Here is a 52,983-nt window from a genome sequence, read left to right as displayed (position 1 = left end):
CGGAGCAGCAGCGCCATCGCCACCCAAGGAACCCTATATATTGGCTGGACCACGGTAATTCTGTACCAGTTTTCTGGTGACCCTCCTACTGATGCCACTAACATTAGGAGTAACCTAACCCCAGGCCTCTAGTCTGCTACGGGACTACGCCTATCCTATCTCCTGGCTGGGAATCCTAACCACACTCGCTTAGCCCGCTACGGGGCTCTGTTAGCCACTTAACCCTACTCTGCTTGCTACGAAGCATTGGATCCTTAATTCCCTTCTGCTTAGCCTACTACGGGGCTCTGTAGAGATCCTGTCTGCGACCTTACGGTCAAAGACTACCCATAACTAACATTGTATATTAGAGAAATTATTTGTACATTATTTTATGAAATATTTTTATAGTGGAAAAGTTTTATAATAAAAGTCGGTAGTGGGAGTCGATTCCGGACACTCTTTATATTAACGTTGTACCTAAACCTATATGGGACAAATTTTTACAATATTCTAAATAAATATAATAATTATTATTTATATGTTACTCTGTAGTTAATGAATTAATTAAATTAGAATAAAATTTTGAATGTTTTGTACTTCAAAAATTTGGGGGAACGTGTCCTCCTTGCCCCCTCTGCCGGAGACGCCCGTGGACATACGTGTCTATTTCTTGCGTTGAAGTATCTCCGGAAGGTAGCTTCGTTACTAAATAATAGAAAGTGTTTGAACTGTGGATCTTTAGCTAACCTATAAAGAAACCATAAACTGTTGATGATCCTATTTTCTCCTTCATTTGTCACCCTGGAATTTGGGAACACTTTTTGCTTCAACAGCTATGGAATGATAAGAACTTGTGAAAGTAGATTATTTAAAACGCAAAAGTTGTTTAACTACGTTGTATCGCAAGATCAGTTCGTTTTATCAAGTATATTGAAACCAAAATGAAAATTTTGTTTTTAATCGTCGCAAAACCATACAGAATTAGGTTCCATCAGTGTTCTAGGCATAAATTCTTTGCTATGTGGAAACGAATTAGTTATTTCGTTATCGCCCCACTGCGTTTTAGCTGCTCACTATCACATCCTATATCTTTTTGAGCGGTGAATAGTTTGAATAACACGCAGTGGTGCCAGTTAAAACATTTTGAGTTCGCAGAACCGTTTGTTATACCCACACATAAACCTAACCAAGAAAGAAGACAAACAAATTTGTGGAAACTCCTCTGTTCTTTTCCTACCCTTTTGCATTATGAAAACAAGCACACTGATTTTTTCAATTCAATTGGAAGACAAACTTAAATGGGTGGACGCCAAGAAATTTATTCTTGCGACCGACAAAGTTTCACAGTGAAGATAATAAGAGATTTCCAGATCTTAAGTGTTAATTTCGGTTAATGTTCCGTTAAGGGGGGCCAGTGTCTTTGACACTACTTCTTTCTATTGATTTTCGTTTGATTGCATGATACAACGTTATATTAGGTTCTATTAGATTAAGTTACGTTAAGTTAGCTTAAGAGGTCCAGTGTAGTTTTGGATCCCTTAGCGGAACATGGACCTTAATTTCTTTTGAGTGCTCCATATTTGTATTGGTGACAATAAACATTCAGTTTTGGTGACAATAAATATTAATGCAACAAAAACCTGGTTTGGTAAAGCTTAGAAGCTACATGCACTATTTCACTAACAAAAATGCATTATTGTATATTCTGTCATATGTTTTCTCGTCCTTGAAGTCAGTTTTGTATGAACGTGCGCTACAAAATATAATGCAGTTCTTAGTTAGAACCCAAAGTATTAAAAATGGCGTTGCACTCTACAACGTAATAATTTTTATATGCCTAGTATAGTTTGTTTATGAAGAGAATTATATCAATCTATACCTATCTATTTAACTATTCATCAACTATCATATATATATATATACACAATCGGTTGTTAAAAATTAGAATAGCATCACTGATAATACGTGATGCTAAGAACACAGTAGTGAGGTTAACAATGATTTATGTCGGAAAGGAGACCCTCGACTATTCCTCAGAGATGTTCCAACAAATTAGAATAAATCATTATAAGTATGAATAGGTATATTTTTCTTTATTTCTTCTAACGTATGGGAAAGTTGTAGCTGACATTTTTTTAACGTAAATCCCTGACTTAACATTAACTTAACTAATATGTATGTAACATAGGCGGTGCCACAAGGTGCATTGCGTGCAGCTGCATCCACATTAACTTCGATTTTCAACATTTCCTACAATAATCCTTTCAATTTTGTATATTCTTGTTTCTTATGTTTGGATATATTTGAGTGAATTCTTAAGGCTCTCATAAGTTACTTGCTATCATACTATGTTCTTTTTTTTAGTATAACTTAGGGATTATTTTTGAGATCTTAAGGCTCAATTGCGCAGAGCATTCTGGCAACAATGTTGAAATGTGTTGTCCCATCCTAGCCTGCACTCACATCACCCAAATCCTGGCGCCGCCTATAGTATGTAAATATGGAAGCTAGCACCATATGTTTGTCAAAATCTTAATACAAGGCTAAAAATAATTCTGCATAGAACTCTAGAAGTACATTTAAGGAAACTGCATTTGTATAAGTAAATCCCAATATCTTCTTTCTATTTAAATCTAGAACACTTATTACTAAGGCTCGGATTTTTATGTTTTTACATATTTTTTTTCCTTTGTATGTATGCTGGTGAAAATATTAAGTGTTCGCAAATTACGAAGCAAGAAACCTTGTAAACCAAAATCACGTTACATATTTTACATAGTTTGAAGTCTGTTACATATTTTCCATCTACTGTACATTTTTTTTTGCATAAATTCAGTTTCCTTGCTCCTTTTCGCTAATTTTCTTTAAATAATACGCAAATAAAACTAGGCCTATATATGGAATAATAACTCTAAAAGGACTTCATTTAATTATTTGTATTTTTTTCTCTCACTTTGTTCAACCGATTTGCATTGCGGGAAAGCTGGGTTAAAACAAATCGTACACTCTACAATATGCAAATCAATGTCGCCAGTTATCGCTTCCAATCCTGAAAAAAGATCTGTTGTTTTATACATAAAGAAGGAAAACAATATAAGGATTTTTGTGCTTATCACTTAGAAAGCAGACGCCACTCGGATGCGTGCCTACAAAACAAACTAAAACGCACATAATTGGCTGGCTTTCTCACCTTTTTTTGTATGTGCAACCCCTACGGGTGGGGGTGGGGGTGTCGGCAAGAGGGAGGTGATTGGAGCGGCTAGGCTTTATCACTTGTTTCTTAAATCTAATAAAAAATCACTTTTGTATGACTCGATGGCTACTCCGCCAATTCTTACTTCAAACAAAGGAGAAATGATTCAGTTTCGCGACCGGTTTGTTAGTGTGCACGCTTGTGACCGAGTCAGTTTCTTGTTTTCAATGATGGCTTCCTCATTAGCGTCAAAATTGAAATCGTGAATAGCTATGGATAACGATTATACCACAGACGGCAAAATGAATTTTTTTGTCAAGTTTGCGATAAGAGAGTGGGCTGTTCAATGAAGTCGCAATTGGATCAGCACATGAAAACAGTTATATACATGAAAAACAAGGTGTTACAGCGTGCCGCAAAGCAAAAACTTTTAACCCCCCCAAAAAAGCCAGTATCTGAAAACAACAGTAAATTTTACAAATGCATTCATAGTAGCAGATATTCCGTGGTACAAATTGCTAGTCCCACAGTTCGCGTCATTTTTGGAAAAATATTGCAAGAGACACATTCCTGACAAATCTACTATCCGCATGAATTATTTGAATGTGTGCTATGAAGATGCTATCAAACACATTCGAGCTGAAATTGGTGATTCGCATATGGTTTGCGATGGATGAAACTACAAACGTATTAGGATGTTTCGTTGCCAATCTGGTGGTAGGAAAGCTTGACCCTGATTCTCCATCACGACCATTTCTGATCTGTTCAAAAGTTTTGGACAAAACAAACCATTCCACAGTTACACGTTTCGTAAATGACGGACTGAGACTGTCGTGGCCATTAAGTGTTCCTGTAGAAAAAGTGCTCCTGATGTGTTCTGATGCTGCGGCGTACATGTTGAGAGCTGCTGATGCGCTTAAAGTGTTCTACCCAAACCTCATTCTGTTATGTGCTGTTTTGTCCATGGATTACATCATGTAGCAGAGGAAGTGCCGATCAACTTCCCTGAAGTCAATGAGCTTGTGTCTTCTACTAAGAAAGTTTTTGTGAAAGCCCCTGGTCGTGTGCAGTGCTACAACAATATTCTACCAAATGTGTCGCTACCACCGCAGCCTGTACACGGACACGGTGGGCCACATGGATACAGGCTGTTATCTTCTACAATGAAAATTTTGATGCTGTAAAGTTAGTTGTCATCACATTTCCTGCAGAGTCCAGTGCAGCAGTGCGTGATTCTCAAAGTACGTTCAAAAATCCTATTGTTCAATGTTCACTAGCGTACATTGCAAGTTATTTCGGGTGGATTGCAAATGTTATCGAGAAACTAAAAACTTCAGGACTTACTTTGAAAGAAGCGATGACAACAATGGATGATGTGGAGAAGAAACTCAACATTGTGCCGGGAGAAACAGGTGCGAAAATTACCCAGAAGTTCCAGTCAGTTTTGAAGAGGAATCCAGGATACCTAACATTGAGGACTGCATGCAGGATATTGGATGGAGAAGAAACGGAGGCACCTGAGGAAAATGTCATTTGTTGACGTTCGCGCCTGCCACTTCCTGGGACGTTGAGAGGTCTTTCTCAGCCTATAAAAGGATCCTGACTGACCAACGACTCTCTTTAACTCCTGAACACCTGGAAAAGTATGTAGTGGTTCATTGTGCATCAGCAAAGTAAGCGCTTTTTTCTAAGATTTTTTTCATCATATACAATAATACGGTTTTCATTTTTTTATGAGACAATTTCATTTGTTACTAGTAAAAGCTTGAAGTATCTGTGGCAAGTTAGTGAATTTTTCGAATACCATCATATAAAATACTTAGTGGTTCATGGTGCGCTCCGAAAGTAAGCACTCGTTACTTTAAATAATATTTTTTTTTCTATTTCGATATTCAATAATGTGATTTTCATTTCCCTACTAGACAATTTCATTCTTTTTTTAAAAAAAAAATTTGAACGTATTTATGTCAAGTTAGTGACACGAAGTGTTTGAATACGCAGTTCATTATATAAAATATTTACTGGTTTATTTTTCGTCTGGAAAGTGAGCGCTTTTTGTTTTGAAGATTTTTTCTATTTTGATATACAATAATGTTTTTTAATAATGTGTTTACAAAGTCTATTTGTTTCTTGTTAAAGCTTGAACGTATCTATCAAAAGTTAGTAAAGTTTTCAAACGCGCAGTTATAAATTTGAAAGTTCCAATGGTAAGCGTTCTTTCTCTTAAATATTTTTTCTCTTTTGATATTCAATAATGTGATTTTCATTTCTCCACGAGACAATTTTATTTGTTCTTAGTGAAAATTCGAACGTATCAGTGACAAGTTAGTGACAAAGTAATTTCCATCGCATAAAATTATTTAGTGGTTCATTGTTCATCCCAAAAGTAAGTGCCTTTTGTTTGAATAAATATTTTTTATATATTTATATGTTCAATAATGTGATTGTTTACTTTCTTCATACATATTTTCATTTGTTTCTCCTGAAAATTTGTACGTATCTGTAGGAAGTTATTTACACTTGTTAAGCTTTTATTACATAAATATGTTACAGTATTTTTATTAGCTAAGAAAATAGCACAGACACAAAATAAACACGAAAAAATATTTTACATATTTTCATATTTTTAAACATATTTCTTACATATTTCATTGATTTTTGTTATATATTTATGCACATATTTCGGTACTTTTTACTACATAAAAATCCGGGCCTTACTTATTATTTAGCTTACACAATCTCTTTCTGTATAGGTTTGTACCAAGGCGACGGAAAATGTACTTTTTAATTTGGGAAAATTTGTATAGCATTTGCCTTGGTTATTGTTATTTCAGTTTTTTGTTGCGTTTCTGTCAGCAACATTTTGCATTGATTGGTATGGAATAAGGCCCACATTTGATAAACATGGAACTGCTCAAAGGGTTTTTGCGTATCTGAGTATTTACATATTTTGAAAAACGAGAAAAAGAAGTTGAATTTAGTTGTATTCTGTGTGGTATTAGTTTTGTTGGTACTTAAAAGTATTTGGAAGTATTTGTTGCCAGAAAAAAGTTACCCATTGTGTTATATTTATTTATTTATTTTTAAAAAAAGTATTAATGTATCAGAAAGAAAGTAGTCGTTTTGTTAGATAGGGAAAGCAAACAGGATTATAAAAATGAATGTCGTAGCAGCTGTGAAAATGTACATTACGAAAATGACAGAAGAAAGTGGGCCCGGAATGAAAGTCCTGCTTATGGATAGAGAGACGGTAATTGTTTGTTACAATGTTCAAGATAAAATAATCGTTGAAATTGAATGTTTGCAGATCATTATGTTATAGCTACAGAAACTTGTTTTCTTGCAAAATAAAGGTGGTTTCTTAAATCTTTGAAAGTTTATAACTCAGCTCTTGTACCACATTCACTCCACATTGCCTCAGTGTTGCCTGTATGTATGTACACAGTGCAACGTACAGTAAACATCCAAAACAACTTCACACATTTTCCTTACAGACGACTGTAAGTTTAGGTAACGTTCCGTATGCTTATAAATTATGTACACTTACCTTTATATTCTGGTTTGTAAAGTTTCCCACCTCCAATTAAAAAAAAGGTTTCGCACGAAAATAATAATAATAAAAAGGTTCCAAGGTAATTCTTTGCTTTCGCCATTTCATTCATTTTTTCGATTCTTCCATTCAGTGATTTGATCTTTCAGTCCGGTTCTGAAGACTTACCTGTTAGCCCGTATATATAGGTTAGTATGTAAGTTGGTGGGTTAAATCCCAAAGTTGGGCGTCCGTTTCCAGCAAAATTTTTAAAATTTACAGGAAAGATATGGATAATCTGATGGTTTGTGTGCTTGATAATATATGAGTCTCGAAAAATCTGTTTATTTGTTATATATAAGCGGTTATAAACATGGGACTATACGGCGAGCGGAGGGAACTACTTGGCGCAAGGTGACCGAACAGTTGCATTGTGGGAAAGAAACGAGCATTTATGTTATCAACATGGCGAATGTACAAGGGCAATGAGCTAACAGTTTTAACATTTGTGAAGCAATACGTTGTTAACGAGCAAAATCTTTTAAAAGTTTGTGAAGAGCACGGATTAATGAACCTAATAGCAAACTTGAGAAAGTGTTGAAAAGAGATAACAGCGAAAAAGCGTGGCGAAAGCGGACGCCCAACTTCGGAATAAATGCCAAGTTGGAACCTTTCTGTACCGAAGTTTGCTATTTAATTCACATATTGCCGAGGGAGCGTTAGTAAGTGAAGGCGGGTTAGATACCCGCAGAATATGTTTTATGTCTTCCTTATGAATCGATTCATTGAATGATATGGCGGGCCGCGGTGGCTCAGTGGTAGAGCGTTCATCTCTGGTGCTAGGGGTCCCGGGTTCGATCCCAGCCGCCGCCAAGTGAACTTTGTGGTGGACAAACACCGTGTGCGTGGGTTTTCTCGGGGCTCTCCCACTTTCTTCATTCCACCATTTCATTCATTACTCATCATCACCGTCTTCTTTAGCCTAACCGGCATAAGCGTAAGACGTAAAACTCCAAGATTTCATTTCATTTCATTTTGAATGATATGGCAATATAAATACTAGCCCGATTAAAGGTCACGTACAACTGTTTCATCCGGTTTTCTCGCCTTGAAGAAATATTCTGGTACCTTTCGAAATGTTCAACTTTCTTCCCCAATACCGGTACCGTACTTTCTGCCAGTGGCTCCACTTCTTAGGTGTAGACGGACAATGGTTTTCCATTCAAATTTTATCCTGATATTGTCTGTAGTCTTCTCTACAAGCTTCTGTGTTTGATATTGTTGTACTTAAAGGCAACGCTCTATATAAGACGAGCGAATTATCCTTTCCTGCCCGGTAAATTTTGATTTTTTTTTACGAAATCGGGTGGCTGTCCTATAATAGATAAAAACAAAAAAGTCTAGGACAGTGTCTGCTCTGTGTAGCGATGCATTGTCCCAATGCAGGAGGAACCGTGAACTTGCGAGGTGTGGTCAGTTTCTTGCATTGCATGAAGTACTCTCTTGTAACCATACATCCATTTGTAGATTAATTGTTAGATGTGAGCCAGCAATGCTTAAAAAAATTCAAAAGTTTACAGGAGAAATTGAGCAGTGAAACGTTTTCGGATATTATATAATTTATCCATCGTGTAGCGTTTACATTCAAAATTACTGTTGCAACGTCCTGTTTCACGCGCATACCCACAGTCGCTGATGCACCTGCCCTCTATAAGTGGGCACTGCGGTGACTAGGTTAGATGCAATTCGTGCTTTTCAGTGGCACCATAGCACAAGTTAGTTAGTGTCTTTGCACTTTTTTATACAATAATATGTCTTGATGCTGTGTTTACGTCTAGCGACGAAACTCTTCTAAAATTGATTTGCACAAGGGATTCCCATTTCAAGAAATAATTAATTTGTAAGGTACTTCCAGTACATTTCTACATCAAAGAAGTACACTCATGTCCAAAATTATTGTCGCATGTCTATAAATATGTTGTTCTAGGAATATAATTTGATAACGAATTCGCCCGGCATTTCTTATAATGTTAGAATGTTTATAATCGGCAAAGACATGTATGTAGCAAATTTAATGTCGAAAAAGCAGTAAATAAGAACAATAAAACGAAAATAAAAATTTTCTTGTCCATTAGGAACATTTTATTTTACTCGTTTTAATTTTCGTATTTATAATTCTTTTCTTATGAAATTTACCACAAATATACATTTCCCAATTATACATATAGTATCAGTATTAAAAGTACCCTGTAAAATCATTATAAATTATATTCGTACAATAAGACTGTTATAGATATGCGACAATAATGTTGGACATGAGTGTACATAAGCTACAATTCTTGTGGCTCACATCTGCGGAAATTAACCCCTTTTTGGTACAGAATCACCTAGAATTATCCCAGAATATGGCGAGGAAAACCTTTCCAGTTGAAAGTCTTGTGAATTTTTGGGTTGGGAGTGAGGATAATGTTTCCACTGTTTTGACCGTTGTTTTGTTTTGGGATTGAACAAATGAATAAACTTTTCTTCATCCATATTGATGGAGTCAAATATTTATCCATTGGCAGCACTATTTCTTGTGAGCAGTCCACTGACAACTATCTTGCGGGGCGTCAACTCGTCCAACTGAATAGAGACTTAACGTGAACTGACTTTCTGATTGCACTCCACTGTGCCACTCTCAGAGTGCTTTGTGAGACCTGTGTTAGGTTGCAAATGTTCTCCATTACCAGGTAGTGGCAAAGTTATCAGGGATTTTTACACAACTTAACATATCATCCGCTCCTCCCCTTTTCCGTAAATTCACGCACCCACTTCCGAACATTATTATATGAAAGTGTACTATCTCCATACATACCTATCGCCGGCATGTATTCACAGCGTTTTTACCTCGTACAGACACACACATAAAAGACAACTTGTCGCTTCTCCACAGTACACCTTGTACTATTCTTCATTATGTCAGTTTATGGACAAAATGAAGATTAGTATCAATACAAGAAGATAGTATCAAGTGCCCAAAAAAAAAAAAAAAAAAAAAAAAAAAAGTTTAGGACACCAGTACAGTATTCGTACGAGGTGTGGCTATTAAATAACAAGACTGGTGTCATAAATGTGATGTATTGCAAAGACTGTTATCCCGTTCAATATACTCCCCTCCCCTATCTATACACCGCTGCATACGTGCCTTCCATTGTTCAGAGCAAGGCTGTAGGTCATCAGATGACACACTGATCAACAACTCTGCCTTTTTTCGTTTCACTTCTTCCACAGACTGAAAATGTGTTCCCTTCAATGCACTTTTCACTTTTGGGAATAGATAAAAGTCACAGGGAGCCAGGTGTGGGGAATACGGATGATAGTCGAGCACAGGAATGCGCCTGGCTGCTAAAAACGGCTTCAAAGAAAGGACATTATGGGCAGGCGCATTGTCTTGGTGGAGGATCCATTCATCGTTCTTCCACAAATCCGGTCTCTTCTGTATTCTTTCCTTCAGCTTGATTAGGACTTTTTTGTAGTAGATCTGATTCACCGTTTGACCCTGAGGCACCCATTCAGTCATGATGATACCCCTGATATCGAAAAAATCGATGAGCTTTGCCTTCACTTTGTACTTGCTTATTCGTGCTTTTTTCATTCTTGGCGAAGTGAGAGTCTTCCAGTGCATGGATTGACGCTTAGTCTGTGGGTCATACTGGAAAATCCATGTTTCATCACATGTGATGACACGAGTTAGCAAGTCTGGTCCTGCTTTGAGTCGTTCCATGACGTCACAGCAAACGATCTTTCGAATGTCTTTTTGTTCCTGAGAGAGGTTTTTCAGGACAATTTTTGTCATGTTTAAATTGTCATGCAAAATTTGTCTTACTGTCTCTTTGTTAATGCTCGTCATGTCTGCGATCATCCGAATACTCAGACGTCTGTCTTTCCGCACACGTTCATTAATTTTCTGATCCTTTTCGTTCATTCTTGAACTCGAAGGGCGGCCGAGTCGTTCATCATCATCAACTTCCTCCCTTCCTTCTGAAAAACGTTTGTGCCATTTGAAAACTAGCGCACGTGACATAGTATTATCACCATACACCTCTTTTGACATTGCACAACATTCCGTCGGTGTTTTGTTTAATTTCATCAGAAACAAATTCATTGAAATTCATGATGGGGATTTTGAGAAATAAAGGTTTGAATTTACAAAATGGCGTTCTAGATTTTTTTTTTTTCTTTCTTAAAATGTTACCTTTCAAATGACTTTATACATTTTCTATCAGCTCTAAGGAAAGTTTTCATGTTTTTAATGGTAAACAACTTAAAGACAATCTGAATAAAAAAAAGAATCATGTTCCTGGCATTAATAGGAACCGAAATATGATTGTTTTAGTGTTCTTCCAAATCGGGAAGATATCATGTCGCGAACGTTAAACATGGATTTTCTTCTCATTTTTGAAATGCAATAACTTCTAAACCGCTGATGCTGTTTCAATAAAATTTACATACTTGCAATTAGCATAAAAAGTTGTATAACACTACCAAATTTCATCCAAATCTGAGATAGTGGGTTAAATTTCCCCAAAATTTTGGTTGAATTGACGTGGAATGACCCATATCGGGGTTTTAAGGCTGTGTAGTATTTATGACAACTTACAATTATAAATAAAACATCAAATGAAAGAGAGTTTTGTACTCATGCATGTGCATGCACTGTTCCCTCTGTGACTGTTAGAAAGCTCTAGTAACAGTAGTGGCGACTAATAATTGCAAAGATTGAATCTGTACTTAACAGTGCAACGTGTTTTCCGTATTAAGTTCAATTGCAATCTACCAAGTGATAATAACATCCATAGATGGTATCATCAGTTTGAAAACACCGGCTGTCTTTGCAAAGCGGAGAGTACAGGACGACCAGGAGTGACTGAAGAACATGCTGAACGAGTGAGAGTCTTTCACGCGTAGCCCCTAGAAATCAATTCGAAAGGCTAGTCGTGAATTAGCAATTCCAGTCTGTCCAATGTGTAGAATTTTAAGGATACTCTTACCAGTTGACCCACCCGACATAAGAAAGAGGATTGAAGCAGTTGTTGCAACATTGACTCCAAACACGCTAATCAAGGTCTAAGAACTCGCTTATCGACTTTGTGTGTACCGTGTGACGAATGGTGCTCACATTGAACACTTGTAGCATAAACTGTTTGAGTTGCTCTTTCATTTATATATTATTTATTTTAAGTTAAATGTAATAAATACTACAAGGCCTTAAAACCCCGATATTCATTTTGAAACACCCTGTATATTATAGGGAGTTCTTATTATTTTAGTATATATACAATGTATATACTATGTTCTAAGGATAGTGCCCTAATCTTTTTGTTAATACGACATTATTATTATTATTATTATTATTATTATTATTATTATTATTATTATTATTATTATTATTATTATTATTATTGTGTTTTGGTTCTTCATCCGATGGATTCTTCTTCATCAGAGCGTCGTCTTAGTCACTCATCAGACAATAAAGGACAAACCCTCCAATAAAAACCTAAAATACAATAATAACAAAAAAAGGCAATACTGAAAAGGTTAGTACATTATACTTTGGGCATGCGTGCATACACTATGTACATAGTAAAATAATAAGAGCAACCTATAACCTTTGGAAATACTGGTGACCATGAGTATCTATAAAATTTATGCAGTATTCTTAAATTACCATTGTTGAAAAAAAAAAGTGAAAAAAGATTTAAGCCATTGTATGCCTGCGGATGAGTATTACAATCGAAGTATTGGAAGAAATGTTGACTGAGAAACATCACTAGGAAAGTAATTTGCAATATTACAATGTATTCCATACGCTTAATAATAATAATAATTATAGGGGTTAAACTTTTAAGTTTGTTATTAACTATGATAATATCTATATATTGGTTATATTAAAAAACTCATTCTTTATTTCTCGTTACAGACGAGCATTATAAGCATGGTCTATAGTCAATCAGAAATTCTTCATAAGGAAGTGTATTTGTTTGAGCGCATAGATACCAGTTCTCAACAGGAAGTAATGAAACATTTAAAGTGTATTGTGTTTCTTCGGCCGACAAAGGAAAATGTTGAACTCCTTTCAAAAGAATTAAGATACCCAAAGTATGGCGCTTATTATATATGTAAGTTTCTGTTTTGTCCAAAGTGCTACTGTTCGAAATTTCGTAAGGTATTTTTTCTGTATTTCTGAATGTCGTATTGAATTAATTTTTTTTTTTTTTTTTTTTTTTTTAAAGTAAAGGAAATTCTATTAGAGATTGGAGCAAATTTTTACATTCATTTTGAAGGCTCAACTTTGTTATATGAGAGAGTGTATATTATTTATATCTGATCATTTTAGTATAGAGTTGTATAATCTTAAATATATGATCTGCAGCTTTATGACTCCCATTCGTTTCCAGTTACCAAAGTAGAGTTGAATCTGAACAGTCATGCTTTGATTTTAGTATATCTAATATACATTCTCGACAAAATATACATAATTATACAAAATACAATTAACATAATCGTCGTACATAATTGACATAACGGGTATTTGTTTCTTACAAAAGTAACGGATTCACGTTCTGTAAGTTTCGATAGTATAATTTACTAAGTGAATATTAAGTTGAAAAGAAGGATAGAGTACAGTGAAAGCAATAAGGCTGTAGGCTGAAAACTAGAGGCGGATTATGGCGAAATAAAGAGATGAGGCACAGAAAATCAAGTAGAAGTACTCTATAGTGATAAACTCGGTTTATCCCTGTTTTAATTTCCTTTGTGACTTGATCCTCCAGTATCACAATGATAGTACAAAATCAGTCACTGGGAGGGGGTTGTGACAAGGTCTTAATTCTAATGCTCTTTGATTTTAGCTAGCTGTTCTAATACGGTTGCAGCTTATTGGCTGATTTGTTTCAGACCAATAAAATTATTTATGTGTTCTTTAGATTTGCAATGTGCTCCCAAAAGACGAGGCAAGCTCGTGATATTGAAATAGCCTTCGGAATATCATGCATTTTTCTTTACACTTAGAAGCAAGCACGGCCAACAAAACAATTTATCAATTACCAAGTACAATACTACCATAGCCACTTGTGGATATCATATCAAGAATTCTTAAAAGTTTTAGCCTTCTTACCATTCACCTGATTAAATGATAAACCGGGGATCACCTGAAAAATATGTTAACAAGTGAAACGTTAGTAGACCCGAACCAATGTCTTCCAGTGATGTCGCCAGAGAGGGCAGTGGGATTGGACGTCCCCTTAATGGCTGTCTGCCCCCTAATACCTCTTCTTCAGACATGCTGGATTATAAGGTAGGTCAAGTATAAAACTATTCGTTACGTTACGCTATTCTAAAGAATAACTGCCCCCAAAACTTTCTTTGCATCTCCCTGTTCCTCTTCTCCAAGAAATTAAAGCTATTGTCGTCACCGATGTCTCCCATCATTTAACATACCATGAATTCAACATAGGGTTCAATATTACACAACACACTGAACACACAAAACTCACTACACGCGTAGATATCACATGATTGCGAGATATAGCGTGCAGAAACAAGATATAGCTTCTACCTTAGCTTTCTATATTATAATTATGTTCTATTGTACATTTCTGATCGCAAAAAACTAAATTGCTCTCCAGAGACTGACAAGTAAAGGGTCCAGATGGATGAATCGAGTTGGGGGATAAGACATAGTGCGCCTGATAGAGGATGTGAAAATATGTGTATGTGCAAAGTTATAGCGGCTGAGCGCCATAAGAAACTGAGGGGAAGGGGTCAAAATTAGTGGCACAATGGTTATGCCATGTTATTGAAATACATCAAATAAACTGTTGAATCGTGAAAATATTGAAAGGTAGACAATGCAAGCGGAAGTAATTTCACATATTGGCCAAAGAAGAGTGGGCAGAGTAGATCACGAAACTCCGCCTCTTCTTGAAATCCGCCAATTTGAAATATGTGATTTTTTTTTTGAAATGGAAATGTAGTCATGTGGTATATCAATTAGGGTCAGCATATTCTCAAAAATTAAATATGAACTTTAGTGATCGTTATCTGTACTCATTTAAAAAGTTTAGGATTATCTTTATAGTTATTTATAAACATTTAGGAGACTGATACTCGTATGTTGAAAGTTTGGATTATCATGAAAACACATTCGACTACAGTAGTCCACTTTTTATCCAGATATCATATGCTACGCTCGTTCCAAATTGCTATTGCTTACGAAGGTGAACAAAGAAAGTTGAGTAAAAAATATAGCAAGTAGTAAAAAAAATAGTAATCTACATACAGTACGTAATAATTGCATTCCAATCTATTGGATTTTATTGTGTTATGGTCTATATTGGTAAGTATGTCATTTAACAAAAGGTAGCTATATAAACTCCACATTGTTTTCGACCAAAAGCGGAAAAAAAAATCGGTTCTTCCATTCCGGAACAGTTCTCTTCAGCACTATATGAAGCAAATTGGAAGTAATGTCATAATTAATAATGTACTAACACACAACTTGGGTACCAAATTTCACTGTTAGTTTTCTTGGCTTGTAAATACGTTTAACGTCCATTTGTTTTCGTGATAATCTAAGCTTTCAACGTACGAGTATCGGTGTTCTAGATGTTCGTAAATAACTATAAAATTGATCCTAAATCTTCCAAATAGTACAGATAACGATCACTAAAATTTTGACTTTTTGAAAACATGTTTGCCCTAACTGATAATATCACATGACTACCTATCATTTCAAAAAATATCACATATTCCAAAATGGCGGAGAAGGTTCGCGATCTACTCTGCCCATTCTTCTTTTGCCAATATGTGAAACTATCATCGTTTACATTGTCTATCTTTCACTATTTTTACGATTCAATAGTTTGTTTGATGTATTTCTATAACATAGCATAGCCCTTCTCCCACCAACTTTGACCTCCTCCCCCTCCGTTTCTTATAACGCTCAGCCGCTATAACTTTTTGCACATACACATATTTTCACATCCTCTATCAGTCGCACTCTGTCTCATCCTGCAACTCGATTCATCCATTTGGACCCTTTACATGTAAGTTAAAAGAAAAAGACCTTAGATCCTTACGAATTTCTTTAGGTGTGACTCCTTTCCCTTACACTTTTATCACATACATAGTTGGAAATTGAACTATATTACTGTATGCATACTGTAATTCGGTTGATTATACGATGTGTGATCAAAACATAGCTACTAAAGGAAAATACTGTAATTTTAAATCGCAAATTTGATACATGATTTGTATTTGAAATATAGAACGACTTTTTAAAAAAATAGTAAGAGATTGAAGTAGTGGCAGTATCATAGCTACGAATAGACTTGATGACTAACCATCTGTTTTGTGTGTTTTGTTTTTTCACTGTAAATTTGAGTGTCCTCATAACCTATTCTTGTCCGGTGAGCTTCCTTAGAACAAAAACAAATAAGTATTTTATGAAAAGCATATCGAAACCTACACGCTTTATTTTTATTATATTGAAGACAATTCTCGTAATTGGTGGGTGAGGACGCCAGAATTAAATGTAATAATATTCAAAGGAGAAAAAGGTGTCATGGGTATAGAGTACATATGTTTGAAGCAAGGTCAACGTTTCTAATACACTTGCGACATATCGGCTTTCTGGTAAACACATACCGTAAGTTTTCTTACGTTTCTTCCTATTTTTATAATTTCACCAATTACTATATCACTTGTATTTTTTCATCCTCTTCTGTAGCCTGAAAGGCAAGTTCAAAAGGCAGAAGGCAAGATTTAGTTGTACTTTCGGTTGTACACAAAGAGCCTAGGTGAGCGTTTAATTCTAGAGAACTCAGGTTCGAATCACTTGACTAAATGTTCTGACAGAGTTTTGTCTATTCTTTAAGCATATTTGTAGACACAACTGTGAAGATATTTTGCACTTGAAACATCAACGAAACAAGCTATAGGCATTTTGGAAGGAAAGGCTATAGTATCCAACATTTGACTGGTAGGACTAAGTAAAAAAAATAAAAGAAAAGACCATCCCTAAGACTCAAGCTTGGTATTCTTTTCGATTGCGAAGCGTAAACTCTAACACCAATCTATGACGCTCAATACGTTCTTCCTTGGTTCCATCTGGCAGGTGAAAATCGGAATGTTTAATTTAACGTATATTTGTGACCTTCAGGCTAAAAGAAACGGGTGAATACTAAAAGTGAATGATTATGAAAGAATTGGTGGAATGTTAATATTGGAGGAAACGGGAGAACCAACGGGCACAATGATATCCATAGAAGGGAGCACTCGACTCTGAGCCACCGTGTCCTCCACTTGACAGTTAAGGAGTCGGTAGACTTGCAAAACTTTTTTTTTTCAGTGAGTGTTTTCCATGCAAAATGACTTTAGAAGCTATACTTAGAATGTTATTAAAATTAAATCATGTCTGAAAAAGACAAAATATAGTTTATTTTCTAGATGGGTGAGAAAATAGTATATTTTTCACTAATGCTTGCTAAAAGTCATGTTGTCTGTTAATATATATATATATATTTCTTCTTCCAGATTTTAGTAATATTATTGCAAAGGCTGATATTAAGATATTAGCTGAGTCAGATGAGCAGGAAGTAGTGAGAGAAGTGCAAGAATTCTACGGTGATTATATTGCAGTTAGCCCTCATCTGTTCTCACTGAACATCGTAGGATGTTCTCAAGGTATTACATTATTTCTATTATGTAATGAATTGAAGAAATTACAATCAGTCACTTATTCTTATAACATTTAGTTTTTATAAGGGAGAGAGGCTTTCTTATTAATATTTGTTGGGAAAATTGGCTTTTTTGTAGAACTGAACAAATACTAATATATATTTCATAAGGTTTAATACTTCTCGACAGATTTGTTAATTAGAAACAGAGTTTCATTTTTCATATTACTGAATACACAGTGCTGCAATTAGGAAATGAGACTGGCTGTTTAAGAAACAAATGAATAATAAATGGAATCAACTTGCATCAGTTTATTCAAAGTAGAATCTCCTTTATGTACTCATAGCTTTGCATGGCCCAGTAAGTTATGGAATGACTTCTGGGAGTCCAAGACAGTATGGTGTTCAAGGTTTTTATTTTTTACATACTTATTCATTTATTTTATGTCAAGAAAGTAGCCCTTTTAATTTTGTGAAAGAAATTATCAAAGGAAGACACGTCTGACGAGTATGCTAGGTATGTTAACACCCAAACACTGTTTTGGGCGGGAAAACAAACAAGCAATCACTGCATTAAATGCTGCGGATGGGGCACCAAACGTGCACATAGCCTTTGTTTTCGTGAGATTCCCCGATATTAATTGGAGAATAGTTTCCTGCTTCGCTCTAGTAAGGTCTAATGTTACCCTGAGGCTTGCATTTCAGTCATTCAAAATGATATCTCGAATTTTGTCAGTCATTTGTTTTGGTAGACTTGCTTGGACCTGGGCGCTCGTCATCTTTTCTGCCAGTACAGAGCCTCTTATGCCGTACAAAAGCATGGCAACGAGAAGGAGAATTTTCCCCACAAACCATTCTTAACATCTCAAGTGTTTAAGTTAGACTTTTTCCTAAGCCCGGAACTTGTTTGTTACGGTTTGATTTCCCCAACTCATAACATTATGCAGTATGTTTATAATAACTAGGCTTCGAACTTTTAGATTCCAAAAAGTTGAATTTAGGATTTTGTAAATCTTCATAAGTGTTGTTTAGAATTTTATATTTTACATTACAGAAAAGAACATTTAATATATGTGATTATACTTTAACACTTTGTTAGTTATTGTACAATTCAAAACTTAGCATTTAACACTATTTTAGCAACTTTAAGCTAACGAGTCTTGCCCGAATAAAAATATTATTAAAATTTCCGATGCCTGGAATTGTTACGAATAATTGAAATCTGGTACAGCATAAGGATAGCCTGTGAAGAATGCTGAATATATTTTATTGTCTGTATTTCAAATCTTGTACAACACAAATCACTTCACTTCCCTAGGCTGGCACTGAGGAAGAAAACATTTTGATGTAATGAGATTTCCGGTACTTTTCACGTTACTGCATAGCACAAACAAATAAATTTCTTTACTGTTTGGAGTGGCACTGAACAACAAAATATTTTGAGATTCCCTGATGTAAACATTTATTATTATTATTATTATTATTATTTTCTGTCGAAATTCTCTAAACACCGAAAAAACGTTGATGTAAAAGTTGCAAATTTCATACTGGCTGTTTCCTAGGGGTTCCACAGAAAATTTTCGTGGATATCGTCTCCATGAAGAACTTAACTATTATTGTGCCAGCGACCGGCCGAGCGGAAAATTTCTGCACATGTTCCCAAGATCACACGCAAGATTTGCCATTATGGAAAACGTCCATGCCAAAACTAACTTCACAGCAAAAAAGTCAGTCTTCATTCAAATTTCAAGGCTCTCAGCGGTAAAATCGAACACAGAATCATGTTCGCCAAAGGCGCTCGCTTGCCACTAGACCAGCCGGGAGGACACCTTGTATCTTTCTTACATTACATTCTTGCTTATAAAAACATTTTTTTTTTTTTTTTTTTGACAGTACGTACTCGTAAATTTTGCGCAAACAATAGTATTGTATACAATGAGAAAATTACTTGAGACGACGTAGGTCATATTGCCAATTGCCGTGTCGTTTACGTAATGCCATATGTTACAATCCTCATGCCATAATTCACAAAGCAAACAGGTTACTGTATTTATTTGTTTTAATAAGACGTAAGATTTATGAAGGTTATCAGAAGGAACTTAGTGAACTGAGAAAAATGTGATTCCAGTATATAGTAAACATTTGAGGATGATTCTAGAGAGGATCGAAATATTGTGAGAATAATGACTTAACACAAATGGAAGTTAGGGGTACAAGGTACGATTTTGAGTTTTAAACTAAGAACTCAGTTTAGTAAATAAGAATGAACATCGTTTGCTGCTGTGTATAATTTAGTTGCCAGGTGCTGAAGTGTTGAGTTAGGGGTCATATAAGTTAAGTATTTAATTTATGTGAATATGGATTAAATGAATTTATCACTCACCTCTCCATTACGAAGAAAAATTAATATTCAAGTATAAGTGAAATTGTGAATAATGTATTCTCTTTAATTTCATAATCAGCTCTGCATGCCATTTTTATATTATTATTATTATTATTAGTATTATTATTATTTATTATTATTATTATTATTATTATTATTATTATTATTATTATTATTATTATTATTATTATTATTATTCAGATTTATTCAGTAATTCATAAGACAAATTATTTCCGTTTTTAGGTATGACATGGAATCTTACTCATCTTCAGCGGACTGTACAAGGAATTACTGCTGTTTTATTGTCATTAAAAAAATGCCCCTTTATACGCTACCAATATTCGTCAGATATGGCTAAAAGATTAGCAGAAAAGATACGAGTAAGTTTTTCTTCGTTCTTCTCTGTCTCTCTGTGTACTTAAAAAACGTAGTGCAAATGACCCATTCTTTAGAGATTTTTATTTTAGTCTTTTTTACTTTCAGCGATAGAAGTGCTTATCGTAGAAACATATTTAAAAAAATCAGAAATCCATACATCTGTATCTTTCTTGTCAAAAGTGCTCTATTTGTCAAGTTGTCTTTCATAATAGCAACTCTTCGCACAATCTGTTGTCCCGATAATGAACTACTTCCTCACATTAGAAACCTTTAAATGTTTTGTAATCACAGTGTGATCAGTCAGGCTCTAGATGTTGGTGGAAGTAGAGGTGTATATATATGGCGTGGTCCGGAAGTGGGCGTACCCCTAATTGGTGTTTTCTGACGGTTTTAGGTTTTAACCACATTTATTTGGTAGCATTGCTATCCATGTTCATTTGTTTTCTGCTGTTTTCTGCTTGGTAACAGTTATTTGCAGTGAATTTAAACTAATCAACAATGTGTGATCAAAGTCCATATAGCATTGAACAAAGATTAGTTTTTGCGGTTTGGCTTCACGTAAGGCGACACCAGACAATGCTCTCTGGGGTTTTATAAAGCAACAAGTAAGAAACATTCGATGTCACACAACGCAGGAATTGCGAGCAGCTGTGGAACGCGCCTTCACCCTCGTGACTCCGGAGCATCTCCGCAAAACATCTGCGAGAATTTGGCGTAGAATTCAGCTGTGTTACGACATGGATAGTGATCATATCGATGTTTATGACTCTTTAAGACTTTTAAGACTTCAAGGTAACTGTGTACAGACATTTTACCATAACTAACACTATACTGTTGAAACTAAAGGAGGGGGGTACGCCCACTTCCAGACCACCCTGTATATACTGTCAAGATGCCTGATTACCGCGAACAGCGTTACACATTAAATTTTATGTGTTTTTGAACAAGAATGCTTCGACTATGTACGAAGAACTCAGAACTTTTTGTAGTCTGTAATGACTCATCGAGCCTATTTTCGATGGCACAAAGCATCTCAAGATGCCAGTGGAAATTAGATTGAGGAAAAGGCACACCTGTTGTGGTATTAACAATAAAAATATTACTACAGCTAACGTTATTCGCAAAGACTTAAGTCTCCCATTCGACAGCTATGCACACACATTGAACATAATCGGAATTATTCATACCATTTTGTATAACCCATTGTACATGTTTAAACTGTATGCGTGATAGTTAGCAGTTACTGTGACTTCTTATTTGTAAATAACTGTAGTGACCGAGATTCTAAACACAAAAGCATCACACCCATTTTACAGCCCAACTTTGCACCGTGATTCTTATTTTTTTACCTTATGACCAAGAAGCACCTTTAGAGACGTCGGTGTGACGATGAAATGAAATGCAAGCTGTGAAAGTTTTTTTGTGGCAAGTATGAAACATTTTGTCCCCAAGAGATTAACGTTGAGGTAGAGATAGAGTTGACATAGGATTTGCGAAAAAGTTTTTTTTTTTTTTTTTTTTTTTAATCATAACAAAACTAATGAAAGACTAAAGCATGAATGTAGAAAATTTTTGGTATATCAATGTGCAGGAAGACCCTTGAAAATGTCCAATGAAATATAGGTTTATATGCAGTCTTTTTTGTTTCATTCCGAGAGTCATTCGTGCAAATTGAAATTTGTGTGAAAATCGTATGAACTATGTTTTGTGAGAAATACAGTATGTGAGAAAAATCACATTCCACTACGAGCTGCAGAAGAAGCAAAACATCAATATAGTAAAATGTGTTCTAAATTACAGAATGAACGGAAAGATAAGTTTGACAGTTGCAACCATGAAACAGATCGACTGAACAATTTTTATCATTATTTACTCGGAAATAATAATGAGTTCGAAGAACTGTGGAGGGTAATGAAAAGTTTGCTTATTCTTTCTCATAGAAGTGCGATTGTTGAAAGTGATTTTTCTGTTAATGAGGACATGATAGTAGAAAATCTTTGTGAAGATCCAATAGTAATATTGAGATTAATGTATGAATCTGTAAGATGTTCTAGGGGAACTTACGCAGTGGAAATAAATATAAAAATGCTTCAATTTGTTCGTGCTTCGTGGAAGCAGTATGAAGAAACCATGAAGAAAAAGCGTGCCGAAGGAAATGCAATGGAGTCGAAAAAGCCTGAGTGTAAACGCGTCGCTGATCAAACCACTGTACTAGAGGGGAAGAAAGTAACGTTATCAAAAGAAGCTGATCTGGAAATAGAAGATATCAACGTGAAAATTGCCACCTTGAGTAAATTTCTTCCGTAACGCAATCAAAAACTTGTCACAACTGTTTGCTAGTTGTTAGTCACAACTATTTGCTAGGTTCTGTTTATTGTCATCAAAATACACCATATAACTTTCTATTATTATTTTTATTTTATTTTATTTTTATTTATGTATATATTTTTTTGCTTACATAAAGAATGTATTAAAAATACAAAGAAAGGCAGAGGGTGTTGAGTTGGGCCTTTCCATGTATGTTTGTTTTTCCTTCTTTTTCCTTTTTCTTTTTCTTTTCTTTAATACAACTTTTGTTTAACAAAGATTTCCTAATCTTAGAAACTAAAATATACACTAGAAACTCAAGAAATTCAATCTGGAAAATATGCTCTACAGACCTGGAAAACGTGGAGAGGCCAGGGAAAATGAAAATGCAATATCCCTGATATTCCCTAGACTGATATGTTGAAAGTAGAAAAGGAAGATAAAAACTAAAGGGATGGGTTGGTTGATAGCAAGAAGTACAGGAGAGAGAACGAATATTAAATGACATGGGAAATTTATGTATGAATAATTATATAAGACAGTAGAACAGAAATAAAAAAAAGAGAAATATTAAGTAAGAAATAAATTAAATAAAATAAAAATCTCTAAAGAATAATTTAAAAGGAATGAAAATAATGAAATATAAAACAGAGTAAAAGACAAGTAAAAAAAAGTAATAGTAAAAAATTAGAAAGAAATTGAGAAACGAAGTTAGTGTAAAGACTGGCAGTTTTGGTAAAATAAAACACCGAAAGTGTAAGTATAACTGAATGTTTTAACGAAGAAAAAGAAAGAAACTTCCAAATCATAGAACACTTAGTGTCAGAAACTTAAAATAGCAGAGAAAATATGTCAATGAATGTCATGGACTAAAAGCTACGAAACTTAGTTCATATTAGGTAAACCCTACTACTTGATAAAGCAATCATGCCATGAAACACATAGTTTACTTCTGATTACATGATATCATATACATTTTCTGTAGGTTATCCATACCCAAGTTATGGCGTGTGTCCCTTAAGATACATTTGAGGCGTGAAAAACGATAGTTCAAATTACCCGTATGAAAGAAGCATACGAGTATTTGAAGCATGTGACAACCTTGGGATTTATAGCAACATATATTTATTAAATATAATTGCTTCTCATATTCTTTATTTGTTTGATCAACAATGATTTATTCCTTCCAGTATGGAGCGTTAAATTCCATATACCACTGGTAATTTTCATTCCACGATAATGGCAAATAATGTGACATATTTCTGACAGAAATGTAAAAAAGCACAAGAAACAACCGTAAAATGGTAAATATAGCCAATGATCACAATAAATAACACTTATTTACAATCTCTTATAAGGCAAAATATGACCGTTGTGGCATTTTCCTACCAACTATCGGTCTTTAGTAGTGAGATAGGGATAAAACCAGTGGGGGTGTTCTCGCATAGGATGTTATTGTAAATGTCTTCATATCACTTCCTGAGAGACATTGGAGAATATATGGGAGAGATTTTTAGAATATTTACTCAGAATGCGTGCTCGAATGTACTATAGTGATAAATTGCGTGTTCCTGAAAGAGTGAATGAAATCAGGATATCGTTGATCATTGACAGGTTTTGTCATCATGACTCAAATGTCGGTTAAATTGAGTGGTAGAAGCACGCTGCAGTTGCTTCAATAAAGGATGTGCATATTTCCAGGGGAGACTGCTAGCAATGGAGGAGGTTACAGAGGAAGGTGGGAGGGGTTTTCTGGATACTAGGATGGATATCCATGTGAGAAGCATTATTAGTTTCTCTGGTTTGGTAAACGGATATTATTGCAAGCGGAGGTTGCCGACAAAGAATGAGAAGTCTGTATGTACTTTAGTTTGATTGGAGTAGGAAAAGGTTACGTATAAAATGAGACTTCCTGTTTGGTCGGAGTAAAGAAAAGATGACTGATTATTATTAGGACAAACTGAACTAATTGGATTAAGGATGTTTGGAGAGACAAAAATGGGAGGGGGTTATGTTTTAGATTCTCTGATGGGTTCTTTGATACGGGTTTTTATGCTTCGATTTGTCACACTAATATAAATCTAAAGTAGAAATATAAATATGAAACAAACTCTTAACTGAAAACGTATTAAAGTTTCTTTATTAAAAATATCAGGGTCATAATCGTTGAAAGCTTTATCCACACAAGTTGGCATTTTCTTCTTTCCCGCGCTGTTGATTTTTTTTTTTCTTAGCTCTGTGTTGGAATTCAGTGTGTTTTATTTCGTTATCTTCGTATTAATTTTTCATTGAACCTCTTTTAAATAATTTTTCCGAGCTCTCTTTCTCTTGTTAATCGTGCCATTGAAATTCCGTTGTAATGAATAGAAGAAATATTTCCCTACTTCAACTGAATAGTATTGTGTATTGTAAGTTTAATGTTAAGTTTTGTCGTTAGGAAATGAACAAATTTTAAAAAGTGCTAATCTTAGCACATTTTCCTGTTAGAACGAGTTACATATAACTCAAGATGATGAAGTTATTACGTGTAGGATTTCATCTACTTGTAACCAATTACTCTACCGTAAAAATAGTCTTGATGACGCTGTTTTTCTTTAGCTTTTTGTTTTGCGTGACATGAAGTTTCTTTCCAGCAAAACATAAAGGCAGGGCTTTAAACGGAAGATACCAAATAATTCCACGTGACAGTAAATAATAATGTTTTATTTTTCTAGAAAATCTCCCTCATTCTGCATACATTAATGTAATATACTATTTCTGATTCTTTGTCTTTCAGGAAGTACTGTCTAAAGAAGGATCACTTTTTGAGTTCCGACAGAGCGAAGTTCCACCGTTGTTGCTTATCTTGGATAGGCAGAGTGATCCTGTAACACCATTGTTAAATCAGGTACTGCTTTACGCCACTTATATTTAAAGTAGCATGACCTAATTGCATGATTAGTGACATCTTCAAGTATAATTACATATTTCTTTCCCTTCAATATAAAATTCAGTGATTAATTCCCGAAATACTTTCTATGCCAGTGCATTAACCACTTGCGGTAGCCAGTCCCCATCCGAATGAGCCACACGTGTTTGCTCTTGAGGTCAATACTCAGCCACTGAGACCACATACCATAACTCCTGTTGTGTTTAGACAACCAAGACAATTGAATTATATGTAATAAGTGGAGGACACAACGGAGTTTCACACATCATATTCTCGATAGATGCTAACTCAGTGAAGTTCAAATTCATGAAATGAAATGAAACCATCTTCGTATCTGGAATGTTATTACCAAATACTCTCGGTCAGAGTTATTCAGAAAGATTAAGAGCCACCAATACTTTGAAGACAAAATGCAAAAGAATCCATGTTCAGTATGGAGCTAAACTTTCACTTATTAACACAATAACATTAATGTTAAAACTGTTCTTATTGTATTTCTTCGTTTGTAGTTTCAAGAGAAGACTGTAGCTCAGTGGTACAATTCTTATGTCTGGTGTGTGGGGATCTGGTTCAATCCCAGGCCAAGTGACTTTGTGATGGAAATCTAGTGTCTGTGGGTTCGGGTTTTCCATTTTCTCCCGCGTTATCATTCTATCAATTATTTCATAATTATTCACTTTGATTAATTATCTGCCTCCTTTGATCTAAAGGTCATAATCCTATAACATTAAACTAGAAATTTCTTTTCAATTTTTTATTTTAATAATATCAAGAACTCTGAGCCATATTAGTCCATACAAACGTACATTAAATTATAAAAACATTACGAAAGGTTTTTGTTACTGTCAATAAAGAAAAAAGGTTAGTTTTATTATTTTCTTGATTTGTCTCTAGTGACTCGATGGCAAAACTTTCTTTGTCTTTCTGCGATGAGCTTTTGTAAGTCAGAAGTTTTCTGCAGGAATTCTGCAAAAATTTTGTGCAGAAAACACACTTGTGATTCATAAAAATACGCTTTACGTGACGTAAAAACAGGTTAAACTATATTTATGCGAGTAGTCCGTCTATTTAAGACATCTATACATAGCAGGCATGTTTTTATACTTTTCTGTTTGCTATTTTTTCTCCTCTGGCAATTTTTCTGCACAGGCGCGGCAAAATTTCTGCGATCACATCGCAGATCGCGGCATGTTCTGCTATGGGGTCTAGTGAAGGGCATATTCAACAATATGATACAATGAAAAAAACATTTATATTGAGTCATATGATGCTATAATTAATGTATAGACTCACATTGTTTACTTGAAATTTAAAAGAAAAAAACTTTTTAATAAATTCCAGAGAGTTTAACAAAATTTCTTGCAGCATTTGAAGAAAACAATGTTAAATTATGGATTCATTATCTCACTATCTAATTCATGTAGTGTAACATTTTGTACAAAATATATTATTCCCGTTTTTACATTCTTAGTGGATATTTGGTGGGTTTGTGATAGAATGCTCTCATGCAGAGTTCATCTTAAACGATGCGGGTTTCGTAGTCCTTAGAGTTTCTCTCTCTCTATATATATGTCCGTTTCGTTCCATTTAACCACTGTCCCGCCACTTCCTATTTTTCCACCAACATTTAGTTGTATGTATAATTTGTCTTGTTCAGATCACTAGATTGAATGTTAAATATTTCTGTTTCATTTCCATATTCTAAAGATCAGTGTTCACTAAGGTTTGAGTTTTTCCCCATAATAATGAAGCAGATAATTAAGTAGACAATTGGCAGAACCTTGTGAGTAGTAGTTTCATTGAAGGTAAAATGGAATTCAAATTAACCAAACAGACAGTAAAGTGATAATGTACTCGGAAGTTAGATCTATAAAAATAAATACTTTATAATTCACTTAATAATCGAGTAACTCAAATAAGGCCAAAGGATATCACAAATTGTAGCATATATGATAGTATGTTTATGTATGTGTATTTTAGAATAATTTCTATAAACTTCTGCCTTCCATAGACTTAGTGCGTAGTCGTGGGACGTTAATTAGAAATTTCATATCACTCGAATACTTGTGAACTTGGTACAGTTACCTTTATTTATTTATTTATTTAGGAACATAATTCCAGAATACAGTTGAGTGCCAGTATACTATGGAATATATGTATTAAGTAATGGCTGAGTGATGGAAATTTCAGGTGCCTATAAATTTCTAGGAGTCATATAATTAGAAGATAGCAGTATATTACGTTGTGAAATTCTTTATGATAGGGAGAGTACGTTAAATATTTGAGATTCTCCCCCCATTCCTTAGAATATGCATTTCAAAATCCGTAATGCCACTCCTTGCTCATTCCTCACGCAGATAGGGCTGAACTTACACTTAAATAGTATCTGGAGTGTCATTATTCATCTCAACGACTCTGAAAACTATGGACTGGACACCAATATTGGCCGTTTTTGATTAATTTTACATGTGAGCATTTTTCACCCACCCCCTTATCCCCATACAAAAAATTGTCAATGTAATACCATAAGTTACTTGGGAGACCTACAGTTGGCAAGTATAAGTTTAATTGGTTTAGTAATTATTGCGTGATGAGGTAACAAACTAACTCATATTCGTTTATATATATATAGGTAACCAAGAAGGTTCTGTCGCTTTTTTCACCTACCGCCTTCGAACATCGATATGTCACCTAAGACGTACCTGGAAGATCAAAAATAGTCCCCATCAGCATCGACGACCTTCTACCAACGTTCTGGAAGGCCATGGATCCAATTGCGGTAGAACTTAGTGGGCAGTGAAGCGAAGAAGGTATCAAGTGCGTTTTGTACCTTTGCTAGGGATTTGAACTGGCATCCTCTAAGGTGATTGTCCAAGGAATGGAACAGGTGAAAATCGGACGGTGCAATGTCCGGGTAGTATGGCGGATGCAATAGTTCTACCCATCCAAGGCGTAGAATGGTTTCCCGGGTCATCCTAGGCACGTGGAGCTTAGCGTTGTCCTGTAACAAGAGGACCCCTATGCGATTCAGAAATGCTGGCTCCAGAGTTTTGAGTGTTTCTTGAATACGGCTCAACTACTGACGGAGTACAGCGTTACATTGATGCTCTGACCAGCTGGTAGCAGATCCCGATGCACGATGCCGCGAGTAGTCCACCAAACTCATAGGAGGACGTTCTTCTGGTGCAGTTCTGGTTTCGGCTGTTTCGGAACCGGTTTATGGGATGCTAACCAATGATGACGGCGCCGTGGAGGTTCATACAGGACCTACTTCTCATCACATGTCAACACCCTGTCCAGAAATGGCTCCTTCCTCAGGCGAGACAGCAAAGAAATACTCATCACCTGTCAACACCCTGTCCAGAAATGGCTCCTTCCTCAGGCGAGACAGCAAAGAAATACAAGTGTCTGCTCGCGTTGCCTTCTGGCCCCAAGTCAAATCATGTGGAACCGATAGACCCAACTTGTAGTGCTTCCCAAGTTGACGGAAATTTTTCCGAATGGTTCCTCCTTGTAATCCCAGTTCCTCACACGTCTGACCACTGTTCGCCTCAATTGCTGCCTGAAGATATTCATTTTGTACATGTGTTGGTTTTCCGTCGAGTGTTTCGTCACCGTCCTTAAACTTGTTAAACCACCACTGTACTGTCGGCGTAGTTACAGCATCCTCACCAAAGGCCTGGCATATCTTCCGGCCCGCTGCAGCGGCGTTTGATCCCAGTTTGAACTCGTACACCCTTATGACACTGTGTGGAGGTCCCATGTTCACTCTGTTACGCAAGTTCACGGTGTAACTGAACTGCCACAACCAGGTAGTATGTTGAATATACTCAGACCAACAACTGACCTTCGCTTTATCTCCATTCGCATTCAACTCACTGTGTGAGGGACAGTTGAACACAGACCTCTACAAAAAGCGACAGAACTTTCTTGGTTACCTTTATATATATTAATACAGTATTAAAGGCAGTATGCTTGCATACAAGAAAGTGGTGGTAGCGATGGTGGTGGTGGAAGAGGAGAAGCAGAAAAATCTTGGTTGCACAGAGAAATGAAGATAATGAACATACGACGAAAACAAATCCTAAATAGTGCATCAAAAGTTTAAGCATATCTAGCAAAATATTTATTTAAAGATAGTAATTGACCATTTTGAAATAAAACCTAATAAGTAGAACACTTACTTTCTTTAATTGCACCCATAAGAATTTTCCTGAACTGTTTAGGTCACTTATTTTGTGTCCATCTTCTTTTGAAGTAAGGGTTCGATACTTAATTGGTAATGTGCTTAATTGTGAATGAATGTAATATTTGTATCATCTGATGGCTTAGAATATTTTTCCCTTTTATTCCAGTGGACATATCAAGCAATGGTTCATGAACTTCTGACTATTAACAACAACAGGGTTAATCTTTCAGACGTACCTGGTATAGCCAAAGAGTTAAAAGAAGTTGTGTTGTCAGCGGAACAAGACGAATTTTATGCAAATGTAAGTTCTATGTAGATATATATAATATTAGAATAAATTCTGATGTTGGAAAGAAAGGCATAATTAAGATCGTTTATAAACTATATGACACGTATTTCGACTTCTTAGTTTCATTAAAATTTAAGCAGGTAAAAGCTACTAACATCATGAGCATTCTGCCTCACTAATAAGTTACTTGTTGAAAATTGACAGGCTTCCATGTACTATGTACCGCAATGAACCTTTTTGTCTTTAGTAAACATTATTTGTTATTATATCTCGCATCAGTTGTAATCTTATTCTCCCCTCCACCTTTTGCCTTCAATCATACGTTCTGTCATGTCCCAGGATACAATTTCTTCCCAAACAATGTCTTAGTCATGATATAAAGTCTTAACCATTTTTTCTCTTATTTATAATTAACTCCAATATTCAAACATAACTCTGTATCTCATGTAGTCTTCTTTACATCACTGTATAATGTCAATTATCGCTATAATCTTCGCCACTATCTATTGTTAAGAAGTGTGGTTCATTACATAACTGATATGGTTTTCAAGTTTACTGAAATGAAACAAAACTGGTGTCGTTAATTAACGCTACAGAAAATGTGTACATACAAGAGAATTTTTAAGAAGTTATGTTACCTGGAAGTTTACAAATTCACAACAGGAAACATGGGTTTATAAAGGTTTGACAAGTTCTTTGGGAGTAGTAGAGGGAGTTGGTATACCAAAAAGCAACATTCGTTGGATCCGGTAAGAGGAACGTCCACGTTTTCTCGCATTCAGATAGAAGGAATTGTGAAAAGCAGAAACAACGTTCAAAAAATTCTGTGTAAAGCTATAAGGTGGTTCAAGTGATCCTGTTTTTCTTTTCTTTTCTTTTCTTTTCTCTTCTTTTTTTTAATCACAGAGTAACATTTACAACGACTATATAATAAATCAAATTTTCAAACAAGAATAGATTATCAAAGTTACAGCAAAACTAATATTATACATTGATATAGAAAAGATTGCGAGAAATACAAAGGTGAGTTTGAACATTCGTTTATGTGTTAGTAGTTGAAGTGTCCGTTCTCTGCACGGGAAGAATAGGTTTGTGAAAAATATATGAACCCCCAAGTCTTTAAATTAAACATAATATCTTGTATATAGACATAATGTAAATTCTTGAAGTGTCTTCATTGGCTATCTTCATAGCGACAAACATAAAACAGCATGTACCGTTTTTTAGTTTCGGCTCGAACTAGCTTGCACAAACTTTCAACCATTATTATAATTTTAGTTAATAATCTTGTAGTTTCATATTTAAAGGGCAACGGAAATTTTTGTCTAAATGCTAGAAATTAAGTTGCAATGTGTTTGAAAAGAAAAAGAAAACTGGTTGTTAAGCAGTTAAAATGAACAAAATGTACTCATTGTTGTCAAATCTTACCGCACATATTATCATTGGAATGTCGTTGCTACGGGCGTTTTCTACTGCTAAGGAACCCTCTTGGGAAAATAAACGTAATAAAAACGTATGTTAGGCCAGGGTGCACTCATGTACGTAAGATAATGAAAATCGGTGTAGCGATCTCGGAGGAGTTGGCCGCCAGTCATCGTTGTATTCATTTTTCTCTATATAGATGAGTCTTATAGCATTCATTAGTAAATATCTCTGAACTTTTTCTTATTTCTTACTATTCGTAACATTTTCTCATTAGATTTCTCCTTTGATAAAGTAATAAATCTACCATGGCAAACTGCTGTCTCGTACATTAGGACATCTATCGTATGCTATCGGCATTAGGACGTGAGTTTTATTAATTACTTTGCCGATGTTAGTTCTGTTATACCATCAACTGTCAATAGCATTCTATCGAGTAGTAATCAAAATTAGGTCAATCTTCGCTATATATAACTGAAGCAATAACCGTAATTAGAATAGTCTCCTTTGCAGCAGATTTCTTTATTTCAACGACCTTGTTCCAATAACAATCCTGTAATTATCATTCATAATTCTTTAACCTCTTTATTTCGTCATACTTTACAAATTCCTCTGTTGGGCTTTAGCTATATCACCAAATCATCGATATCAACAAACTTATCGCAATTCAGTCATCTTCATGCTACCTGTACAAATAATTAATGTTTTCCTCTTCATCTTTCTCGTGCATGTCATAATTTTTATCGCGTTTTCGGCCACATATTCATAGTCTAATCCTCAACACTCCAAGCTATCTAATTTTTTATTATTATTACTTTTTTTCCTCCACACACATTTCGAAAGCTTTTTTTTTTTTTTTTTTTTTTTTTTTTTGTTCACTTTTGGTTAGTATTTGTTTCTGCCTCATGGAGTACATAGATTACAGTACTTCTCACACACCACTTAATGAGTCGTGTTCGTACTTTTATTTCTTGCTGATACTTCAATCTTCACTAATTGTACTGTAAAAGGATTACTTTCTTTTCCGTCTTAACTTCTAAATGTCTGGAAACAATTGAGTGTATTCTTTCGCTATTGAAAACGTGATTAGCTAAGGGTATTTTACTTTCACACTTACAGAAGGAAAGGTAAACTATACACCGGCTTTTCAACGAGTCTGAGTCATGTAGAGAATGTGCAGCAGAAAAATTGACAGTGCTTCATAAAACAGTTATTATTCTCTATTTTTCATAAAACATCTTGAGAAACCAATGATTATACTGACAATATATGTAACACATTTTATTAGTGCATAAAGACTTCATTCTCTTCGTTTCACGGGGTACATGGTGGCCCAGTGGAAGAGCGCTCACTCTTGCTCCGAGGAGTTTCTGGTTCGATCCCATATGCGAGTTTGTGTTGAACAACATTGTGTCCGTTTTGTTCGCGTTTCCCACATTCTCATCCCACCAATATTCCATCATCATTCACTTTCAGCAATCATCCATCTCATTTAGCCTAAAGGGCATAACCCTGGGACGTAAAACTAGATATTTTCATTTGTTTTATTTCATTAGCTGTCAGTTATCTTCCCAACTTAAAACCAGAGCACACAGCTCAACTGGCGCTCCGTAATCTGTCATCACGCATGCTTACGTATAATACTTGTTTTATTTCATGAAGTGTACTTGATTGCATTGCAATTACGTAATTCTATTTTGTTGTTATCTCAGATTATAGTATGTTAGTTTTTATGGTTGTTTATAGTAAAAGTATACTTTTTGTGATAAATTATTTTGCGTAAGAGTACATGCGTAAGTAACTTTGCAGTTACGCGTGCCTTTATTATTGGTGAGAAGTACGACGATACAGACAACAGTCAGTTGTTCTACTTTCTTGCATCCTACTTCTGCATTTGATTCTGTCGTTTTGTAACATTGTTTTAAATTTCGTTTTGGGTTTTGCTGCAAGATCCATATGTACAACCGTGTACACTTAATCTTTTTTACTTTTTATTGAAATAGTGTTTATGTAAACTCTTTCTCGCTATTTCTTTAATACAGATATTTAATGTTGATAAGAGGAACATCTTTATCGAATTCCCATTCCAAGTACACTTTTCTGTTAAATTAGTTCTTTTACCTTAACTCTTATCGATTCATATATAAGTTTCTTATCAGTCTGTGACACTCTTTCATTATAACCCAAAATTCTTTGATATTTACAAAATTTTTCAGTCAGAACTTATTCTACATTAATGAAATATTAATTGCAGTTTTTTACTTGAATTTTTCTATAAAACTTTCACTGATTATTAAGAAGTGAGTAAGAGTCGTTTGGGCTCCTACCTTTCCTTTTAAAATCTTGTATTAAGTATTTGAAGCATAATCTTTTTGCTGCATGTATATAAGTAAAAATGAATGTAACGATTGTTGGCGGTCAACTCCTAGACCGCAGCATTGGACTTTTGGTATCAGAAATTAACTAGGCTTTTATCACATTAATTTGTCCGAGAGGGTTTCCTAGAGGAAGAAAGCACCCCTAACAAGAGGATTCCAATGTTAACATATGGGTTCATTATGTTTATTTGAATTGCATAACAGCCAGTTTTCTTTTTAATCATATGTAAACTTTATTTCTAGGCTTAAAATACCGCAAAGGAGATATTTTAACATGAGAATTTCCGTTGATCGAACTCTTCATTTTTTGCTGCAGCTGTTTTTCTGATCACATCAAGGAAAAATAGCTAACCTATTCAAAATGATTTTTAGAGCTCAAGCTGGATTTTTTTTTTTTTAACATGTCTCTGATTAAAGAGTATATACTATAGTACTCGCGCCGAATCGTGGAGCTTGGGCTCTAAACCAGTCATAGAAATCTTTTCCTTAAGCTCCGATACATCGGAAAACTTTGGCACAGTTCGTGAAGCCGCTTCCCGAGCACACACTTGGGGAAATGTCAAACAGCTGAAATTCATTAACAATGTTGCCAAACTTTGAAGACATAGTAAATGAGTATTTTTTAAAAAAATAAAGTATTTAAAAATTACCAATAATAACACTGCACAACAATCACCACCGTAACATGTAACGTACCGGTTTACCGTTTTGTTGTTGTTGTTTGTGTTATTCTGTGGAACTCGTATAGTTGATTAGTGCAGCGTTGTTACCGTTAATATGTTTGTTGGAGTGTATTTTTTGTTAGGTTAATTTCCCATTGATTCTTTCTTTGATTCACTATATTTGTTTTTGTGTTACTATTCTTGACCTAAGCCGTAGGCAACTATTGACTTGCTATTGTTCGTGTGAAAGTAAACAAACCAATATGCGTGATGTCACTCTCGTAAACTTTAATATATGATTACCGCGATAATACTGACATTTGCAAGTTATACTAAATCTGAACATCAACATAGCGTAGATTAGTGAATAAGACCGACACAAGATGTAAATAATAAATTTGTGGATTGGATTACGTATACTGTAACGTTTTATAATATTACAATGCTTACCAGAATTCGCGTTTACGATGAATGTTATGAGTGTGCATTTAGTATCAATTTCTTTGTGTTAATGGAGCTTGAGGCTGATGACGACAGTTGCTATTCAACTATCAGTAACAAGCAATACGTTACTCTTTTGTTTAAAAAGTTCTGTCTGCTGTTACGTGACCCAAATAAGCGAGTGAGAGGAAATTATCCTGAATGTCTTTAGAAAGTTAAAGTTTAGCAGAAAAGGGATAGGATGCAATCTTAATAATAATATTAAAATATACATGGTTGCGATAACGAATAATTCGTAGATGTTTTAAAATAATTACTATATATGATTACTGTGTGCGAGTAGTTATGTTAGATACATAGAAGGAAAACAAAAAAAGAAGATACAGTTAGCGGAAAAAAAGGTGGTAGGGGAACTCCGATACGTTCAAAAAGGTTAAGATGGAAAATTACTACTTTTGGACAACCTTGTGCAATATTTTGGTCTCAACGGAGTTCCCGTCAAAAATTTTATTTACCGTATTCTCGCGTGTATAAGCCGCACTTTTTTTCACGAACAAGCAAACGAAAATGTAGGGTGCGGCTTATACACGCGAATGATTTAAAATGGCTTAAAGATAATTACGGTATTAATTTTTTGCGTTTGTTGTACGGTATTTACCGCACATCACAAGAAACACGTATAGAAAACAAATCCACAAAGCCACAATCAGACGAAACAACAATTAAATACAGGAACAAACACGTTAACTCAAATACCGCTATTGTTGATTTGAATCAACAATTACCGGTAAACGAACAAAATATTTTTTTTAACGGAAGTAAAGTTAAATTTTAAGGGTGCGGCTTATACATGAGTGCGGCTTATACACGCGAGAATACGGTAACCTGTTTTGGCTACACATGGTTTCATGGACGCCATTTTGAAGCGGACCAGAGTTTAGTAGACGTAGAAATCAGGACATAGGGAGAATCCAACTCTGAAAGAGAGGAAAGCAGAGTCGGAGTCCCACTTGTGTCAGGAATTCTCTGTCTACGGGTAAAAGTACCTGCAGTTCAGGTAACCTAATTTGCTATATTTAATTAATAGGGATTGAAGCTGCCAGCCCAAGGTGGCGACAACGGAGCTACAATCATAATGCTACCGTGTTGATATAGTGGAGTGTAGGAACTGTGATGACAATTTCAGTTTAGTTAAATATGCAAATGTCTCTAGTCATTAGTATGTGTAGCTAAATTAGCGTTGCGTCACGCATCTTATCCATCTCCTATGAACGTCTCCACTTCACTATTTCTTTACTAGAGAATGAAATCCGTTATTACAGTCTTACAACATTTGGTATTGATATAAGACTTCGAACAAATTTCTTTCCGTTATCAGTATTCCTATTAGTCAGAATCAATGTAGTTTTCGGACTGTCACATTGGGAAATAGTTGTTACTATATAAACATCTAAAAAAATCGTGTAGAATATAATTTAGCCTCATGTGTTCGTTCAATGGAAATTCAGCTTCAGTTTGCTGCCCTTCCTATAATAAGACTGACTTGTAATTATCGTTCTTGTTAGATTAAAGGATGGTGCTGATCAAGAATATAAACGTTTTGTCTCCCAAGTGTAGATTTTGATATGTAGATTGCTAAAAATGCGTTCCATAGTGATACCAATAGTCGGTCACTTAGATTTTTTTTTCTTTTTCATTTGTAGCTGCATATCATATGTATATATTTCATAGATCATCATCAAGGAATAGTTATAGTGTAATGGTATTCCCTTTCATGGCTAGATCTAATAGCCGGAGATGCTTAGTATTGGCTACTACTTTGAAATTGATTTATAAAGAAGATAGGTTGTAACAATACATGCGTCCAATATTTTCAATGCATAGGTGACTAGGATGGTTAGTTTTCTTTTCTATTTATTCATTATTCTGGGGCGTATATTATTGCAGTTAGGGAGTGGTTAGAGTGGATTAGCCCATATTGATTTCGTCGTTTATATATATATATATGTGTGTGTGTGGTGTTAAGTCAGTCTGAATTAGATTCCGTAGATGGGTACCCATAATACTATAATGAACAAAGTTCCTATGTAAATGGTCCAATTAAGTAATGAAAGCCAAATAATGTAATTATTCTAATTTTATTGAGTTGTAATTAATCAAATCGAATAATGCATTCAAAATTTAAGTACAGACTGAAATTTCATGAGAACATAAACGTGTATGAACATCAATTTGGAATGCTATTGTAATTGATCTCTGATGAAATTATTACAATTTCCTTCGCCTTGGATATTTGGATTGATACAGTTTATGGCTTGTAACAGATATATTATCTGAAAGCAATAAAAGCAATTATTCAAATTAATCTTATATTTTGAGTAAAATATTTTGTTGTATCAATACACACACACACACGCACACACACACACACACACACACATATGTGTGTGTGTGTGTGTGTGTGTGTGTGGGTGTGGGTGTAAATATAACGGTGAAATGAGCAGTTTGGTGGATCTCATGACTGGTATACTACTTTAGGAAGAATCTGAATCTTTCTGTTCGTGCATGGGTTAGTTGCGCGCTTTGGGTTAGACAAACTCTGGTATATTTATTTTTTATTTATTTAATTTTTAAATGTATATTTCAAAATTGGTATCTTCAGGATTTTAGTTGCACCAAAATAGTATATATCAAAAATGGTGATCCAAACCAGGATCCATTTCCGTAGAAACGAAAGTAAACATTGAATTTAGTTAACTGTGCAAAATGAGCTTATATCAAAATTGGTAACTACATCCAAGATAACACCGTGTGCGTGGGTTTCCTCGGGGCTCTCCCGTTTCCTCCCACTTTCTTCACTCCACCATTTCATTCATTACTCATTACCACCGTCTCCTTTAGCCTAACCGACATAACCGAGGGACGTAAAACTCAACGATTTCATTTGATTTTTTACATCCAAGATTTGTGATTTTTTTTTCGAGAAGTAGAGACCTATTTCAAAAATGGCTTATTAGTTACTTCGGTATTATTTCATTTTTAATTTACTTGTGGAAACTAGTGTGCAGTCGCCCCTTCTCAGTCTGAAAGCTCAGATAACGCGCTAATAGACAGTGTAATTGGGGATGTTAGAACTGGCAAGTTGCGTCCAGGATTTTGTAAATATAGAATTTGGTAGAGCGTAAAGTACAGGATCTGACCTGGGTTGCATATAAATAAAATCAAACATGTACAAATCAAACAGATTGTGATGTCGAAGGGGTTGAAAAGGGTAAGAAGCTTTTAGGACTGGTTAATGTACTTGCACTTACTTGTAAATCTTGGTGTTGCCTTCTCGGTGATTCTCCCAATGGATTGATGTCCCTCCATCCTTCTCTCTGGTCAGCTGGTCGTCCGAGTAGTTGTGAGTTAAGGGTTTGCGAAACCCAGGCAGGAAAACCAACGTTTCGAATACAGTAAATCTAATCAAAGTCGAAATTGCTCTTTAACGGATTATCCATCGCAACTGATAACTAAGGCAAAGTGCTCTCTAAGTTAGAGCAAGGTGAACTTCTCGTAAACTTGGAATCGTGGTCCGTGCTCCTACATGTTGACTCGTCTCTCATACGATCCGGACTACCTCTTCCAAAAGTCTCTCAAAGGTTTTTGTTCGATGTCCCTTCTGGGTTAATATCCTGGGTCGTTGACTATTTCTTCAGTTTCGATGAAAAGTGCGTTGCTCATAGATTAACCAAAGGTGAGGTGATGATAGGAATGCTGACAGGGAAACAATCTGTCGTTTTTATTGATTAAGAAATTACATGTATAAGAAAGGAATGACAAACAGCAAGAAAACTTCCTAGTAGGAAAAGCAAATGAACTTAGAAAAAAAAAAAAAAAAAACGAAAAGTGATTCAACATTAAATGAACGATTATGCTTTTCACTGTATTGAATTTTAAAATAAAATGTCCCAAAGTCCGAAATAAAATGTTTCATTATGTGTTCAAATACACATATCTTCACACAAACAATTATTCTAAAACGGTAACAGTAGCACGAATAGTCACAACAAAAATATAACGAAAAAAAAAAAAAAAAAAAAACAGAATTTATCGCCAATCCGACAACACTGTACTCTCGGGAGATGTCTTCATGTAGTGCGAGAGACAATACTGACAAAATTTGATAGGTGGGTGTTGACGACCGGAACACACCCTCGCGTTCTATTGGGTAGTGAAATCGGTAGATCTAGGTCAAGTTTCACAACTCGTCGCGAATACTATAAATGGATAGGGAAGACTCTATTATCAAGAGAATGGATTAAACAAAAAAGGTTAAAATATTTATAGAAACGTGTGGAATACTTACCTTAGACTGCTAGTTTAAAAATCTTAAGTATGTAGAACGTGTCTAGAGTATACAATGCTCTCCGTACCTCCGTGCACAAGAAAAAGTATTTATAGAAGAGGTATTTTGTATAAATCTTTTTTTCTTTGGGCTTTTATGGTGATATGTTCGTATTGAGGTTTGAATTTTTTTTTTTCGGATGTTACTTAGTTTGCTTCCGTATAGGTGTGCAGATACCTTCGATGCAACTCAGGTTTTCGATGTTGATCTAGTATTGTGAGGCAGTTGATGAGCTGCTTAAATTATGTCGTAAATTCCAGTGTAGAAAGCCATAAATAGTAGCATTGGAAGTTAATGTGCTGACAATGGAAATTGCAAAAAGAAAAGCAATGGAATAGCTACATGGAGTCTGAACTACACAGAGAATATAGGGAAATAATAACTGGGTAGTCGAGGTATAAACTTTTCGTAGTTCAGAATGTAGGTTCTACAGTTTATTTTACTTACAAATAACTGTAATTCCTGTAAACACCTTCCACTTCCTAGCTTTCGGCTCTCCCTTGGAGCTTGGATCACGAAGGTTGAAAACAGGAGAAAGTATAATAAAAACATCAGGAAAGCAAAAGGAACAGACTTATCAGGATCGAGTAGTGCGAAAAAACGGCTTGTCCAAGTGGCTGGCCAGTCATCGAACGCTGAAGCAGCACATTGTAAGATGGTAGACTGAGTTTGTGTAGTCTTTTGTTGTATATTGGAAGGTTGCCAACTCATGGTGGTGTTCTTATTTTTATGCCAATGTTGTTTGTATTTCTTAATTACCGCCTCCCATTCCTTACTCGGCCACTTTTTATCTAAATTCATCTTTGAATTTCTTAAGTGAATAAACAAGTTTTCGAAAAAAAACCTCTCTGTTTTATTTTTAACCCCAAATTAAATTCTTGCTTCCTCAATATTGTGTTCTGTTTCTTTCAAATGTTTCGACAGTCAAACCTGATGTTCCTGTCTTTCTTTCCCTCCCCGTCCGCTTTCTGGTATAGTGTGCTCGCCGAGGGACGTCATCCCTCATATGTGATAGGCTTAGGGCTATAGCTTTCGGTAATGATCAGAAATCTGTATAAATAAATAAAATAAATATATAATATGTAGCGCACCGATTTTACCGGTAACGATACATTAAATATGCACTTTAAGTATTTGTGATTTGTGGCACCCGTATTGTTAAGTTATGCAGTATAGCTGCTAATGAGTTAACTGATAACATGTTGTTATTGTTATGAGAGTGAATTCTTTTATGTTTTCCGTTGATTTTTTTTTTTCGATTGACTACATTTTTCTCATTGCGTATATATTCCTAATCTGCGCTGTATGTTACTGTTACTTGGGGTCTATCGTTTTTTGAGAAACAAACAAGCTAAGGTACATACGATGCTATCCTCATGATTTTAGATGGAGTTAGCCAGATATACCGGTATATATATATACACACACTGATACAATTTGGTGGGCTTATACTAAACCTGTATACAGAAATATATATATATATATATATATATATATATATATATATATATATATATATATATATATATATATATATATATATATATATATATAGATATATATATATATATATATATATATATATAGATAGATATAGATAGATAGATAGATAGATAGATAGATAGATAGATAGATAGATAGATAGATGTATAAATCTTTCCCTTTCACCCTTTCATAATAATAATAATATGATTTGCATTATAACCCAAACTTGTTAATATGATGGGTTACACATACTGTAAATAAGTGTAATATATGAATGCTTGCCTTATGCAATTGGATGTTATTGAAGATAAAATTTGCGTTCTCACCGTTATAATCAGTAGTGTGGGAATAAATTCTCACTTTTGCGATGATCAGAGCTATCTCATATGGAATTACTTACCGATAACACAGCATCCGTTCATCTTGAAAGTACGTTTAAATTCGTTATTCATCTGTTAAGAGCAAGTTGCTATGTTGTATGTTGCCAAGCGGGAATAAGTGAACGAAAATAAAGTTATTCTGATGCAGTTTCGAAACTTAAAAATTTAAAAGGTTTGATACATTTCGCTAACAGTATTAAAATATACATGTCTGAAATAACGATGAATTCATATATGTGATAGATATTAAGTAACATATTATTTACTGTGTGCGAGTAACTATATCATACACACATACAAAAGAAAGAAGAAGAAATTATATAATTAACTGAAACACCGGTGACAGAGCTCCTTTATTGGAAATTTTCTAAGCGATAAAATTTCGCCTATTGGAACTAAACCTGTATACAAATTCCATTTTTCGATCAAACCTGTATATGTTTGGTATCGAAAGAGTCTCCCAGTAAAATTATTCTTCAAACCTAATTTGGCTGATTGTCACCGTAGAGAGTGATCTTTTCCCATGTCCGCCATAGTGATGTGGAGAAAGAATTGGGTAGACGCAAGAGTCGGGAAATGATAAGGATCCGACACTGAAGGAGAGGAAGCCAGAGTTGGAATCTTGTATGTATCAAAAATCTTCCGTCTGCGTATAAACGTACCTGCAGTCAAGGTAACGCGATTTTTCTAATTTTAACTCTTAGGAAGTTGGAAAGTATAAGTCCAAGATGGCGCCGACTATGATACCACCATAATCGCAACCTTGGTGATAGTGTGAATTCAAAGTTACTGTGAAGATAATATCGGTTTGTTTTTTATAAAAATGTGTGATTTCATAATGTTTGGCTAAATTAGCGCTGCGTCACGCACCTTAAACTTTCCTTGATGATAATTCCACTTGATTTGATCAAATAATGAAATCTTTTGTCGTAACTTCCAGAATAATTTAATGCAAGATGGGGGTAAGATCGAACGGTTTTTGTTTTATTCCTTTGAGTTATTATTATCTTAAGTTAATACAACCTAATTTCCGAGTTGCAAAGTAGTTATATTATCAAACAATATTAAAAATTACTATAGTAGTAAAATATACGGTAGTCTCATTCGTATGTTTACAGGGAATTTCGCTTGTTGCCGTTCGCTAAGAAAGACTGACTTCTAATTATCATCTCTTGTTAAATCGTTTTGATGATAATTTTTCAAAAAACAACAATTTCCATTCTTTCCATAGTAATGAATGCGTTCTGCAGTTATCCTGAAAAGTCTGTCAAGTAGATTTTTTTCCTTCATTTCATTAGTGTTTACATGTTCATATGTATATAGTTCATAGTCCATTATTATTTAGTTAGTTGTTTGTTGTCGATGTTGAGTGAATCAATGTAACGGCCAGATAAAGTAATGCCTTTTTTGCCGCTAAATTAATGCTGAAAGGATGACAGTAGATTGTGATTGTGGCAATGCATGTATCAAAGGATAATTGCTCGGTAAATGATACCAATACATAAGGTTGACAGCTAGGATATATATTGCCTTCATTATCATAGAACGCATTACTATTGTGATTGGAAAGTGAATAGTGTAACTCAGGCGGTATGAATGTTATTAACTTAGATGATAAGTTTAAATGTGCCAATTTTAAGTGTGAAATGCGTTGCTAACGTTGATGTCATTAGAAAAATAAGGTGTTCTAATGTTGAACTTTTCAAATAAATAACAAAAGCCAAATTATTCAAGTATTTATTGGATTATCATTAACTAAGTTAAATACATTTAGAATTTGATTAAGATTTGAAACTTTACAAAAATTCAAATATGTATGAATATTGATTTGGAATAATTTTACATTCTACTTCTTTCAAAATTAATGAACTTTCTTCGTCTTGGAGTTTATATCGATGTTATCCATATGCAAAAAGGGTTGTCAGTGACTTGTAACATTAACATTATCTGAAAGTAATAAAATCAAGTATCTCAGTTTATTCTGGTATTGTAATTGAGATAGTTTGCTATCTAAGTTCATATATACATGAATGATCAAATTACGTGGAATATTAGATTTCACTGCTGGTATACTGCTTTAGCAAGGACTTTTTTTTTTTTTTTCAAATTGGTTAACTGCGTGTTCTGGGTTAAATAAACGAAGAATCTAAGTTAACTTTAGTCTGATAAGTTTTTTTTTCAAGATTGAAATTAGCAACTAACAAAATTGGCTACACCAGTCAGAATTTTTGTCCACATTGATATTTGTCCATTTTAAATAATTATGCCAAATTAGAGCGTTACAAAAATTGGCTTTATCCATTCAGGATTTATAAAGTGATTTTCTCTGTCTCTCTCTCTCTCTCTCTCTCTCTCTCTCTCTCTCTTTTCTATGGCAGTAAAGACCGTAAAAAATATTTCATGTTTATTTCAGAATTTGTATCTGAACTTCGGAGAAATAGGACAGACAATAAAAGAACTGATGGAAGAATTTCAGAAGAAAGCTAAGAACCATCAAAAAGTAGAAAGCATAGCAGATATGAAGGCATTTGTAGAGAATTATCCTCAGTTTAAGGTATTTATTAATTTCTATTAGGGTGAATTTATAACAATGAAAACAGGAAATTTCAAATAAATGCATTAAAGTAGCTTTTTAACAGGGAGATTGGTGCTGCGACTCATTGATTGAAAGTTAAGATGGTTAATTTGATACCATGTTGATATTACAATACAGAATCACGTCGCTGTGGGTTTGATTGTTTGATTAATTGAAGTTTAACGTCCCTTTTAACCACTGAAGTTCTATGAGACGGTATCCTGTTTAAAGTGCAACCCGAACCACTCTGCCTTTGTATCCGAGACAGCCAACCCCCTGGAATCCAACCCGGAACCGCGTGAGCAGGAAGCACGTGTGTTAGCCACTCGACTGCGAAAGGGCGTATACGTAGGATTTCCGATGGTACCTTTATATTGCTTGGTTTTACATTATGCCATTTAATTCATTCGTTGTATTTTTGTACCGTTGCTGAGTAAAATCGTGAAACGTATCAAATATTAATTAATTTTTAAATATGGTTTAGGCTAAAAACGAAAGGGAAAACTTTCATGATTAGCAGTTGGGTTATGGGAATGATCTATAGCATATAACTTAAAAAGTGAACATTTTAACAAATTAACTAAGCAATTAATACATGTAAAAAGCAAATAAAACTGTTAACAAATACCATGAGCAAATATATTGTACTATTTCCATTATTGTATTATTATGTAGACATGGAAACACAGACTATGAATGATATATAATTAAAATACCAGTTATGAAATTTCAATTTGCTTCATCTGCAGAATTGATAATTATAATTAATAATTATGTTTGTTTTTTTTTTTTTCATTCATAGTCCTTTAGCGTATGTCCATTTGTCTTCATTCATAGTGGTGTTTTCTGTACGACAGTTTCCTACATTATAACGATCTTAAAGTTTCTTAAGACAGAAAAAATCACGATACTTTTACAGGCAGATATCCATTTCTTTTTTTCATTCATTTAAATAAGTTAATTGAAAATATAATTTTAATATACTTAGTTCAGCTTCTTGGGTAGGAAAACTCAAGATTTACAATAATGATAGTAATAAAATTGACGTATCACATATTTTCATTTTACTTTGATTTACTGTACTACGTAAAATTACATGCCAAAATATTTACCTAGTATCGTAATAACTCATCCATTCACTGTTATTCAAGGACTTGGAGATCTCATTCGTGGCTAAGCGGTTAGCGTACGCGCCTTTGGCATGGGAGCCCCGGGTTCGATTCTCGGCGGGAGCTCATGTGGTTCAGATTTCACGTTAATCTGTAGGTTCCGTCTCATATAGCCTCGCTACTGAAAGGGACGTTAAACTCAAAATCAGCTCATCTCAATGACTTGGAGTACAGATTAGTTTCACTCTTCATCTTTGCAAGCTCTAAGTGAATACATTCCATCCATAATAGAGTCGAAATGTTAGGCTTGTATACATATTGCTGACGTTATGTTGCGTCATGATAATGCCTGTGAGGCATGAGTCTCAACTATCACATAATACATAAGTAATTTGGTTGTGTTCGTTTCCAGCAACAAAAGAGTTAAAAACTTCAATTTACTGTATGGCTTCTATAATATTTTTGCATTATAATGTATATGTTAGTGATTCATTATTGCTAATTACACTTCTCCGCAGAAAATGTCGGGCACAGTATCGAAGCATGTGACAGTAGTAGGTGAACTTTCATCTATAGTGAACAAGCATAATTTACTTGAAGTGTCTGAAGTAGAACAGGAATTAGCCTGTCAGAACGAACATTCTCAACAGTTGCAGGTAAGTAAACTTTCAGTTAACTTCTTTAAATAAATAATAATAATAATAATAATAATAAAAATAAAAAGTATCGCAATAAGTTATGTATTTCACAGAGTTTCTAGATGATGTAGGTTCTTTTCCAATTTCCAGATAGCCGTACAGTTTTAACGACAATACTACATTCTTCTGCGGCCTTCTCTGACTCATGATTTCGTTGCCCATGTGATAACTCGGTTGAAGTATTTATGAAGTACAAAACGAATTTACTTTCAAATTAAAACTCGAAATTTATGAGCGATAGTTCGATATATAAATGTTAACTAAATAGATCCAAAACGTACACCTCTTGCTTTACTGTTACAAATCTATATATGATAAGAGGAGGAAATAATTAGGTGCAATTCAGTGATACAGGAAGAGTGAAAAAATTAACAGCTGGATCAAGATTCGAAACCAGGTCTTCAACTTACCATGCTGACGCCCTCACTACGCTATCCATTCCGCTACCCGAACAATCATACATTCTGTCACTCTTTAAGTCGGGGCTCAACCATTCAGACCACATGAACTGGACCACAACTCCTGTTGTGCTTGGACAACCCAGTGTCTACGTTATAGGACGCTTTTGACGTTGAAAGGGGATCGGACCAGCTGTAACCAGGTAGTAGCTACAGCTTCGACACGGTAAGCCGGAAACCCGGTCAGTTATCAATCGTCGAACTTTCACTATATATAAAATAACATAGATTCGTGAATGGTGTGATATATATTTGGATAAAAATGAGGCTAAGTTGGAACTTCTGTGCAGTACTTGAAACTGTGTACACCCTAACATCGAAGTAATGAGGGAAACTGAAACTAACAAGATAAACTTCCTGGATATAACTATTTGTAAAATATCGAAAAATTTGACACCAAGATATTCCTTAAACATCAGCAGGTACTCATTTACATACAGTATGCTCAAATAAAATGGAAGTTATTATTTTTAAGTATTTCTTTCACGAGCCTTAGAATTACGATTCATTACAATACAGAACTTAAATAAGGTTTTCATTAAACATAGGGGAAAAAAAGAAAGGTTCAGGGTGTTTTTTAAGCTACCTTTTTGTATCCAAATGGATACCTAGACCCAGCCCTTGGATACCAAGGCCCAGCAGTTTGGATACCCAGTGCACTTCATAAATCTTTAAATTACTGGAATACTTGAACAATAAGTTACTTGAATTACTATACATTTAAAAATAGTTCAATATACTTTGGTTTTGTGACTATATGTATGAGCTTGTATTCTGTGGGTAGGTATAAAATTGGAGAGCTTCATTCTTGAAATTTCAAATATTCCTCTTTCCCTCGTTTCGCGTATTCATTTGTCTACCTCCAGATGCTAGCACTTTCATTCTACTCTAATACAGAGGAAGTTAATAGACTGACTAAAGAGGTAGAAAGGTTGAAGCCGAACTCTCACATGTAACGGTCCAAATTACATTTGGCTTATATACCTTTTGAATAGTCTGAGGGAAAATAACAGAAGAAAACAACTTGCTATTTGGATATTAATTTATAAATGGAACTTATCTTTAGTTTACAACACTGTTTTGGTTCGTTACAATTAAGACTCATTATTTCTGATAAAATATTGTGAAGAGAACTTTTACACTTTTGGGGAACACTTTGCGTTGAGACGATAGCTAGTTGCGTATCTGACCTAGCAACTTTAGATCGAAAATGGCGAGATGTACTGTAGAGCAAGAAGATGATCCTGATTCAGTGTGTCGACGCCGATGACTTTTTAGTAAAAATCTCTTACGCGCACGCCGTATGATTAATGTGGCTACGTGAAGTCAAAGCCAGGATTGTCATCTGGCCAGAAATTTTTCCTTTTCTTTGGTAATTTTACGATCAGCGAGATGCTGCAAAATGATTGAAAGTTGCGACAGTTAAATTGTTAAAAAGAATTTCGTATGTTACAAAGCGTAACAAATTGTAAACCTTTTTCATGCTCTGTAGAGTTACATAATTAATGGACTGTCCTAATAGTATCTAATTTCGAAATCTCTAATACACCGCATGCATTCTCTTTTCATAGGAAAAGTAGGTCTACATGCAAAATGAAGCACGTCTCAAGTGGAAGTGAAAATCGGAGAGAGAAGGAGCAAAACCTTCTTCAACAAACAGGAAGTGCCAAAGATCAGTAAAAGTTGATAAGTTATTACTCTGCTTCTACACAAGGTGAACCAGGATCACTTGATGCAACTCATGTCCATCAGTATCAATCGCACGAGACGTGGAAATAGTAGAATTATAACAGAGATCATAAGTGAGACTGTTAATATTCTACAGAGTGCGCATACTGTCTGTGTGCGAAGTTCAAATGACGAGGACAATAGATTAATTAGTTGTGAGATTGTGTGTACACATACTCAAGTAATTGAAATAGAAACCGACAGTGCCAGCAGTCAAGGACATTCCAGTCATGACAAGGAACCAGCCAGTATCACTTCAGATTTATCATCCAAAAAGGAAGTAGTGGCAACTCCTGAATGTGATATGTGTAAAGAAAGAAGGCTATCTTTGACATGGCTTGTGATAACTACAGTTTTCTGAAAACGTATAAGGAAGAGGTTGGAAAGAGGAGGCGGCCGTTTGTTAGGTGTGCTATATGCAAGGAATTTGAGACTGAAACAGCGAAGGATTCGTGTAAATGGAACTATCCCGATGGCAAAAAGAATTGAGGCTGAAAATAAGTTAGAGAGGATCGTTGACCATTTAGACTCGAGTGCGCATAAACCTGGTGCAGAAGCGAAGAAGCTGCAAGAATCCTGGGCAACATTTTCCTACACAACCTTGGGCCAGAAAGCAAAGGTACAGACTGAACAACCTAATTGCCATGTGCATTGATGTGTACAACGATTCCCTGTATGAGATACCAACAGCTCACTCCTGGCCAGCAAGATCTTTAACTCATTTGAAATCTTTGTCCATGCAGAGCAGTGAGGCACTGCAAGACAGATTCTCCATTCACCCCTTTTGATCCTGCAATTTTTAATCTTCATTACAGAAATCCTGCAGTTTATTAAGAAATGCTGGCAATAATTGCGAAGTTGGATAAGAAAAGTTGTGCGAAAATCTGAAGAGTGCGATTTGCTATTGTTTACAGGTGGATGGCAACGGATCTGAGCCAAAATTAAAAAGAAAACGTCCGCTCTTGTATTGATGTCGATGTGTTAAATCGAAAATGAAACGGTTAGCAGAAGTCTGATAAATAAGTCATTCTGTATGTATTATTCCAAAAGTGCGCATTATACAAAAATGTACTTTAAGAAATCTGTGTGCGTTTAACTTGTGCTGTGTGTTTCAAGGGTCCTTTTGTGCCTGGATACCCAGTAACGATTTCTTAAAAAATGCACTGGAAATGTTACAGCTCGAAACTTGTTATACGAATATCAGATTGAAACAAAAAATCAAAGGATGATATTAGGAAATGGATAGACATATCTTTATATCATTCTCTTTCAAACAGATGAGATAAAGTTTCGGAGAAACGTTGTTAACACAGCAATATTGCACCTAAAGAACATTTAAAAAAAATTAAAATAAACCTGTGGATGTGAGTGATGTTAGCCCTGATTAAGCTCAGTTTACACTACAAAATGAAGAATGGGATTTTGAAGTTCTGTGGTTAGATCTAGGTTGCTTTTATAGTAAATCAACAATTACGAAGAAAAAACAGACGTGATAGTAGTGGGCTAAAAGGAAAAAGTAATTTGATAGTCTTATGATAGAATGTAGCTCAGGGAAAGGAAAATTTAGTACATTACCTTGATGTTTTGCTGGTCCTCAAGGTTTTTCTGCTTCTCTCCTCCCAGTAGTGTAAACTGATAACTGCTACGGATGCTTCTGGCCCAATACACAGCCAAGGCCTCCCAAATATGCTCCTTTCACTCATCACTCTCAGGACGAAACAAAAGCAGAGAAATTCTCGTAAATTTAATAATGCAATGCATAGAAATGTTCTCGATCAATTCAGAACTTAAAAGTAAATTTTTCATCGGCTTTCCTATTTCAATTAAACCCGGATAACCAGAATCGGATACGTGGATGACTGTACTAAGAGGTATAGAACCGGATGCAATCTTAGGAATATGGAAGTGGGAATATTTGACGTCTGTTGGCTTTATTCTGAAAGAATAAAAAGTTAAATGAATGAAAAGTAAATCGTATACATACTTCTTGTCTGGAGCGTTAATCATCATCAGATGTGTCAAAATCAATTATCAGTAATAGTACTGACTGTCTATTTCGGATATTGTATCATAATTTTTTTTATATCAAATTGTAAATGTCTTAATATCCTATCAGTCGTATAATATATAAACATAGGATCCCTTCACACACCATATCTTCCTTCACAATATTAATTTGCTGGATTTCGCAGGTTTCTATCAAGTCTCATGGACGTTTCAAGCACCGAAAAATGAAATTAAATGAAATCTTTGAGTTTTAAGTCCCACGGTTATGCCGGTTAGGCTAAAAAAGACGATATAATTTATTATAGATGTTTCCAGATCGGCTGCAATTATGTTAACTATACTTTTTATTCCATTCTTTATATAAAGAAACTTTCCTACCTAACATTTGATAGTTAAGTACTTGTTATAAACCTATTGACCCATTGATTTATATAATTTTGTTAAAGATATGGCTTGCATGTTTAATTTCAGTTCAATATTAACTTATTTATATTTTCGTAGAAAATCAGACGGCTGATCCACAACGATAAAGTAAGGGATATCGATGCTACAAGACTTGTGATGTTGTATGCCTTGCATTATGAGAAACATAGTAACAATGATTTCGTTGGTTTAATGGATGCTTTAAAGAAGAGGGGTGTGTCTGAAAAGTTAACAAAGGTAGGTTATATTGTTTGGGCACTTTCCAATTTCATTTATGCCAGCTAACAGTTAAAAAAAAAAAAAAAAAAAAAAAAAAAAAAAAAAAAAAAAAAAAAAAAAAAAAAAAAACTTTATATTTGGGATAAAAGAACAGGTTATTTATGTATCTGGTAGGAGTTTTTTTCAAATCGATGTTGTAAAATGAACGCTAGAAGTATACTTGGCACGGCCATCTAGTATATAATTTTTAAAGTACCGGTATGTGGATTTTTGCTTTTTGTGCTAGTAAACAGTAAACGATGAAGTATTACGCTAATCAAAATTTAAATTTCAGATATTGTTGTTGTATATTCTACATTTATATATTTTCATTTGGTGACGTTACTCTGATGGAGAAGTTCGATTTTGTTACAGTAAACAGGAAGTCTGTGATACAGGCACAAGTCGCGATTTTACTGACGAGGAAACCGATTCAAGTGCGACACAAAATTGTGAACAAGTTTATGCGCAAACGAAGTGTTTTTGTGCACAATTAAACCCATTAGGTTTATAATAATAATAATAATAATAAAAAAAAACGATCTCAACTGTTCCGGAGATATAGAGGAATAAGGGGAAGGCTGGTGCTCCGATATTTTGCGACTTTTCAATATGTAGCGATAGTACAAGTTAAAGAGAGTTTAAAAAAATGAAGAATTCCTTCATCCACGAAACTTTAGTAATACGTCGCCTTAGACATGAGGGTTACAAAACCAAAGAGTCCATAAAAATTCTAGGGGAAGACTGTTTTAGAGTGGGGAGGCGAAAATAACGAAACTCCACTGTTGCTTAAAATAGGGGTGTAAGGTATCTATGAATAGGCTTCTTGGTACGCTGTCTTGAATGAAAGCATCGTCATGTCAAATAGGATGAAAAATGTAAAACATGGAGGCCGTCCGAACTATCGAAACATTTATAACATCTACAACTATTAACCGATCGCAACGAAAAGTGGCCCAAAAGTGCATTTTACTATAAAATAGCCGAGTGGAAATCGGAACGACCCATGGAAAAAAATAATTTTGCAATAATATGTGTTTATCTTCCATATTATTTGTTTTTTTATAGGGCTTTTGCACAGAATATTTTGTATTTTTGTTCACATAATAACGTCTCTGTTCCTTTGGCAATATATTTAATACATTTTAATATCACTTTTCTCATTTTCTACAAACTAAAGACGACATATATTTGCGAGTAATATCATACAATTTTGTTCTTCGTGTCAATGACGTTTGTTATTCCTCATAGCCCCTACTTTTTACGGCACCGGGTAAAAGCTACCCCACTCACCTCAACATTCAACACCACTTTTTTCGCTCTGGTGCATCTTTCGTAACGTTTAAATACAAATTTTATACATTTTCAATATAGCCGAAAATCCTCAAAATATCAGAGCACCAGCTTTCCCCTTACCCCTCTATATCTCCGGAACGGTTGAGATCGAGGGGTTTTCCTTCTAATGGAATTCATTGTTCACAAAAACACTTCCTTCGATTGCGCATAAACTCGTCTACATTTTCGTGTCATACTTAAATCGGTTTCCTCATGAGCCGAATTTCAACGTAAATCGGTATAAAATACAGGGTAAAATAAAGGACCAAAATTGTAATTAAAACAAAGGATGATTTAAGTTCGTCACTTTTGTCCAGTACTTTACTTAGCAATATAAATCAAATATTTGTCGTATGGTATATTTTATTCCTTCTTGTTCATTAGAATAAAGAATTGTAAAAGCACTTTATTGTGGTTAGAAGTGTAAAATCCAATCAAATTGAATTCAAATACAATGTCATGCTTTATTATGTAACTATGTTTCTACTAAATCGGGCGTTCATAACCTGATTAAAGCAGAAATGAATGATCCAATTTAAGTGTAGTATTATTTGGATAGATGTAACGACCAAGGACTATTTAGCTTACTTTGAGACGTTCTTGTAAAAACAATATGCTTGAGGTGAAAATGAAGCTGGTGCTAACTACAAGGTGGTTAAGAATTAGTTCCTTATTGTCTCTTAAATTTTGTGTAAACAAAATGTATTATGATCCTAACAGCATTAAATTTAAGTCATTCATTATTATTATAATTCTAACAGCATTAGCTTTTAATTCATTCAATACAAGAGCAGTCTAGATTGGCATATTAATCTAATGACTGATATTATGTTAGGGAGCTCGGCTGGCCTCCCGCTATATGTGGTGATCCACAGGACGAGTGCAGAGGTGATGCGTAATCAGTGATGAAAATTTTCCGGAAAATTTTCCGATTCATAAAAACATACTCCACTTATCCCTACATCGTTGTATAGCCGTGATGTGAGGTGGAAAATTTTCTTCTATACTTTTCCGGAAAATTTTCCGTTCTTAACAAATACAGTAGAGCGTCGATTATCCGAACGTCGGTCAACCGAACGACCGCTTAACCGAACTGTGTACTCGCTCGCACCTGTTACTCTCCCACCCTACCGTCCATCATCCCCCTCACTCCCAAACCAAGTTTCCCACAGTAGTCGCCGCACTGAGCCACCGCTGGCGGAACATTGCTTCTAATGGGGCCTTCATAAGGCGCTGCTGACCGGCCAAGCCGCCAGTCGCTGTGTTTCAACAATCAGCACACTTCTTTTTATGAATAAATTTACTGTACAGTACTTCTTTTTGGCAAATAAACACGT

The 52,983-nt window shown here is 34.9% G+C and overlaps 1 protein-coding gene across 1 annotated transcript; it reads left to right on the top strand.

Annotated features, from left to right (window-relative positions):
- Window positions 1-6,145: 6,145 nt before the first annotated feature.
- On the top strand, window positions 6,146-50,290 carry Vps45 (vacuolar protein sorting 45; the record flags this gene model as incomplete). The annotated part of the gene is given in 9 exon segments (XM_081748098.1): window positions 6,146-6,425; window positions 12,667-12,865; window positions 17,283-17,432; window positions 20,052-20,188; window positions 25,270-25,380; window positions 29,778-29,912; window positions 43,469-43,609; window positions 45,258-45,395; window positions 50,132-50,290. Coding segments are annotated over 9 exon segments (1,263 nt in total), but the record flags the coding sequence as incomplete, so codon positions are not given.
- Between the last annotated feature and the right edge of the window lie 2,693 nt (window positions 50,291-52,983).

The sequence above is a fragment of the Thermobia domestica genome, unplaced genomic scaffold (genome assembly GCF_964235325.1).
Source record: "Thermobia domestica unplaced genomic scaffold, izTheDome1.hap1.1 HAP1_SCAFFOLD_1203, whole genome shotgun sequence".
Taxonomy (NCBI): Eukaryota; Metazoa; Arthropoda; class Insecta; order Zygentoma; family Lepismatidae; genus Thermobia; species Thermobia domestica.
This window is presented reverse-complemented; position numbering and strand designations above follow the sequence as displayed.